The sequence below is a fragment of the Chamaea fasciata genome, unplaced genomic scaffold (assembly GCF_029207755.1).
Source record: "Chamaea fasciata isolate MVZ Bird 193981 ecotype frontalis unplaced genomic scaffold, bChaFas1.0.hap1 SCAF_13, whole genome shotgun sequence".
Classification (NCBI taxonomy): domain Eukaryota; kingdom Metazoa; phylum Chordata; class Aves; order Passeriformes; family Sylviidae; genus Chamaea; species Chamaea fasciata.
The window spans coordinates 3,887,705-3,938,404 of NW_027094098.1; the positions used below are offsets into that span (position 1 = coordinate 3,887,705).

General features: G+C 46.8%; 1 protein-coding gene across 5 annotated transcripts; it reads left to right on the forward strand.

Moving 5' to 3' along the window:
• The first annotated feature begins 6,549 nt into the window (after positions 1 to 6,549).
• Positions 6,550 to 44,772, forward strand: EFCC1 (EF-hand and coiled-coil domain containing 1). 5 transcript variants are annotated; one of them, XR_010722883.1, is made up of 9 exons: positions 6,550 to 7,249; positions 8,529 to 8,935; positions 32,266 to 32,405; positions 33,905 to 34,043; positions 34,284 to 34,443; positions 36,937 to 37,095; positions 38,474 to 38,543; positions 40,009 to 40,459; positions 43,462 to 43,499. XR_010722883.1 is itself a non-coding variant. In XM_066195165.1 (8 exons), the coding sequence occupies exons 1-8, from the start codon at positions 6,614 to 6,616 to the stop codon at positions 40,140 to 40,142; spliced, it is 1,845 nt and encodes a 614-aa protein (XP_066051262.1). In that variant the 5' UTR covers positions 6,550 to 6,613; the 3' UTR covers positions 40,143 to 44,772. The 5 variants fall into 5 exon arrangements, 4 of the variants coding, with proteins under 4 accessions (XP_066051262.1, XP_066051265.1, XP_066051263.1 ...); XM_066195165.1 differs by having other exon boundaries at positions 40,009 to 44,772; XM_066195168.1 differs by lacking the exon at positions 40,009 to 40,459 and having other exon boundaries at positions 43,462 to 44,772.
• The last annotated feature ends 5,928 nt before the right edge of the window (positions 44,773 to 50,700 follow it).

Here is a 50,700-nt window from a genome sequence, read left to right on the forward strand (position 1 = left end):
CTGTCCATCCACAGGCTGTGCAGCCAACACAGCCCAGAAGGGCGGGAGGTGGGCCCGGGGCCAGCGCAGCTCTTTGGGCAGCGGCTCCTTGGAGGGACCTGGGCCAAACCCATCCCTGAGCAGCCACTGCCACCCCCGACCTCCCTGCCGTGTGGCAGCTCCCCCAGCCCAAGGGGACAGACTGTCAAGAAGTCTACAGCCAAGAAAGAGACTGTCCTAGGAAGTGTGTGCTGATTTTCTTCTCTGCAGCTGGTCCCAGAATCATCCTTCAGACTGCTGTAAATGCCCACCCACGGTCCCTTAAGCCCCTATGCTTTTGAGTCTGCACTCAGAAATTTTGCAACAAATTCACCAATAAACTGCAGGTTACCTCTGTGAATTGCACACTACAGTTTCCTTCATTTATTCCCAATACCTGGAGGTTCCTGTATATAGTAATGGTGTTGAGGATCTCTTATTTTTTTCAGTGGGTTTTTTTTTTCATACTGAAACAGCTGAAACAACCTCTTTGTTTTTAGTTTTGACAGGTCTGGTTTTTTTCTTAGCATGATGGTTTACTTATAAATCCACATGTAGACTTATTTTTATTTAGGTTTTTTTTTTGTTCCCCAAGAAAATATTTTGACAATCTGTTGTTTGCTTCTTAGTTAATGTTCCATATATGAACAATTTTGACTCAGTTTTTATAGGAACATAAAGAACTCAGAAAAATGCATTTTTAATTTTGATGACATTCTCTCTCCTTGCTCCCAGCTTTTACTATGATCCTTTTTAAAACATCCCTGAGGATAAGTAGAGTTATTTGAGAAATGCTTGTCTTCACCTGGGTAATGGATTATTATTTTAGTGCTATAAACATACATTGCTTCAAGCTTCACAGCCACAGTCCTGATTTGTTGCTCACTGCATGGGTGCCTGTCTGAATTAAAACAGCGTTTGTGAGGCAGCTGAAGAGCTTGGACCTAAGAGATATAAATTCCTGGGAGAAGGAGGAGGAAAAAATGATAAAATCCTGTTTCAAAGGCTGTTTTTTCATCTCTAGTATGTCAGAAGTATGGTAGACTACACCTGTCTTCAAATGTCATTTAATTACAGAAAAACTCTCTACAGAGCCAGACACCAGGACAAATTACTCAACACTGCCTCATAATGCATCACCCTTAATAACAGTGAGAGGTAGGTCTTAATTACAGTCTGATTAGAGCAAATCAACATTGTGCGAAAGGCAAGATTTTGCTTGTGAACAGATGAATATGTCCCACTCAATAATGAACAAAATTTGCCTCGGAAGAAAGTAGACATGGAGCAATGCAGGCTGAGAAGGCCTTGGGGGTGCTCTCCATCCCTTCATCACTCAGCCTGGGCTGGGACTGGTCGTCAGCCCTGGACAGAGCTGCTGGGCAGGATGAGCTCCCATGTGAAGAAGGCAGATCCCACTTCCCACACAATTCCACCATGGCCATGATGTCACAGCAGGCTCTGAGCTCACAGAGGCCCCAGAGCCCCGTGGTTGCACAGCACCACAACGACCCAGCAGTCGGTCCTTGACCACAACTGCTGACATTGGCATGGCAGCATCAGGACAGTGGTGGCAGCAAGAGCTGCGCACTGGCACAGGGCAAGGCACCATGGCCCTTGCTCCGCGCCTCTTCCTCCTGCTCCTGCTGGCAGTGGCCCTGCCTGCCAGGGCGGCCCAGGCTGCTCCGTGGCGAGTGTGGGGAGCAGGTGAGCTGGGGCCTGGCTCCCCTTTCCTGGGACAGCGCTCCTTTCTCCCCGGGAAGCCTTGGGGATGGTTTCCCCCAGGCTTTGTTTTTTGGGAGGGTTTCCTCTGGGAGGGAGAGAGCTCCAATGGGGCCTGGGCGGCTCCAGTTTCCTCTCCAGGGATGTTGCACAGGGCATGGAAAGAGTGTGCAGAGTGAGCAGAGGCAGCCCAGAGCTGCCCAGGCCCCTGTGCAGCTTTGGCCATGTCCATTGCCATCTGCCTCCCACGGCCTTACCCGACCCCCTTGCAGTGCCCAGTTCCCTACGGCAGAAGGGGATCCCAGCACTCCATGGAAATGGTTCTGATCTCTGCTCCCTTCTAGGTTGGGATCAGAAAATGCGTGACCTGGAAACCTTGGAGAAGAATGGTTTGCACTCCTTTGAAGACACTGAAGGCAAGTTCTCAGTGTGCCTTTTCTGACAGAATAATCAGTGTCAAGAGCTCACCCATGTGCCCTTTCCCTTAACATGATCTCATGGTGAAAGGGTTCTGGAAACCTTGCCCTGCTCTCTTCTGGAGGCCTGAGTGATCCCCCAGGGTGGCTGTCAGTGGCAGGAAGGAGCATTTAGCTGTGAGTCCTCTTCCCGTGTGCAATGCCAGGGTGTCCTTGCGTGTGCTCTGTGCAGCCACGGAGAAGAGCAGAGAGGGAAGGGGCCGGGCCCAGGGCTGTGCCCCGGGGCTGTGCCTTGGGCGGCTCCTTTGGCAGCCCCAGGGAGCCTGAGCTGCTCCTGCTGCCACTGCCAAGCCCTGGCCCTGCCTGGGGCTCGGCTCAGAGCTGCTGGCAGCTCCAGGGACTCCTTTCCCCCCTGACTGCCCTGCAAGGGGCTCCTTCCATCCCTGTGTGGGGCCACTGCAGGCACGAGGTGCCCTCGTCCCTGCCCCTGTTCCCTGCTCTGGAGAGCAGAGATGAAGGAGTGCCTGGGAGGGCACCAACCACCCAGGGGCCCTCACTGCCACTGCGGCCTGAAGGAGAATTGGAACTGCTTTCCATTCAGGTTCCCCTGGACGGAAGAACCAAGCCATGGAAGACAAGAAATCCCTGGAGGCAGCCAAACGACTGGACCAGATGTTGAGTGAACTGGAGAGACACCGTGGTGGGTGCATGTCCCTGAGCCTTCTCCTGACACTCAGCAGCCGGGGCCTTTCTCTGCCCATCTGGACACGCCGTGCCCGGCACAGCGGGAAGGGATCCATGGCAGCCTCGCTGCCCCGCTGCTGCTTTCACAGCCTGCAGGGCTGTTTCCCAGCCTGGCCTGGCTGCAGCTGCTCCCCAGCTCTGCAGGAAGGCTTCTGGCAGCAGTTGACAGGGAGCCTAAGCTGCATCACTGGCCAGGCACACCCTGAGATCCCTGCAATTTCCCGTGTCCCAGTAGCCCAAGTGGGGCACCTGTCTGGAGCAGGGAATGCTCTGCAGACCCAGACTCACGAACCTCAGCCTTTTCCTGATCCTTATCCATGCTTTTCACAAGCATTGCTTTCTGAAGATGTCGCCTCCTCAATGGCCAATGTTTCCATGTGATCCAGCTGTGCCTTTTCCTTTCTCAAGGGGTGCACCAAAAGCCTATGCAGGAGGAATTTCCCAGAGAAGGCAGTGGCTCGGTGGCAGCCTCTGCTGCAGGAAGGGAGGCGATGCCAGACACAGACACAGGCACAGAGAGAGACACGGACACGAACACGGACATGGACACAGATACAGGAGGTAATTGCTGTGCCAGGCTCAGCCCTGGCTGGGGCTGTGTGGCAGCAGCTCTTCCCCCAGCACCCGCCCTTGCACGGCCCGGCAGCAGCCAAAGCTGGAGGCACCTGGGCTTGGAGGCCTCTGGAGCTCGTTGACAGCCCCTGGCAAAGGGCACTGGAGCCCCAAGGTCCCTCCCGCTGCCAAGGGCGGCAAGGTGCCTGCAGGCCCCGGCTCTGGGGGAAACACAGAACGTCCTGGCCGTGTGCACCGTGCTGCCAGCTCAGCACTGGGGCACAGCACGGGCTCACGCTCCCCATTGCTCCCACAGATCCGCTTGGCAAGTCAGATACGGGTGCCCAGAGCACCCAAAGAATTCTCTGCCCTCAGGATGTGCGCAGGTCCTGCATGATCGGCACAGTGGTGACACTATTCACCGTGCCAATTTCCATGCTCCTGTGCTATGTCGGGTTCCGGTGGTGGAAGGAAAAGAAGCGGTAAGTTGCTGTTGATCTCCATCCTCCTGCTCTTTCAAAGGCTGCTGACAGTCAGGGAACGCTCCCAGTGAGGCTGCTGTGGAGTTGTGGCGAGTCCAAGGCTGTCCAGATAACTCTGCTGAGGGCTCTGCTGCTGCCCAGCGCTTTCATCGGCCTCTTCATTGCTGGGCCTTGTCCTGGGGAGCCCGCTGGGGCTGCAGCCAGTGCTGGCTCCCACTGAGGCTGCCTGGCCAAGAGCAGCCCCAGGGCCAGCGGGCAGAGGCAAAGCAAGGCGGGGAGGAGAAAGAGCAGGGACCAGATCGCCCTGGAAAGGCAGAGGCGCCGGGGGGCCCGCTCCTGGCCAGGGACCCTGCCCACAGCCATCCCCTGCCGGCCGGGGCCTCGAGGGGCAGCTGTGCAGCTGGGCCAGGCTGCGCCAGCAGCTGCAGCCGTGCTGGGGAGCCTTGCCAGCTCTGGGCCCTGCTGGGCAGGAGGGTCCCTGTGTGCCACCGCCAGCTGGGGCCTCACGCACTCCTCTCTCCACAGGCGCCCTGCTGCAGCTCCAGAATCCCAGCCAAGGCGGCGTGACTCTCCCTCGCCCCCAGAGAGCCCAAACGACGACAGGTTTGACAGCTCTCACACATGGCCTCAGCAGCAGAAGTTGCCCAAGAGGGCCGAGCAGCCCGTTCCTCCCCCACCGCCCCCCAGCCCGCCTGTCAGGCCCAAGTTTGTCCAGATGCCCCCAGCTCCTCCCCTCCCGAGCTCCCCACCCTGGTCCAGCTAGGCCTGGGACTGGGCCAGCCACAGCAGAGCTTGGGCCACCGACAGCTTGGGGCATCCGCTCATTTCTGTAAATAAACGCGTTACCAATGGTTAACAGCCAGAGTCAGTTTTCCTACTGTTGTCCCTTCAACAGGAAGGGCTGCAGATTCTTCCCATGCCCTGTCTCATGCTTTGCCACTTTGATTTTCATCCAGTTGGGTGCTGGCTGAATCACTTCAAAGAACTTTATAGCATTGCATGTTTTACCCCACCTATCAGGGGAAAAAAACAATTAAAAAAAATTCTTCGGTTTAGACTTCATTTTTACTGTGGTTGGGCCACTCAAATTTTGAGCAATTAATTTTCCATGGTACCTTTTCCCATTTCCTTGCTATCTATAAAACGTTCATCTGGACATGAAAATGAGCAGAATCACTGAGATTGACCTCAAAGCCCAGAGGAGAATCTAGCACAAAATATTCACCCTGTGTACTGCATAACAAACAAGAAATATTCAGAGGAAAATACAGTGGCAGTTGAGGTTCGTGGAACTCCCAGAAGACTGAGCCTGCGGAGGGGGGGGGGGAGGGCAAACAGCTCTGGCAGTGGCTGCGGGGACTTCTCCTCACAGACTCCTCTGAAAGTGCGTCACTTCAGGAGGAGAAAGCTTTTAAACCTTTGCCTTACCTTCCTCCTGTGCTAAAATATAAGTCTCCTCCTGAGAAAATACTGAGCTACAAACAATTCTCCATTCCTCAACAAAGCTACTCGAGTGCTCAACTTATCTTAAAGAACAAAACCAAACGTGGTCAGACATTTCCCATCAAAGCCTGTTTGCAGAGAAACCCCACCACCCGCGAGCAAGTCTTTATTAGCATCAGTTCACTCAAAAGAAACCCAGCCCTGTATTAAGCAGCGCTTTAAATGAACTTGAATTCTCTTTCCTCACATATCAGCTGGAGCGGTTTGCTCCTTTTTTGTCCTAGAGAGAATATGAGAACGATTTGCTCTTGACGGGACTCCTTGGATGGCCCCCAGACCTGGCTCCTCACCACGCCTTGCCTGGGCTGTTCATGCAGCCTGTCAGCACCACCTGACTTTGCCGCCCTGTTCAGACCTTGGGCACGGCTGGTGCCACTGTCCCTTCTGGTGCCACGGTCCCCTCCGGTGCCACGGTCCTCTCCTGGCTCGTGGCGTGTCCCTACTGGTGCAGGAGCCCTGCTTGTGCTGCTGCCTGCGTTCGACAACGCCGGTTCTACTCCTCAGCCAAAGAGAGAGTAACATCCCTGCTTTGGGCAGCTCGTTTGAACGAGTTTAACACTTACTCATCGCTGTGGCAGACCTCTTAAAACCCACATACCAACACCATAAAGTCGCCTCATCTGCAGAGGTGAGGGGCCTGAGCGAACAGAAGGTCGGCTTTAATGTAGTGGAAGCACTCGTTCACAAGCCTTATTTTGTCTGACTGGACCGTGTCTTGCTCGTGTCAAGAGTTAGCCCTCAGCAAGCCTGTGCTTGAGAAGCATGATCAGGCCGAAAAAGAGAGAACCTCAAGTCCTCAAATGGCCAGTGCTAAAGTGTGAAGTATTTCTCTCGCGCCACAATGGTATTTCATAGCCATTATTATTAATAGCCAACAGAGTTTGAGAATCTCTGGTTGTGGCTTAATAAAGAGGAACCAGGGAGAAATCGGACACACGCTTGGTGCTCGGGCTCGGCAGACAAACGCGGCGGGCTGGCACCCGCCCGCTTTGCCGGAATCCCTTTTCCTGCCGGTCAAAGGCGGCGGGGCCGGGCGCTCCGGGAGCGGCGCTGGGGCGGTGACGGCCCCGCCCCGCCCCGCCCCGCCCCGCCCCGCCCCGCCGCGGGCCGGGGCCGAGCGCTGCGCCGGGCGGGGGCTCGGGATGCTCGGGCAGCTCCGCGGGCCGGGCGGGCGCCATGGAGCCGCCTGAAGGCTGCGACCCCTACGGGCGGCCGGCCCGGCGCGCTCAGTGGCTGGTCAGCGCCCTCGCCTACCACTACGGGCTGGACCGCGGCGTGGAGAACGAGATCGTCGTGCTGGCCACCGGCCTGGACCAGTACCTGCAGGAGATCTTCCACCACCTGGACTGCGCCGGGGCGGGCCGCATCCCCGGCGAGGATTTCCGCACGCTGTGCCAGGTGCTGGGGCTGGAGGAGGCGGCGGACCCCGAGGAGTGCGCGGGGCTGTGGGACGGGCTCTCGGCCGATCTCACCTTCCGCCAGTTCCACGCTCGGCTCTGCGGCCACTTTAGCACCCGAGCGGGGCCGCGGCTGCCGCTGGGCCGGGAGAGCGAGCACATCGAGACCCAGATCCGCCTGCGGAGCCCCCGGCGCCGCCGCCGCGCCCGCCCCGCCGGCCGCCGAGCCGCGGGCAGCGCCGAGCGCCGGCCGCCCGGGCCCTGCTCCCCGGAGTGCTACGAGGAGATCGTGGCGCTGGAGCGGGCCGAGGACCGCATCGCCAAGCTGGAGGAGGAGAACGGCAGCCTGCGGGAGCTGGTGGAGGACATGCGGGCCGCCCTGCAGAGCAGCGATGCGCGGTGCCTGGCGCTGCAGGTGAGTCCTGCGCCGGGCTCCCGCGGGCCCCGAGTGCTTCAGGAGAGATGCTCCTCTCGGAAAGTCAGTGTTTATAACCCCTCTGCATCCAGACTGACGCCGAAGCTGCTCGTTCATCCTCGGGATTAACTTTTGAGCAAAGTTTTGTTACAGGGAGGCGTTAAGGAAAAATGTATGGCACCGGTGTGCCATTCAATATATATATATATATATAGTGAGGAACTCTCTGTTAAAAGTGGAGGGGAGTTCAGCTTAACAAACCCACGTGCACAACGCTGCTACTTCTGCTGCAGGTGCAGTCAGGATGTGCTGATACCATATTTGCTGGCTATGCGCCACTGCAGGGTTTTTTCCTGAAGTGAGAAAGAACTTTTGGATTCTTACCTGCACAAGCACGTGCGGTGCCTCAGTCATAAGTGCCTCAGAAATATTAGAAGTATGTTTTCTTCAGAGTGTGGTCACAAGAGTTCAGAGCTGGAGCCAGTTCTGCGGGCAGGCTGATGAATAGTCTGGGGCTCCTGTGCAGAGCCCCATTAATTCCAGGGCTGGCTTCTGCTGGTTCTGCTGTACTGACTCGAGTGAACCACGTACACACTTAACAGCAGTTAAATTACTCTGGCGTGAACTAGTGTGGAACAGGCAGAGCAGTGAAGGGCAGCGTGGACCAATTGTTCTGGCAGCTCTGACCAGGTCTGATGTGAACCTAACACAGCACTCACAGAACTCTGCTCCACCTGGGACACTTCCACTCGCAGTGGATGACTGTTCCTCTTCACAGTGTCCAGCAAGGCAGGTCAAAGACACTTTTAGCATTTTCATCTAAAAAAAAGGGAAAGGAAATCAGCAGCAAACATGAAGTCACCACTCAGAGGCCCCAGGAGGAATCAAAACGACAAAGAGGAGAGCTCCAGAGCACCCCCAGCTGCTCCCTGCTCTCTTCTTCTGAACACAACTTCTTTGGAAATACCTTTTTTCAGCACACTGCTTGACTCCTGAGTACAGGCCATAGTAATGACACTTAAGCTGTACAAAAACTTGAGCAGTAACATAATAGCGAGTAGTTTGAAAACTAAACGTATAGCTAGGTATTAAAAACCACTTTCCAGAGATTGTTTCCTTGTCTCTGTACTTGGCAAAGGTCAAGTAGCTTTGGTTGCTGATCAACTGTATGTGATTAAAAAAAACAAACAAACAACCCCAACAAAACACAATCCAGCTACTTTCAGTCTTAATTAAAACACGTCAATTTCTCCCTGCTTTGTGCTCTTGGTCGTTACAGGTGGGACTGCGGAAGAGCCATGCCGGCCATAAAGAAGAAGGATCCTGCTTTGTAGGGAGTAAGAGACCATTAACACCCAACCACTCCCAGGCCGAGTGCCTCCAAAGTGTCCTGAAGGAAATGGAGCTCATCAGGAGCTCCAGGGATGGGCAGATTGAAGAAGCCATCAGGTTCAGTCAGGAGCTGGAGAAGGAGCTGAAGAGCTCTCAGGAAGCTCTGGCCAGCCTGGAAGATTGCAACCGTCACCTGAAGAGGGAGCAGGCAGAGATGAGGAGGAAGGTGGAAGAGGCCAGACACGTTGTCCTGAACAGTCTTGGCAAAGTGAAGGAGCTGGAAGTGAGAGCCAACGAGGTGCCACATCTGCAAATACACATTCAACAGCTGGAATCACAACTGCAGCACTACAGGTAGGTTGCAGTCTGTCAAAATGTGCCTGTAAAATCAGTGTTGGGACACAAGTGAGTTTGTGGCTTATCAAATGTCTCTGAAGCACCTTGTAAAAAGTAGCCAGAGGGAAATTAGAAGCTCCTCATCCATTTTTTTGGTGGGGGTCTGTAAGAGATCTGGGAGCCTTCCAGGCCAAGGTGAGGGTGCTGATCTACAGAGAGCTGAAATTACTCCTCAGACGCACAACAACAGAACTCGACATGGTAATGCTTCAAGAAAGCCCCAAAACAGATTCAGAGAGTCCTTCAGAAGCCATTTCCAACACACTTATTTTTTTCCCTGCATTTCCTGGTTGTTAGGTCCCATCCCAAGCCAGCTGTAATCGGATGGCTGACACTCCATTTCATAAAAAAGCTCTTCGACTTCTCCTAGGAATTGGGGAAAAGCGCTCAAGGAAAACTTCTGGCCAGTGGTTTTAGACTTGCTGTGACTTCATTGCTTCTTCACTGACAGAACAGGTGATAGAAGAGAGAAGCTGAAACATTATCACAAAATAAGATATTGGGAACCTCAAACAAAAAACATTACCCAACTAAACCCCACTTTTGTAGTCGCGTAAACAAATCTTCCCAGAAGTCACGAATTTAATAGTCCCCTGCTTTTGCTGCTTTTTATCTCAGGCAAAACTTGGCCTTACTGATGGTTATCAAGTGCTAGGCGTTTCTGCCCAAGTTTCAGATTGACCTGTGGAATAAAATCCAGTGCATATTTTCACTGACCCAAAGCAAAACCAGTATTTATAGATGTATTTATACTTACACTGCCAAATCTAGTATTTTAATAAATTGCATCTTCTGAAGTCCTTGCCCCTTCCTAAACTCCCGCTTCCTCTGTTTGCTTATAAGAAGAATTCGTAGTGAGTTATTTGTGGCATCATAGCTATTGTACTGTTTTATGAAGTGAGGAAATTCTAAAAATAACCATTTTATCCAGTGTCTTTCTGTCAGTGTTGTTTGTGTTAATACTTGCATGTTTGCAGAAGATCAAAGAAAATAAAAGCATTCATTTAAACATCTGTAGGGTTTAAAATACACTGTGAGAGCACGTAATGTTCAAGGTGACTGTCAGGGGTCTCTGGATGAATGGTACAACTCCTGGTGCTCAAAGGGATCACACAACTTGTCAGGTCTGTCTGGTTCTCCCTGCAATGAGCACCAAAGATTTAGGATGAGTTCTTGTCCTATGGAATTGCTTTTCCAAAGTACGATGAAGGATAAAAAAGATCACCTTGAAACAGGTTAAAGGCAATAATCCATGTCCACTGACCTTGCAGGGCGGGAACTTTATGGGTTACATCAAAACAAAGAGCCTGAGTTTAGAAATGTAAATGATGTGTTCGTTGTAAGATAACCTTCATTTGTCACACTTAATTTGAAATTGCATGCTAATTTAAAGTGAGTGTCAAGCTCAGGAATGGTGCTGGACTGACCATTTGGGAACTGCGCCCCTTTTTTAGCCCTGTGGCACATTTAACAGTGGCCCGGGCCAGCTTCCACCCTTGGAGGTTCTCTGTTGGCCATAAAGCAGCTCCACTTCCCCATCCAGGTAAAACAGCTCTCGGTGTAAACAGTTTAACTTAGAGATGCATAATGATAATTGTGACTTGCGTGCCTGTGGTCCCATTCCACAGCACATGGAATCCCATCCCTCCTCTTGTTGCCAGAGTGGCACAGATGTGCCCAAACTGGCAGAAAATGGTGAACAAGCAGTGCAGAGTTGTGCGTTAGGGTGGGGAAAGGGTTCAGCAGCAGCTCTGCCCCACACAGCCTCGGCTGTCCCAGCTCGTCCCACTCCCTCTGCTTGCTCACACTGGTGAGCACAGACAGGCAGCACAAACTCCTGCTCGGAGAGAATTTCCTCCTCCTGATGTGCAGGAGCCCACATTCATGGGTGTAGCTCAAGTGAGGTGCTGGGAGTGCTTGGTGAGAGGAAAAGATGGGTTGGCTGAGAGAGGGACAGCTGGGAACCCACAGGGTTCTGACTGTCACTTGGCAAGAGTGTCCCTTGTCCTGCTGGTTAAGTCTGGCTGTATTTCAGTTACCTGTACTGGTGCTTGAGTCAGGCTCTATTTCAGTTGCTGTTTCCCGTGCTCTGTTTAAGTCTGGCTGTGTTTCAGTCACCACTCCAAGGAGCAGTTTTCTCCCTTGCCAGGTGCAAACTCACGCAGAGTTTCTGAGCAGGCTCTGAATTTGGCAAGGACTGATGCTGCAAGGTAGTGCTGGAGAGGGCTGGGGGGGATTTGGGGGTTCTGCGGAAAGCATTGCCAATTGCAGATCTCTCTCCTGAGAATTCACCTTAACTGGCTTGGTGAGCCACAGGTTTCCTCCAGCTAAAGTCGCATTTCTTCTAGAGAGGATCACGGTCAAGAATGAGTCCAATCTATGAGCTTTACACACTGTTTATAGTTTCACATTTATAAAGGAAATTATTTCCAGATTTTAAAAGCTCTTTTAGCATCTAAATCTCTCTTCTAGACCTTCATGTGAGACTTATTACTTATCACTTAGATCTGAAATCCCAACCATGCCCTTAAATTATAATCCCTAATGCAGGAAACAACAGTTTGCATTTAGTCAAGAAAGTGTTGAAGTACCTGCAAGCGATTAAACATTGTCCTAAATTGGAGTGTGTAATTATAATCACCTATTCCTGATTTAATACTCCAGATTCATATTCCTGTAAATCTGTATGACTTAAACGTGAACTTTTTCTGAGGTTCCCGTGCCAGGGTTTGAAACATCTTTGTCACATCATTAGGTTCCTAAACCAGCCTAGTTGACTAAATAGTTCATAGTTCTTGTCTTCAGGTGCACATCCTGATCTTCCTACTCTGATCAGTGTGTCAGGTTTCTGTCTGGACTATCTTTCAGCTTTTATTTTTTAATCCCTGTCAAGTTAGTAAGTTCGGTTCACCTGCTTCAAAGGTAAATTCCAATAAATTCTTTACTGAGAAGCTTGAGTTCAATTCATTTCAGAGGAAAAAGAATCACAAGAAATTGTATATTTATCATTGATATTCCATAAAAAGTGTGTCATTCCCAGTGCCTGATGCCAGGGGAGTTTAGGAAGTCAGGTTGGTCCCTTTCTTATGCAGTGGCCAGGGATTTATTCCCAGAGGACAAATCATTAACCACTATTCCCTAAACTCCTTTTTTTTCCCCCCAAACTTTTTTTAAATTTTGCTCTTGCACAAGGTGACACCATCCTTATATTCTCATATCATCCTATGATTTATAAGTATTTATAAATATATTCTAAGGTTTATAAATATATATATGTAAATACCTATAAACATATTTTATATTTATAAATTATAATAATACATTAAAAGGTTCCTACAGTAAAAAATTCACATCTCCTGCTTCTTTTTTATCCATTAAACCATTTGCCCTGTCAGAAAAGGAGATTGGATTGGTTTGACATGAATTGTTCTTGCCAAATATGAGTTGGCTCTGTTTTCTATTCTACGTTGGAGGTGGCTTAGAAATTGATTACTTAATAAAGCGTCCATATTCTTTTTCTCATTAATAGCATTGGAGGGAACAGAACAATTTAACAACCCACGGTTTTGATCCCAGTGTAACAAATAAAAAGAAAGGTCATTTAGAATTGAGACCAATTCATAATAGAGATGTTCACGGAGGGGTTATGTTGCTGCATTAGTCAGCAGCACAGTCATTACATAGGTCAGTGAAGGAGGTCATAAAATACCAAAAATGCTTCCCATATGCATGGTTTGTCTCCCAAATTACTTAATTATCCATCATCATTTCTATTTTTTAATGAGTAGGAATCCTTTTGGCATGGAATGCAGAGAGGTTTGTTTCAGCCTTTCATATTCTCCTGTAGATATGAGGACTGAGGCCTCTGGCTTAATTTCCTCCATTTATTTATTTCACCAGTGTCAATTTGTCTAAAAAGTTATGCATTACATTATCTGATACTGGATGCAGTTCAGGGTTTTTTCTCTTTCAGGAGACAGTGCTCTGATCTTTTCAATAATTTCTCAGTTTGTCATTCACTCTGTAAAATGGAACAAGATGGACCAAATAGGCCCAGATCAATAATCCAAGAACAGGAGGGAAATACGGAAATATTCCTAATGGATACAGGATCATCTCCATTAAGTGAAGAAGGAAAAAAAGCCCTAGAAAGGAAACAACAATACACAATAGGTGTCTATAGTAGGTTATTTCCAGTCAGAATGAGAATGGTTTGTATTTAGGCACCCTAGAACTGTTCTTCTACTTTAAAAATTAGACAACAAAGAAAATCTGGATAAGTTTAGCTTGACTACTGTCGTCAGTACCAGCTCCTTGCTGTTGTGAGGTGAGGGGCATCTTGGCAATTTGTTCCAGGTGGCACAAAGTTTGAGAGCAGGCTGTGGCTGTGCTGGACAGACCTGCAGGTGACAAAGACATCCTTGGACAGGAGCAGGGACTGATGGCACTCGGGGAACTGAGCTCAGGGAGTGAAATGAAGTGTTAAATTTGCGGAGCCTCATCTGTGAAAACACTCAGAGTCTTCTGGATGGACTGATGTAATGTGATTTTATTTTCTAACTTTGCCTGGTGCTGATATTGTTTTCTACTAAAGAGTGTAAGAAGTTTTGTATTACAGAGAAGTCTGCCAAAAAACTGCAGAGCTTCAAGTTTTGGAAGAAGTTATCTGGAGCAGGTGATTATTATTATTATTAATAATAATAATAATATATTCCCATCCTACGAAGCTTAGACTGCTTGTGGGTCTCTAGTAAGCTCAGGAAGCAAATCATAATACTCTCATTGGGAACAGTATAAAGAAGCATTTTGATTTCACAAGAAGAGATAATGGAAGGTATTGTTATTTATGGTAGAGAGAACCGTACAGAGCAATTTAAATAGATTCATTTGGCAGTGCAGAAAATGTATAGCACCTCTGTCTGTGGAAGGGCTACTTTTATTTCAAATGCAAGGGTCTTTTAGTAATAATAATAATTATAATAATATTAGCAAACCCCTGACATCAAATCCAAAATTGCAAGTTCATTGATCCCCAAGGAACTGCAACATTTATTCCCAGTGTGCTGTGGCACTGAAGTGCAGCCACTTCCCTGCCTTTTTCCATGCTGGGCTCTTGTTCCCAGGGTTTATTCTTGGGAGGCTTTCCCTGGCTTCTCCCTAAATCCTCCTTTTATCTGCCCGGCCGTGTTTGCTGTGCATCAGTGGTGGCACAGTGGCAGTGCCACACACAGGGACACCCTGACTGTCCCCTCCTGGCTCCATTTGCTGGTCCTGCAGGACTCATCCCTTGCTAGGGATGGAGGGCTGGAAGTGCCAGCCCTGCTGAGCACAGTGACTAAACCACAGCCCAAGGCACAGCTGGTCCTGTCACCCCACACCCAGAGCAGCTGCCTTGCACAGCTGCCTCCCCACCCTTCTGTGCATGATTTGGATCATGCTGACTCCTCCTACACCAGGGGGATTAGCATAATTTGGATCGTGCTAGCCCCTCCTACACCAGAGGGATTTGGGTTTTTTTTTGCCAAGGGGATGTGCAGTCAGTGTTCCTGCAGCTTTTCTTCCTTGATTTAGTGCCTGGAAACTCAGGCAGCAGCTTGGTGACAGCTCTGTGTATCCCTCCTTCATCTGCCTGCCCTGACTTGGGCCAGTCCTCCCAGTACCAGACTGTCCTACAGCACAAACTTTCTGGCTGATCAACAGATCACCTGTCTTGTCTTACGCTCCCTCCCCCAAAAAGATGGATTTCACACACAAACATCACTTTAAAGAAAAAACTCCCACCCCTACCCCTTTCAAACCCAAACGCTGGAGTCCCCGTGAGAGGCTGTGACCCTCAGACAGCAGAGCTCCAGAGTCACTGATTTGGGGTTACAGCGAGAACCAGCACCAGACGTGGTCCTGGATCACAACCAGCCCTTAACCACACTGTGAATCCCCTCAGGACACTGCCAGGAGCAGAGGCACCAATGCCAAGCAGCATTTAAACCTGCCTGGACTCTGAGGGGGCTGGGGCTGAGCTCATAAATGTCACTTACTTGAGGAAATACAATGCAGGCAACTCCTGCACTTGCAGTGACACAAGGCAGTTACTCAGCAGCCCTGCAAATATTTGTTCTGTTTGGCACTGCTGCTGAATCCCTGCCCGTGTTTGCTGTGCTGTTCCCTTCATTCTCCTGGGTGTCCTTTCAGCTTTGTCAGTGTCTCATCTGCCTGATTAAAATCCAGACTGATATTTGCCTCTCTCATGCCTGGCTGGGGGTATCCTCTTTGTGGAAGTCAGCACGTTTCCCTGGATTTGCCTGGGAATCTGAACCTCAGCTATTCAGAGGCCCTGAAAAAAAAACCTAAGGAAAGCTGCAGTCACATCCTAAGGAAAGTGGGGGGGGGGGGAAAAAGAACAAAACAAAAACAAACAAAACCAAACAAAACCCCACAAAACAACCAGGAAAAAAAAAAAAAAGCTAGAAAAGGATGTCCTGCACTATAAGTAAAACTTGGGTTAAATGGATCTGGTCTTACAGATTGGTGGTCTGAGATAATCCCAGACTGGAAATTCAAAGACTGATTGAGGTTGTGGAGGGGAGGAGGGCAGGAGGAGGAGGAGCTGGTCAATGTATCTGCTTCAGTCCTTTATTACAGAAAAGAGAAATTCAGGTATACCTGGTTCCACCTCCCCTATGGCAGGGGACCTTTAGGACCACCTAAAGATCTAAAGATTAACTTTAAGGTCCCTTCCAACCCAAACCACTCTCTAATTCTCTGATATTTTCACAGTTCCAGATGTGAAACCTAATCTGTGTGCCCAAGTGAAGCAACCTGAAAGTTGTAAAATGCATCAAGAGACTGGCTTTAGCTCAGAGGTCATTCCTAGTCTCCGAAAAAAAAAGAATTTTTATACACTTTTATAGCTTTTCCTAATACCCACCTGAAAATTTGGCAAATTCTGATAAAAATTAATAGGTATGTGTGGCCTTAAGGGATCACAAAGTGAGAGCTCGACTCCAGAGACTGAAAACATAAAGCATGGACCGAAGCTTGTCCATTATTGCAGGTCTCTGTATCCCAGGATCTGACTGTGCTCTGGGCACCATTCCACGTAGGAATGTACTTTATAAAAAAAGAAAATGGTTGGTCAATAAATGCCAAATGCAGGCCTTGAGCATTAGGAAGTTCCTTCTCTGGAACAACTTCAGCCTTCAGAGCATCGTTCTTAAACCTCTTGAAAAATAAGGTGTAGAAGCTGTGACTGACTGTGGGCTGAAGTCCTTCCTTGTTTGAGGAGGAAAATATTCCCTGAAGGCTGCCTTGAGTGCTAATTGCCGTCACAGCACTCATCATCCCTTTCAGGACCAGAGGTGCTGAGTGTTGGGAGTCAGATTTCAGTGGAAAGACCCCAAATCTTTCAATAAATCCCCGGAATCCAAATCAGGCCCTGTGCTTTGTTTTGTGCAGAGCCTCTGCTCACAGGAGAACGTTTCAGGGAGGGTTCATGGTGTCCCATTAATCAGAACACTGAAAAACCTGGTACTCCCTGCACATCTGCTCTGCTTTTACTCTCTGTACTTGACCCCATCACACGTCCTTGGTGTGAGTTCACGCGACAGAAAAGTATCTGGGTGAGGTCAGCCAAGTTTAAAGCACAGCTTTGGCAGGTTTAAGCCAAGCTCTGAGTGCAGCATTTGCACTCTCCTGGAGCTGGTGGGTGTAAGGGGCACTGCTTGGCACCAAATTACATTAGGCAGAAACAGGAGCAATCAGAGCAAAGCCAGTGCCTGTGAAAATTGCAGGAGAGGAGGTTGTGCTCCCCAATTCTGTGCCAGCAAACAGGCAAGGGTGGTATTTCCAACAAGGGCACACCTGTGGTTTGTGGGGCATCACTCCACTGTCACCCATGAGCCCCCATCACTGAATGACATTAATAAATCAAATTTCAAATTACCACTTTAAATACAAAAAAAAAAAAAACCCAAACCTTAAAAAAATTAAATAATTCACTTTGGTTTCATGTTGAAGAGGCAGTTTCCTTAGTTGCAAAATATTTTTTCCCGCAGATTTCTAATTCAACCAATCCAAAACAAAAAGGAAAATACTCAAACCGTTAGAAGCAAAAGTTGGGAGAGAAGCTGGTCTTTGCCTGAAAGGTCTGTGTTTCCATTAATGAATGTACATGGTCCAATGCTGTCCACATTCCCCAGGGGCAATTCCTTCAGCAGAGAAAAAAAGAATAGAAAAACCCAGGATAAGAATGCTCTCGGTTTATTTTGTCAGTAAAACTGTGTCTGTGCTTCTAGAGCCCTGGCTGGGATGTGACAGGTTTTTCAGAAGCCTCCCAGCTGTGAAATATTCCCACCACTGGCAGGATATTCCTGGGTAAATGCACTGACTTTGAACCAAAGACCTTTCAGTGGAGCCAGGGGTTGGCGTCTCTCAGAAAAGCTGTGATTCGTCTCTCTACAGCAGACTTATACGCCAGGTTTATTCCTGGGCTGTCAATCTCACGCTTTGCTGCTTTCCTCCCTCTCCCCTTGTTCCCCGCCTGCTTTGCTCTCTTTGGTTTGGGGGTTTTTGTTCATTGTGATTTACAGTTTCCAAAGGATGTTGCAAATGCATTTCAAACTGGGAAGCTTGGAAATTAGATAAGCATAAAGCTTTTGAGGTAAATACTGTGTGGGATATGGATGATCTAAACTTTGATTTCACATCAAAACCCCATCACTAAGGATCTGAGAACCTTAGAGTTCGGACCTGTACTGTTTATAAAATTGAGGAACGGTCAATCCCTAAGGCTTAGCACTTGATTTGAAGTATTAAAAGTAATTTCTGCTTAAATTGCAGTCCTCCAGCCTTACCAGTTAAGGCTCTGCTTCTGTAAGCTGCAATATCTTGCATCAAACAAGTATTTTCTCCGAGTTAGGATGCACCTTGCTAATAATCCAAATTACCTCCGTATCAAATGATGATGTTTTTAGAACAGATAATTGTTGATGCTGAAAAGGCAGCATTCATTCATTCATTCCTTCCCGTTCCAAGCAGAGGGAGCTTTCCTGTGGCAGGTTCCCATGGGCCAACTGAATTAATGGATGGATCTCTGTTTCCTGAGAGAATGTGACTCACCGAGCACAAATCACCAGGAAGTAACTGATGCTTTGCTACCTCATGTCCTCACGCCAAGCCTTTAATTCTATTAATCCACATTTACCTGCCATTATATCCAGGAAACAAACAGCAAATAACCCCTTAAACAGAGCAATGACTCCATGGGCTCTCTTGAGCCCTGCAGTGCGCTCAGTGCCTGGAAGGCAGAGCTGAATTCTTCCCTTCTCTGAAGAAAGAAAAGGCTGTGGAGAGCAGAGGGGGGAGAAGTAGCAGCTCTGCTTGTTACCATGAGAAAGGAGCTGTCAAAGCATCACCTCCTTTCATCCTTCCTCTTCTCCTGACCCGGCCAAGGGGAGCTCCAATCCAAGCATCCAAGCGTGCGGATGAGGGATGGAGCTGCACGCAGCAGCCGTGGGTGGGTCGTGGGGATGGCCAGGGCCAGGCACAGCTCATCTCTGCCTTTCTCCAGTCCCTGGGGCACAGGCTGCTGCTGCCTGCACGGCCACGGTGGGCTCAGAAATCCCTCCCTTCCCCAGCCCTGATCCTGCTGGGAAGGCTCCGGCGTGGAGAACATCACCAGCCAGGTGTGGATGTCCCCTGTGCCCCAGGGCTGTCCTGCTCATGGGCACCTCAGTGTCCTCAGGGCAGCCTGCAGGAAGGCTCCAAATCAGATTTAAATGGCTGAATTTAATGGAGTTCTGTGTTGGAACAGCTCACAGTGGGCAAGGTGAATGTGAGCTGGGAGAGCTGCTGGAGTACGTAAAGAGAACCAGGCACTGCGTTGTTTTTAAAGGCAGGTTTATGAACCATCCATCGGCTCAACATGCAGAGTTCACTTTCAGGGGTTTATTATTTTTAGTGAAGTTAAGGAAACCAATGCTTTTGGATTTTAGTTTGCATTTTAACCAAGCTTAGAATGAAGCAACTTTTCCAGGACAAAAATCCTCCCAGGACTCTGGGAACGTATGCTGCCGTGCCACGCTTTACAAAAATGCTTTGTTTTTTCCATTACTTTATAAATGAAACTGTAAACCCATGATCTGGCCCAGAATATAATACAGAAAGTGGCAGGTCAGAGGTGAGCGCTATAAAACAGGTGTAAAAAAGCTTATGTGGCTTAGATTGTGTATCCTTAAATTTAAAGGGCTTCCCCTCCCTCCTTGATTAAACAAATTCATCTGCACACACTGGTAGTGTACTTAGTGGATGAAGTGCATTGTAAATGCATTCTAGATTTTATATTTTAGAAGATTGATTTGTGCTTAAAAAGCTGCACCCTGTCTGATGTTAAACCCAGGATATATCAGATTGTTTCTCCCTTATTAAACCCTGCAGAAGAGACCATTGTACAGAGATGAGCCTGAAACAATCTCTGCAACTAAAAGCAGTGAAGTTCCAGCTCAGTCATTTGATTCACGTCTCCATTTTGAGTCACAAAGCTTGGATTCAGACCAGACTATCCACTGAGGGGGGAGATGGATACATAACTTTGGCTTTATCCTAATTTCAGCCACAGCCGATAGTCTGGAAACATGTTTTGTTTGGAGAAATCTGCTTTATATCACATGGCAAGGAAAGCTACAATATTGTGGTTATCATTTGGTTTTTAGGTGAAATAATACTGGAAATGGAAATTTTTAAATTGCCCAGTTAGTCAAGATACGAAAAACCAGGATCAAGTGTGAAGAGTTGCAGAATGATCTTAGGACACTGAGTGATGGGATGGTGGCAGGTACCACATAGATGAAATCAGATTCATTTTGGGGGCTAAAAAACAAAACCAACCCCAAACAACACTTTCAGCTTCAGTGAAACACTTGTATGAACTCAGAGTTTATTACAGCTGCTGAAGAATTGTATCTTTGAGCTTTATAACTCTAGGAATGTATCTGTTCAGTTATTAAGCTGCAGGGAGGAAAGCAAATAAAATATTAAAATGTGTTACAAAGGGAACAGAGAACAATAAGAAGAAAATAATTCTGCACATTCACAGAGCACCTGTATCAGAGCAAGGAAATTCATGATCCTTCCACCGAAACCAATTAAACTGGAAGAGGCCTAGAAAAGGCAACAAGTGTGAAAAAAAATGTATCTCTAGGTATTGTCTTTGATCCTTTAATATACATAAAATGACAAAATAAGAGTTTGAGTTTCTAACATCGCCTTGGCTTCATCTGCAGGAGTCCAAGGTCACCTCACAGCTGTAATGTCAGAGCTCCCATGCTCTGAGCTGAGCCCTGACTCACACTCCACACCGCAGCTTGGGATGTTGTCCCTTCACACCGATTTTCCCCTCTAAAAAGAGATTTTAATGACCACAGAAGAAGGCAGCTATTACCCACACCAGTGTCTGCTCCTACAGTCGCCTTTGAGGTGACCTCCAAGCTTAGAGATGCTGTTTAATTCCTTTGTAACAACCCCCTCTCATTCAGAGGCACAAATATCACTGATAGCTGGAGATTAGCAGGATTTAAAAAGGATTAACCGTTCCTCTGGTAAGGAGAATTTCTGAGCTGCAGCGATAAATATTAGCTCAAATTTGGGAAAATCCCTGGCGCTCAGCTCTAGCCCAAACTCCCCCGTCAGCAACCTCTCGCAGATTCCTTGCGCAACCCCTCACAAGTGGGATGTAACGAGTAGGACGCAGGATTAGGTGGCTGAAGAGCCCAGCTCAAATCTGGTGTGACAAAACCCTGCTCAAGTCCGTGCCTTTAGGTCAGGCTTTCCCTTTCTGGCCGTGTCCTGGCGGATGCCCATTGTCCAGCCTTGCAATCACTTCTTTCATCTCCATTCAGAGCCCCGGAGCTCCCTGCTGTTCTGGGAAGCAGCACAGCCCACGATGGAGATGTCAGCCTTTGTGTCAGAGACAGCCACACCGATATTGCCAGGAGCCTTTTCAGCCCTTCGTGCCTACAGCAAAATTTAATCTGAAAAGCTGGGCTTAGTGTTTCTGACATGCTGGCACAGCAAGTATTTCCCCATGTGGCTGCAAAACATCATTTGTTGTCAGAGTGTTGGCCCAGAGGTTCTCAACATGAGATCTGGGGGCAAGCAGAGCGTTTTCAGAATACTCTGTAAAATAGAACAAGGTCCAAATCAATAATCTAAGCACAGGAGGGAAATATGGAAATATTCCCAACTGAGCCCAGGATCATCTCCACTAAGTGGAGAAAGAAAAAAAAGCCCAAGAAAGGAAACACTAATACACAATAGAAGGTGTCTATAGTAGGTTATTTCCAGTCAGAATGAGAATAGTTTCTATTTAGGCACCCTAGAACTGTTCTTCTATTTTAAAAATTAGGCAGTAAAGGAAATCTGGACAAGTTTAGCTTGACTGCTGCCATGAATACCAGCTCCCAGCCGTTGTGAGGTGAGGGGCACCTTGGCAATTGGAAGTTTATCAGAAATAGAATACGTGCTTTAACGTTTCCATTGCCTTGGCCTGTGTGCAGCTGGCTGGCACAGACGTGCACTGCTATTTCTCTGGGCACATTTGCTCACTTCACTGCAAGCTGCTTGGTGTGTGCATGGATATCCAATATGAACGATTCTGTTCAGTAATCTGGGTGATAGCATACGTAGCCAAGTGCCTCACCTCTCTCTGCCCATAAAGGCAGCTCTAACTTGGTTTCTCACACCCTGTTGGGCCTGTCAGGGAGAGAAAACGGTATTCTATAACCCTGGAAAAAGGGATTTTTTTTCTTATTTCTAGTCCAGGTAAGTCCTGAGATAGAAAGACAATATTTTATCTCATTGAAAAAAGGAATGAAGCAATAATTTCCTCTCTTCCTTTTAAACCCCTCTGAAGATATAAGAATTACCTGACTGCACAAACGGAGAAGAACCAGACAGGAGAGCTGTGCTGTAAAACACAAAGTTTAAGCAGGTGACACAAAAGGAGTTATTAACTCCTTTTAAGCATTATTCACTTCAACAGGAGCAAATCATCCCAAACTTCACTCATCCCAAACTTCCCCGAGCAGCACTGCTGAGGAATAAAAGGAGCTGGATTTTCAGCAGTGCCACTGCTCCCACAGCAGTGGCTTTTATTGATAAATATCCTACAACCACTCAAACGATACCATCAGATTATTTCAATCACGGTGACAGCTCATGTCACCAGAAAAATAACTGCTGGTTTACGTGGCAAAATGAGAAAGTAACTTTGTGTAATAGATCTTATTACTTTGTACTGTTCCAACCCTGGTCAGGGACTTGGGAATATTTTCAATCTGACATTGTTATTTCAGAAATCTGTTTTTATAGAGGTTACACCGTCCTTGCCAGAACCAAAGATATAAAATACAGGCTGCATCCCGAATATTTTGGTCCTAGAGAAATGTCTATATGATAAAGGAGCATGGTGAAATTATCTGGTTAGATTATTCAGAAAAATCTCATTTAAAATCTCTTCACATCAATGCATGTCTTGGGGAAGGCTGAGTGCTATGAACTCTAAAGAACTCCATCATGAATATCAAATACAGATGATTTGAAAAGCAAACACTGATTTAGAAGAGTTACACTTGGACTGGTTGACGGCTGTCAGTCCCTTCCCGCTGAACTGTTCTATTCCACAAGAAGAATTCATAAGGTTTTTAAACATGGCATTGGAGTTCTCCTCTTCAGGAAATTCATCTTATAAAAACGAACCACGTTCTATCAGATTTCAAAGTTGCAGGTCTAATCCCCACCAGGAGACAGGTGAATTTTTCCTTTATGGGCTGTTTTGAGCTTTTAATTTAAGGAACTTTTTTTCCATTGTTATCGATGCTATGCTGGCAAATAAGTACAGATACATAACTGCACATGCTGCTCCAGTAAAATTTATGTGGTTTTTTCGTAGGTTTTGTATGTGATGCTGAAACCAATCCTTGGAGCACTTTCCAAGTGGTCACAGACCCACAGGGAATGAAAAAGAATTTGATTAAAGCAGCCTAAATGTGGATTGCAGATTGCTCAGGAAATGACCCCCTGCACCAGCTGAGATGGGTCTGAAGGCAGGCTGAGGTCTGCGCTGGCAGATTGTAACATTTGATTTGGGTTTTATACATCTTGTATGTACAAAAGATCTTCTTCTTTCTTCTACGAGAAGTATAAAATCCAAATCGAACTGTAAGATCTGATTTGGGTATTATACATCTTATAAAAGAAAAGCCAAATGTGTTGCCTCAAAATGATGTTACTCTGATTACAGCAGCTTTTACAGAGTTTAGGGAATCTCTTGGGCAGCATCAGGGATAGGTTGGAGAGGTGTCAATCACCCTCAGGTGTCAATCACCCTCAGCCCTCGGGCACAAGAACAAGGAGCTCTCAGATCTCCATCAGCCTCGGGAAGTGAGGTAATCCATGGAATATGCACCTGCCAGAGGCAGTACAACCACTGTAATTATTATTTAAAACTAAACAGGCAAAACCTAACAACTGTGAAGAGTCAGAGGTGCTGAATCCTTGGAAGGCTTGCAGTGATGACACAGTAAATGTCTTTCAAGCTGGCATCTCGTGGATGTGGAGATTTTTATACGTTTTCTTCTGCAATAATGCAGTGACATGAGAAGTCAACGAGGGCAGCAGCAGCACTGTGGACTCTCTTCCCTGGTTTTGGAAACAAATGCAGTTCTTTGCAGAAGTAACAGACCCCAGAACTTCAGGTGTGGTGGCTCTGCTGGGTTGCCAAGGAAGGGAAGACTCAAAAACCAATCCTGCAGTTGTCTCCATCTGTAGCCGTAGGTTAGTCCCAACCAGCAGAGAGGCAGCTCTTGTTTAACAGCAGTCGCATCAGGAAATTTAGAATATTCAACTGAATAAGAGCAGACTGTCCATGCCGGAAAAAAGTATTTCCTAGAATCTTGCTCAGTTCTGGTGGGAAAACACAGCCACTGAAAGATCGCCACAGAATCCCACTGACTGGGCCTGACAAAAGGGAACGAGGAGCCCCTTTGGAATAAAGGCAGGCCTGGAAGCTCTGCTGCAGGCCAAGGTTTTGTTAAACCTCCTCCCAAACATCAGCGGTACCCTCTGGAGTCACCTTGGACCCTGCGTGGCCTTTCTAGGAACTGAAACAAACAGAGGTTTTAAGGGATATTGGGAACTTACATCGTGTCTCTCCTGTGGACACACAGGGCCTAAATTCCCATTATTCTGATAAAGGTGTTTGAATGGCAGCTCTTGAAGCAGGTGCCAGCACTGGCACCGTGAACTGCTCTCAGTCCTCTCTGGTCCTCACCCACTGGGGCATGACGTGGGGGAAGTCATCTGAAACTGATCTGCATTTCTGTCCCTAATGACGTGTTTGGGTTTTAACTGCAGATCCGGGAATGAGCTGGCATTTTAAACAAATGCATCTGCTAGAAAATCAAATTTATGCACCACTTGGGGTTTTTTTTTTTTTCCCTGGCTTAGGCCCTTCATCAGATCTGGAGCCTGTCACTTCCCAAACCAGCATTAACAGTGGCCCTCACGTCTGAAAGTAGGGGTGAGAGCCCTGAAAATGAGCAGTATTTATCCTGACTCGCCCAGCTCTGGGCAGGATCAATGCAGTCCAATGAGCCTTCGCTAATGCCAAGCAGACTGGTGCATGCTCGTGGGATGCTGTCATTAATCCTTGGAGGACATAAACCTACAGCTGCCTGGGTTTGCTGCCAGCAGCTGTCTTTAATGACCCTCTAGATGTGGGATGGTTTATGTACACTCCTGGTTTATGTATGTTTAATGCACTCCTGCCCTGTCTGAGGGATTTCCAGCCCAAAAGGCAGGCAGGGCACGGTGAATGCCACCTTTTAGCTGTCCTTGCCAGGCGGATCTCTGCAGGTGTGAAAATGCTTTCTCAGGGCCTCTCTCAGCTCCTGAACCCCATGGCACATCAGAGGGCAGTGAAAGATTTCCCTGACTGGACTCACAACGATCAGGAGCATTTTAAAGAACCATAAATGATGGTTTAGAGGATGGAGGGCTTGACACTGCAACAACATTGCACTTTGCACGGGCTCTATTGATTTTTTTTTCCCGTTTAATTGTTTGAGGTATCTACAGAAACCAAAACCAAGAAATATCTGCATTCTCTCCAAAGCCCTGCTGCCGTTTTTCTAGGTCTCTCTCAGATGAAACAGTCTCTTGACAAACACCAGTGCTTCCAACAGTTTTAGCTCGAGCAGCAAACCAAACCCATCAGGCTTTCTTGTGGGACTGAGCTGAAAGGACCCCAGGACTGTGCAGCACATCACTCCTGTTTGAGCTCTGACCTCAAAGGGACCCTCTCAGATCTCCAAAGCCTTCTGTGCTGGCTCTGATGGAAATTTCAAAAAGCACAATATGAAATGTTTCTGTGAAATCCTGGGGCGTTGCTGGTACGGCTTATAAAAATCCAACCAGCAGCATTGCCGGCTGAGTGGAGTGGATAAAAGGTTTTGTTTCAGATGCTTTTGCATTGTGAGGATTTTGAGCTTTTATTTCATACATCTCTTGAAACACTATGTGTCTAATTACTAAAGCCTAGCAGTGGAACTCAGCAACATCCTCTGCTTTCATTTTTTGCCATTTTCTGTATCAGAAATGAGCACAGAATATATTAGCCCTAAGTTCTCCAATGCAAACGACGTACTGTGAAGGCCAAATCCATCTTCTTTCTGATGTTTGGCTTTAGGAAATGAAGGAAGTGACAGTAGAAGTAAGGTCAAAATTCCTTTGAAGGATTTACAAATTTAAGAGTTTCTCCCCTCAGAATTGTCCTTCCCCATTTTTGATGGGCCTGTGTCACCTACCTAACTCTCCACAGCCCAAGAAGATTCCCAATGCAGCCAGATGGAACATTTTCCTTGGGGGACTGTTCTTTCTTTTAAGGTAGAGAGTTACAAATTCTCCCTCCCTTTTCAGTGCCCTCCGTAAAATCTAGAACGACTCCATAAGATCTGGAACTTTGTGGGAGTTTGAAGATGGATCAGAAAGGATCAGTGCAAAACCTCTAGAAGGTTTTAATTAACAAATATTTCTGCATGCCAGATTTTGTCAGATTTTATCCTGACTTGCCTTCCTTTCTAATGCATAAATCTCATTATTTGAAACTGAATTACAGAATGTCAAAAAGCCAAGGGAGAAGGTGAAATCTTATATTGGGGGCAAGAGGAATGGGATCAGCATTAGAAAGTTTGGGATCCCATCCAAGACTGAGACAGATGGGAAGTTTTCCAAAAGGGTTGCCCAGGGCAGTAAAGTGAAAATAGAAATAGAAAATACGGTGTGGAAACGAGTTTCAGTGCTGGCCACCTACTGTCAACCACAATGAAAAGCTAAATAAAGCTTATAAACACCTGAGGCTTTTAATTCTGCTGCAGTGATGTTAAATTTATTCACTGTTTTTACATGAGATAACACCACTGGTATCACCTACTGCCTCAAACAACCACATTTATTTGAAGTCTTCCTCTTAGTGCTGATCACAGAAAGCTTCTGAGGACTGCTTCCTGTTTTTCATACAGATTTCCCCCTTTTCCTGTGGAAATCTATTGAGGAAGCTCTCTGAAAACAAGAGGAAGTATCTGTTTCTAAATACCTGTGAGATGTCCAAAGGAAGGGTCTTTGCCCCCTGTGGGCTCCTGGGGAGGGCAGGGGCTGCTTGTCCCCCCAAAGGAGCTGCATCCCCTCACCCACAGCTGGGATCCTGCATGGAGAGGCTCCAAGAATCAGTGGAAAACTCAATTAAGCATTGTTTTGTTTGGGGGTTTTTTGGGGGGTTTTTTGGTTTTTTTTTTCTTTTGGGTTTGTTGTTGTTGTTGTTGTGTGTTGGGTTTTTTTGTTTGGTTGGGTGGTTTTTTTGTTTGTTTTTTTAAGAGGGAGAAGCAAAGAGCCAAAGCCTTTTGTCAAAATATTATTGTCTGGGAAAACAGGAATCCTTTTTACCCAACTTCCGAAGGAGGAATTTCCCAATAACTGTGACCATCTCTCTCCTTCGCCTCATTTAGCAGCTCTGCACTGCAGCCTGTGATGGCCACATAATTAGAGCTAAACTCAAACTGGGTTTATGTCAATGAGCTGCCACAACTGGCTAAAATTATGCACCTGCTTAAGCGTTCTGCTAGGCAAGAGTCCGTGTAAATTTAAACTGGGTAAGTTGAAGTGAATTTAGTGATGAATACAACACAAACCTGCTTGGTCTGGGGTTCAGTGAGGAAATGGGAGGTGCTGCTGAGACAAGCAGAGGTCCAGCCATGGAGAAGGGAGAGGAGCCAGAGTGCAGAGCACTGCTGGAAATCAGTTCCTGCACCCAGGGAGCAGCCACCCATGGTCACATTACACTCCTGTCAGGGGCTTTTTGACCTCCCAATAACGTTTCTTATTCAACCATGTCACCACCAAGGGACAGAAGTTGCTGTAACTGCTGCCAAAGCCTAGGCAGGATCCTAATAAATGCAGAATCACTAGGCAGCATTTTCTGCCTAGGAACTGGCAAATAACTCATCAACTTTTGCAAAGGAAAATAATTGACCCCGAGATTGGCTCAGTTGGTCAGAGCATGGTGTCAAAAATGCCAGGATTGTGGGTTTGATCCATCTGTGGGCCATTCACTTAAGACTGAGCCTTGGGAGTTCATCCTGACTCAGAATATTCTGAGTTCTGTGCATCAGTTCAGGAATTACTTTTCAGTCACCTTCCAGAACAACACTTGAAGAAGGCAAAGGACAGGCTGCTGTCAGGAGACTGAAAACTTTCAAAAGGCATCACTCAGGCAGGGAGCTTGGATTGAAGGAACGTGCAGAACTGCAGAGTCTGGTGGAGAGCAGCACTCTCTGCAGCCCCGAGGATGTTTTTCCAAAGCAGCAAACACCACAGGGTGAGGTCATTGTTGTTTCCTGATGCAGGAGCTGAGGAGTGCAAGCTGCTGGCTCTGACACCTCAGCTCAGCTCTACCAGTGCCTCCTTTTCTCTCTGCACAGACAAAACTCTCTGCTGGGGAGTCCACAGGCACCAAAACCCCTTTACACAGCTCCTGAGGAACACCCAGCTTGGATGCAGAAGTGATGCTCCCCTCACGCACTCCTGTCAGATTTTCCCAAATAATGAAGAAGAGCCAGTCAGAAATAATTCCCAGCCAGCTGAAGGCACACTGTTTGCTGTTCAATGAGCCATCTTCCTCTGCTGCCACTCCAGATCCACTCCAGCTCTAAATCTGTGGGGTGCTGACAGAAATCCCGAAGGAATTTATGTGCCACTAAGGAGGAGCACTCAGTCTGTACCACACTCAGGCATAGCTGCAGTTTTGCAGGCATCAAAAAGAGCTTTGGAACATTTTTCGGCTTTCAGAGCGGAATTCTGTAAGATCTTCACCCGGCTGTTAGGAAGAACACTTCCGAAGACACTGAGAGGCTCCCTGGACATTTGATTTTTCCTGACATACACCACGGCACCCAGGAGATAAGGGAAGGAGTGCTGGGGATTAAACAGCACAGGCTACGTGAGGGAGCACACGAGGTGAGGGGTGTTACACAAGCAATGGCAGAAGGAAATGATGCACAGGAGCACAGCCCTGCTTTTTTTGCCTTCTGTGATTTATGGCAGGTGCCTTGGTTAGAGCTGCCAGTGCTCAGAGCACCGCAGTGCTTTAGTTATTCATTTTTGATTGTAGGCTTTCATGCATCTTGCTGCAATGTCCAAGTCAGAGCAGCAGGAGAGACAGAATTCTGCAGATGTGAGTTTGAAAAGCAGGAAGGACAGCATGTCTCCAGGCGGTTCTGGCATGGGGGGGTGTGGCTCTGTTTGCTTCCACATGCCTCTGTTGCTGCTCCTCATGGACTGGGCTAAAAGCAGAACTCAAACAATTCCATTTCATAATGTGTGCACAGAGGTTTGTGTCTCCTCCGAAGTGCTCCAAGTCACCTCAGCAAGGACAGCAAGGCACAATCCTGCTCCATTCCAGGAGTTTCCTGCTTGTATCCAACATGCAGGGAGAGGGAAAGGTTTGCAAGAGGACACGTGGCCATCACTTAAATGATATTTTTTTCTAGAGGCTGGTGATTCTGGCAAGAAAATGAAAATCCTCAGCCAATAACAGGAAACCTCCCAGAACTGTAACCATTCTAATTCAAGTTATAACTGTACTTTGTAACTGCCCATATAAAGCCAGGATATTTAGTGATCTTTATTATAGCCACTAAAAAATCGTGCTTTTAAACATTTATCTTTAATGCCTGACAGATCAAGGTAGTTAAAAGCTGAGATTAAGCATCTGGATTGATCACAGAAAGTTCATTCATAGGATTTCTGTTGGAGAGGAGCTCCCAGCACCAACCGGAGACAGATGTATTCAGAAAACCCCCACAGACACTCAGCTCCAGTGTGAAAGCATAATCCCAACAGTAAGTGAAAAGTCATAAATAATTCAAAAAAGTGCACACCTCTAATTCCTGCAGGGAATAAGCCAAATCTGAAACCACTCAGAGTTCTCTGAACTCTGACAGCTGAGGTAAAATCGTACAAAAATAAAAATCACACCTCATTTGGCTTAAAAACCACAAGTCCTACACTTGGAAAATAAAGTACAGCTCTGAGTATAACTGCCCTCAGGGCGGTGTACACACACAGCTGTCTGATCTGCTCCAAGGAAGTCTCTAAAAGAGACGAGTTAAAGGTCTGTGAACGTCAAGTTAATCATTCCTCAGAGTTATTCTCTGATCAGTCAGGAATTATTCAAGCCCGGGGTTTGCTCAGCACCAGGAGCAGGTGGGTTTCCCTGCAGCTCCGTGTTTCCATAACAATACTGCAGAGCCAATTAAAAGCCAATTAGTCATGGACATTACTTTAAGGTCCAGTCCTTTGCAAACTCTCCCCTCTCCAGTGTTGCAGTCCATTATTCCGGGGACAAAGGCTCTGGGATGAATGGGGCTGTTTCCCTGTCTCCATGGAAGCCTTGCCATGCTCACCCCACACCAACCTTCCCAGCGCCTCTTCCCCCTCTGATCTTTGCCCCAAACAAATGTGCTGTTTATTCGTTCTTCTTCTCATTTATGGAGAGCCATTTGATGCTGGATGAATAGCAATGAGGAAAGAATTTGACCTGTGCTTGAGAGGCAGTGAGGATTCCTGCTTCCAGCTCTACCTCCAACCCCCTTCACCCACACCTGCTGGAAGGATTTTCATGATACTTGAAAAGTCTCCATGTTTTATAGGTTAAAATCTTAACCACTGCAATAAATCTTCACTGAAATATCAGCATCTGTGTAATGTGAACTCACTCTAGAATCGGAAACCCAAAACGATCTAAACTGTCCTGCAGCTCAAAACTGAGAAGGATCTGCTCGGACACCAACTACGGTGCTGAAGGAATTGTAAAGGGTTCCTGGAGAGGTACCAGAAAATCAGCACATTGCAGGAAAGTAAAATGCAGAATGCCTGTGAAAGGAACATCCCCCAGCAGCTGTCCAGAAGGCTGAAGCTCTGTGATCCTTCCCAGAGCCCCAAATCTGAACTGTCCAGGCTTTACAGTGCATTTTATTTGTGCACTACCCCAGAATTATTTTTTCCGGAACTGATGGCTCTCCAGGCTCCTTTCTGGGGATTGCTATTTCCCTTGGTCTTGCAGGAAATCCAGTTGTTGCTAAGCTGAACGATGCCGTAAATTGCAAATGAAGTAAGCCATTAGTTTTTAATGCAGTCAGCCCTGCTCGAGGGGGTCGAGTAAGTGCTGGCTTCTCAGCAAGGTTTAGCTCAGCTTCTCCCCTACAGATGTTTTCAAATAGTGACTTCTGTTGTGAAATTCATGATCTTGTTTACTCCTTAGAGTTTCACAGGCAATAAGGGAGCTGCCATTGGTGTGGCTCCTCAGGAGCAGCCGAGTTAAACAAAGGCAATTCTGGTGTCCAGCGTGGCCTCAGCTGCTCTCTCCCTGTGGCCAAAGTCCCCTCCCAGCCGCAGCTGAATTTAAAGGCAGGAAGCACAAGATCTGTACAGAAAGCTCAAGTTATACAACTTGTATCAGCAGGACCCGTGTGCTGAGTGGTTTTTTGCTATTTAATGCGTTAAATAAAGGAAATATTCAATATTCGCCAGACCAAAACTAATCTACGGAAGAATTTGGAGGGAATTTGGCACCTTTGAGGGCTCCTATCCCTCAGTTACATTATTTGATTTGTATCCCATCCCTCGAAAGCCATTCCTTTAAAACACATAAACGTGATATCCTCTTACTGACCTCAGACAATTCCAGAGGAGGCCGTCCGCAGTGCCGACACCCATTCCGAGATGCTTCTCACCTGCAGGTTTCCAGGCGTGCCACCAGTTCTGGATCATTCTTTTTGACTGCTCAGGCCCTGACTCTGCTTCACCCCAGCACTCACAAGACAAGGTCCAAACTCCCTGACATTTCTGAGCCCACAGGACTGGGTGCAGGTTCCTGTGGCCACAGCAGACTGCTCTATATATGTCTTCTAGAGATTTTTGACCCGACCTCAAAGTTACGAGTGCTGTTCAGCTCTTCTTCTCAAAGGACAGCTGAAATCCACCTTCCTTTGGTTGTCAGGGAAGTCACCCCATGCAGCTCTTGGGGTTGATGGCCCGGTTCTTCAGCAAGTCCCAGCTGCTGCTGATGCCTTAAGTTTTCGCTTTTGTATTTTCCAGATTCTGCACTGCCTTAGTGTGTAACTCTGAATTTCAGATAAAGTGTTAGCCAGTTCTCCTCACAGCTCAGTCAGACAAAACCATCCTTTTCCAGCCCAGGGACACCACTGCAGCTTCAGGCCTGAAAAGTGCAAACAACGGGGAATTGAGGAGAGCGAACTGGGAGGACAGGACTTCATAACCAGAAGCTGTAATTGGACAATTAACCCCAATGTGTAAATGGACCAAAACTTACTAAAGGGTGAAAACTTGTGACCCATTATCCATCTTGCGTGGAGCCATGGCCAGGATCTTTTTCTCCCCAAGGTGTGTTCTTTGAAGGATACACCTTCGGGCTTTAGTCAAGGATGTTTCTCCTTACCACTCTGTGTACAAAAATCCGAGTAATCCGACTGGGCCTTTTAATAAATCCCTCCTTTATTCCTTATTTCCAACTCTGCCTGGCCTCTGTTCCAGTACCAGGCTCCTCTGTACCTCTGTTCCAGGTAACCTCTCAGGGCATCACTGCCTCCCACCAGCGCCACGCTGGGCACATCTTGCTTTTCCAAATTCCCTGCAGGTCAGGCTCACTCTGGGCTGTTTTTCAGGTCAGAAGGGGAGAGATGCCAGCCTGCCAGCTGCAAGGACGGCCCTGAGCAGCAGGAGGGAGCAGCTGTGCCCAGGGGTACCCGCGGCGTGCCTGTGGCACCGCGGGATCGCCGCTCGCCTGCCGGCATCGCTGACCACGGTACACCCCGAACAACCCCATCCCACACACTGCCCTGCCTCTCTCATCTGCACTGCCAGCAGCGGCAAAACTCACAGAGTTGTAGCACCAGAAAATTCCATATCTCAAAACGATTCATCACAGTGAAGAAAACAAATGGAGATCGTGTTGCCCAGTGTCCGGAATTAGGACAACTCCAGGTTTCTGCCAATAGAAAACGATTTATCTCTTGCACCTTCTGACACTTCAGGACAGAAAATTTGGCTGGGATCTCTGGGAGGAGCTGGCAGTAATTGGCAGCTTGTTTGGGAAATCTCAGCCCGTCTCTGAGGTCTTGGAAAGGGTGACAAACTTCAGGGAATTTTTGTCCCTGTCGAATTTAGCAGCCACTAGGTGCCACTTCTCACTCCCCACATGATTTTGTGCTTAATGAAAGGCTGAACTTATCACTTAGAGCTGTGATTTAAAACTGCTTTTTTCCACATGAGTCATCCCTCCAAAACTCTTTTTTTTCCTGGCTTAGAAAGTATAAAGATTTCATTTCCTTGTAAATAAAAACACAGAACCTCAGCAAAAATAATTTCCAAGGAAAAATATTTGCATTTAATATTCTGTACAGCCACGCTCCTTGGAAACATCCTGGCTGCTCCAGTGGCTCTGGAAAAGCCCAAACTGTTCAGCACATGTAGCACCAACAACTGCCATAACATCGCACACTTTGGCTTCCCTGCAGTGATTTGTTTTTTGGGGGCACATCAGTTCAAAGACCACAAAAGCACTTATCTGACAATAACTCTGAGTTACAAGGCACCTTTACTGCAGACTGGAGAGCTGTTTGTTGTGACAAAAAATTGGATTTTAGGTGTGTGTTGAGTGGAGCTGGCAAGCAGGTGCTTGGGAATGTTAAAAATAGTGACATGCGAATACAATTAACATTGCAGCATGTTCTTCGCCTGGTTAGACTTAGAAAGTAAACCTGCTTTTACAAACTTTTTTATCAAATCACTTTGCCAGCTCAGAGTTTCCACATAAAATTACCCGTATTTCAAGAACAAACAGCTTTTTAGCTAAGTGTTTTCATACAAATAGATCATATGGTTATAGATCCTAAAGCAGGGGAAAACATTCCGTCAAGTAGAATAGGATTAATTAGGCAGAAAAGCTAACTCAGAGAGATGAACAAGTAAAAAAAATTGTGTACTTGTACAGCAATTGCTCCCCACAACAACTGATCCTTGACACTTATCCTCACCTTAGAGTAACTCAAGGAAAGAAGAGAGTTGAGGTCAAACAGCTCCAGAGCACCAAAATGCTCAAGACTCTCAAAATAAGGATCTTGGCTGCAGCTGCCTCAGCCCCTTCCCAGGGCTGCTGGGGGACCCTGCCTGCTCTTTCTCTGGGGGCTTGAAGCTCTCGCTCCTTCCTGGCTGAGGGTCGAGCTGGGGTTGTTGGGGGGCTGCTGAGGGGTCCCAGCAGGAGCTGGGGGTGTTGGGGGGCTGCTGAGGGTCCCTGTGTCCCAGCAGAGGACCAGCTGTTCCGCTCTGTGGAGGGCCAGGCTGCCTCAGATGAGGAGGAGGAGGAGAAGTGCCCGGGTGACCGCGCTCCGCAGCTGCACCACGTGAGGAACATCCTGGCCGAGCTGCCTTGCTGTGCCACTGGGTAAGTTCAAGTTTGGAGCCCTTTGCGAAGATCATTTCACCTCGTGTGGCTGCAGTCAGAAGCCTTTTGCCCATCCTTTGTGGCTCGTGGGGGGCAGCCTGCTGGACATTCCCACTGAGCCCTGATGACTCTCATTTGTACCTGTGCTGCCAAGAATTCCACAGGAAAACTGCTTTTTTTACAAACACAGACCTCTGCTGTGGGGTCTCACTAACTGTTTTCTGTTAATGATGTGTGCAGATGTGATGAAAAGACGTGGAGAAGGCTGCTGTCCTACCTGGAGACCGCCAGCACTGACGGGAAGGACCCCATGGAGCTCTCAGGGAGAATCTCCCCCCTCACAGAGCAGCCAGAACTCCAGGGCCACCTGGAGAAAAAACTGGAAACAAACATGGAAGAGGTAACAGGTGCCAAGCAGAGCGTGAGTGAGTTGTTTATGCATCTCTGGGGAGCTGCATCTCTGTGTGTTTGTATTTTATTCCAGCCATTCTGCTCTCTGTGGCTGATGTTCCTCGTTGTGCTGTAGTTTGTCAGCTCAGACATCTCCTGCTTTCCTCCAGCACCTGCACTTCTGCTCTGGTTCCTACCCAGAATTGCCTTTGGAGGATGAGATGTACCCTGGGACCTTCAAACACTGTCCTTGATTTACTGAGGTTCCCCATCTGTGCACAAACCACTCCCCACAATCCAACACCTTTGGGAGCAGAATAACTTTTCAATAAATCCCTCAGGCTGGCTGAGACTGCCTGTTTTGGAGTAAATTATCCCATTTACTCTGTCTTTTTCTTGGGCTTAGACTGATATATTTATATCATAAATAAAATATATCAGCCTAATATCATATATCAATAATTAAAATATGAATAAAACTAGTTCTCAGGTTAGCAGCACGTCCAACTCCCCTTGAGCAGAGGTTATAACCACATTATTTAAAGCCCCAGTGCTGTATCCCAGCACTCCTGTGTGGTCTCACTATTTAATTTCTGCAGACTTCAGCCCCTGATGGGCGCAGATTGGAGTGCCAGCAAACCTTTCTGTGACACAAAATTAGTGCATTGCCCTGGTCTGCTTTCTCATGTGCTTGTTCAGTATGTTATACCCGATTTTTAAAAAAGCAGAAAGCTTTCAGTAGTTCTGGAAGGATTATCAGTGAATCAGTGAAATATTTAAAGGAAGGGTAAAATATTCGGCTTCTTTACATGTTGCCGTCCTTTGTGTTTTAACGGGGTTTCATATAATTGTCTCCCTTGACTAAATTAAATGAAAGAGTTCACTTGTTAGGGGAAAACAAAATGAAAATCAGAGTAAAATCCTATTTCTGCCTCACACAGTTTGCAGTATTCAACAGCAATTTATCCTTGCAGTATTCTTTAGAGAAACTCGAAAGTTCCTTCTCTACTGCTTAGCATCAGAAAAAGAAAACTACCTGCAGGTAGTGCCAGTTTTCTTCTCCTTTTTTCCCATTGTGAGGTGCTCATCTTCTTCTGCAGCATCACACTGCCCTCTTTTTCATCTCTGCTGATGGATATTAGTCTGGAAAAGCACCATTATCAACAGATTAATACAAAATTCCAGAAGAAAAATGGAACGTGTTGCTCCTGATTTAGAGGCAAGCAGGGAGGTGAAGAAGACATAGTGCCAACTGACTGTGACAAGAATTAAATAGCAGCAGGATGAATCATTTTGAGCCTGTTAGGAAATTTATTCTTAAGCCCTTTTATATTAGCCAGCAGTTATAGGGGAGGAATTTGCCGCTAGGAAACGGGCAAGTAATGAAAAAATTCCTGACAAAAAGGTGACTCTGCTTGTAATCAGCAGAAAGCAAATAGGAAGACTGAGAAATGCTCTCTCTCCAGCACTTTGCAAATAAATATATTGGCTTTATAAATAAACCACCAGCACTTTCCCTGAAGCTGACAAAAGTGCCTTATCCATTGCTGTGTGTGCCTCTGTCTGCACCTGCTCAGTGTGGAAAATCAGACAAATAACAACAAGGCTAACAAGCGAGAGACTCAGCAGGCAAGTGAAGGGCAGCGCTCTCAAATCCTGATTAATAATTGCTCCTGTCTGAGACTTGTAAAACCAGAGGATGAGAGAGTTCTGAGATTTGTCATGTCTAGGAAGTTCCGCTTTTTCAACAGCCAAACTCTTAAAAATAGCTCCTGCTGAAGACAGGGTGGTGACCTGGGGGTGATGGATGGGGAGAACAGGAGTGAAGTCTAAAAATAAAGCGTTATGCTGCCCAGTGTAGTGTTGCAAAGAAATGCCAATTATTTTCTATACGAGCTTGCATGCACGCTGCCAGCCTAATTAAAGAGACCATTAATTCATGAACTGCCACACAGGGTCAGGTGAGAAGTTCATCCCAATTCCTGGAGAAAAGCAAGGAGAAGCAGTGGAGAGGTTGTTGCTGTTGGTGTTCCTCACCTGGTCCCCACTGCACCAAGGACAGACACATCCTCTTGTCTCACTGAATGTACAGATGATTGCTGGGTAGGAGCTGCAAGACGAAAAAATGTGTTGAGGGCACACAAAACAGTTTTGCTTTATAGAGGGCAACAGGAATGCAAAAGGGGTGAAAGCTGACATAGAAATGCTGGCATTTAAAATATATAATAAATTTAATATTTAAAATTCCTGAATGACCTCCTTGCAGCCAGTGGTGAATGAACTCCCACTGCACACAAGAGGAAAGCACTGATTTCCTAACAGCTCCTGGTGTCTCGCTTTATGCAGCACATTAAAGAAATTACAAATAAAGAAATGTACTTCCCTCCACGAGAATCTTCTGGAATGAGCCCCATTTACCACAAGAGGGGGAAAAGTCAGCTTTGCAGTTCTTGGGCCAGAAAGGAAAAGCTCCAGTGCCTTCAGTTTGCTGTGTTTTGTGCAGATGAAAGGCCCCTGGCTGGGGGAGCTGCAGCAGAAGGTGGAGGAGACAGAAGTGCTGAAGATGGAGCTGCAGATGCTGGAGACAGAGAGGGTTCGGCTGTCCCTGGTGGAAGAGAAGCTCTTGGATGTTCTGCAGCTCCTCCAGCAGCTCCGAGACTTGGTATGGTGGGAAAGCAGCCCTGGGACTGAGCACTGGGGTTTGGGGTCCTTTCCAAACTAAGAATATGTTCATCCCTTCTATGAGGTACAAAAGCCTTTTCAGCAGGACTGTATTTTACATCTGTGTGCCCTGGGATCTGCCTGGTGCTTGCAGAAAGCTTTTAGAGCCTTTTGACTGGCTTTCTAAAAACCTGGAGATCTCCTTGGAGCTGAATCTTCAGGCTCATTACCCTCTAAACCAGAACTGAGGGCAAACGAGGAAAACAAAAAGGGAGTGACCAGGAAGATTCCAGGATATGTATTTTTCCTTCTAGAACAGGACCTTGCATGCTAATGTAACTCTGAGTCAGTATTAAAGAGTTAAAACTCCCAGGAGAGTTTAGCAAGAATCCCCTTAATCCCTGAAGGGATTTGCGTAAGACAAAAGAAACCTTTACCCATCAGAACCTTGGGTTTAGGTTCCCCAGCACATTCACCTTCATGTCTGAAATATTTTCTTTACAGCAGAACCTACCTACACACACATCCCCGTCTGAGAAAAGTCACTGATAAAAGCTCACCCTGTGCTGCCGAGGCCATGTGAAATTCTCGGACTGCTTCCCACTCTGCCCCAGTCCCCACTGGGGCAGTCCAGCAGATGGAAGAGGCCCCTGGGTCAGGGAGCAGCCAGGAAGGAGCAGCATCTTCCTCCCAGAATTGCTCCCTCCCACTTCCACTTCTGGAAGTTTCAGCAAGGGCAGCCTGTCCGTGCAGATACAGCCTCTCTAAGTGCTAATTAAACTGATTGCAAGACCATCCCCAGACAGCGCACCGGTGTCTTGACAGCAAATTAGGAGAGTTTGCTTTTCCAGGCACATTATGTGATGTCCCACCAGGTTTCTTATGTAAAACCACCACTGAGAGAGACCATCCAACTCCTGAGTTGTTTTTCCAGTGCTCTCACTGTTTATTAATCTCAGATCCAGCCCTGCCACAGGACATTTGCTCTGTCCTTCAGCTGGGTCTGAGAAGACCCTTCCTAAAATAACACCACCAGGAGCACTTCACCTTCCCCACAGACCTGGCAGAGGAGTCAAGGAGCTTTTGTTCCGCTTACCCTCCTTGCCACCTACAGCTGTTTAGGCACAAATTCTGTCTTTTCCTCTGAATAATTGTTATTTCTCTTCCCACAGCCATGCGAAGGAATTGCGACCCCCTACAAACTGCTGTCTGAGCAGATAAAATGCTTGAAAATAAAGCAAACACCAAGTCTTGTGTTAATCAGTGCCATTTTGGTTTAGTTTCCGAACGCAAATAGCCTGCACCTAGGTTCTGTTGCATGTCAGTAAACTGTTGAAGGACATCTTTGTGCCATAATGTTGTTTTTTGGTTTTTTAAAGAATATATCTAAGCGAGCCTTGGGGAAAATCCTGCTGAGCACTTTGGAATCCTGCCGTGACCCCCAACCCGGTAAGAAAAAAAATCACATCCAAAGACCAAGAAGCATGAAAAGTGTCCTTTAGGGACAAACACTGGGTAACACACAGATGGGTAGGAGAGGGATATTTCAAATCCTGGGATACAGGCTGGGGAGAAGGAGGGGGTTTGCAAGATGATTACCTGTAGAAAGTGATGCACCCAAACCACACCCAAGGTGCTTTTCTAGTCAAATTTTAATGAAAAGTTGGCCTTTTGGGGGTAATTCAGAATCCTATGCGTGGTTTTTAGGGTTTCATTGATACAAGAAAGTTGAAAAATGACCAAGCATGTCATTGTTTCTCAGCTTTGCTGCCCCAGTGTGTTGTGTTCCTCTGCTGCAGCACCAGATTTACCCCTCAGAAAAGTTCTGTACGGAAACCAGACCAAACCTGCCCTCCTCTAATAACAGCACTTCGTGATCCTTGTGTGAAAATTAAACTTGCAAACTCCTGTGCCTTGCCAATGGTCTGGAGCTGCCTTTGCAGGAGCTGTGCAGGGATCACAGCCCCAGGGCTTTGGTTTGATCACTTTGTTCCTATTAGCAGAGCATTTGTACTTTCCTCCAAGGAATGAACATCCTGTCCCAGGAACGTGGCTTGGAGGTGCTTTTAATAGGCAGGCAGCAGTCAAAGACAAGATTAGAGAAGACCAGATGTGGCCTGGGGGCTCGGTTTTGGAGAATATTATTTACGGGGATTTAGGGAGGATGGCAGGGGAGCTCTTCTGGGGTTTGCAGTTTCAAAGCCTGTTTTTCCTGGTGCCCAGCAACCCAGGGCCAAGCTGTGCTCTTCAGCTGCAGAGGCAGCAGAGAAAAGAGGGCAAAGGGAGACTTTTGTAGGCTCCAGGACACCTACACAGAGAGAAACCACAGCTGAGCCACGGGTTTGATGTTCTCCTGGGAAAACAGAAGAGGAGGCTCTTTGGATCCACAGCACAGTGTCCAGAAGGTGCTGCCGATTCTGCACAGGAACAGGGACTCCAAGGGATGCAAAGTTCCTCCCTTTGTCACAGCAGCTCCGCTCCCTAAAACCCCAAAACGTGCTGCTCTCTGCCCATTCTGCATCACCAGACACGGCTCAGCTCCCCTGCTTTCCACTGTCTGGCTGAGCACGAGGGGAGAGTTAAGCAGCTCTCCCAAGTTTCCGTAATCAAACATTTTTCTCTGACAAGCCGAAGTGGATGGTCGGGTTGGCAGCGGTGATGTGAAATAGTCCTTGTTCACACATGAGACCTCAGTGGGCAGGGAAAGAAGCAAGAGGAAAACAGAGAAGACAGCTGAACCCAGATTTCCTCATGTTTTTTATGGACAGGAATTCATTATTTGGTCACAAGAACTTAGACATTTTATGATAACCACTTGACAGGGCACCTATGAAGAAAAGAGCCTGTTACGATTGTGAAACTGCAACTCCCTTACTTGGTTCAAATGCTGACGTTTGCGATTTTCTTTCCCAAGGCAAAGCCCAGCTGTTTGAAGTGCTGGACACCCTTCAGCAGGAGCTGGCAGCCTGTGAGCTGCTGCACAAGCAGCCCATGGAGCAGGCACAGAGCCCAAGGTCCCTGGCCAACCCCCTGGTGATCTCCTGCTGAGCCCGGCCAGCCCCAGCACAGCCGGAAGGAGGAATGAAGGACATTCATCCAGCTCAGCCATGCCTGGAATGGCCAGGAGTGAGGAGAGACCCAAGGGGAGAGCAGCAGCCCTGGCTGAGCACAGCCCAGCCTTAGCTGGCCTGCACAGCCCAGCCCTGGAAAAGTGGGACTGGCACCAAACTGTGCCCACCTTCACCTGTGCCCTGACCAACATGGATTTACAGCCCTGGAAAACTGGGATTGGACTGGACTAAACCAAACTGTGCCCACCACCCTCCACCCTCACCTGACGCACATGGAATTACAGCCCTGGAAAGGTGGGACTGGCACCAAACTGTGCCCACCACACCCACCTGACCCACACGGATGTACAGCCCTGGGGGTGCAGGGGCTGGGCGCAGTTTGCAGCCTTTGTGGAAGCCCCACCCCAAAGCCAAGGCAGCCTGTGTTACCCCTGGATTTGTTATCCCTGGATTTGTTATCCCTTACCCTACCAGTGACAAACTGAACGATAAACACACCCAGGAGTGTGTGCCAGAAGTGCAGGTTTTAAGGGCTCTGTGTTTCTCACTCAGTTATTCACCTTATTTAACTCTGAAGCTAGATTTTTTTTTTATTGCCCTGCTGAATTTTATATTTTATAATTATAGAGATGCCTTAGGAATATGCAGCAGCCTTTCCTGACAACAGCCAGATTTGACATAAAAAGTTAAATTTAAATGCTTGAAAAAAGTCCAAAGCAATTTTGTTCCCAGGCGCTCAGGGAAAGGAAGGGCTCAAAAATTCACTTTGCTGTTGTTCTGTGTTAGCAAACAACTCGTCCAGTGCACAAGTGCGTTCTCAAGTTTAATTTCCCTCAATGCAGCTGCAGAGACACAAAATTAGGCCCCACATGCAATTAACAGGGCAATTAATGTAAATAGCTGGGCCTTATCATGGCACCATGGAATGTTTTAATCAGCAGTAAAATAATTCCTGGGGCAAAAGTAATTAAAACAAAACCAAACCCCCCCCCCCCCCCCAAAAAAAAAATCCAGGTTTCTTCCAAGGTGCTTTTGCTGTGTCATTCAGGTTCCAAACAGGCAGAATTCCTGAAAGAGCCAGCTGAATTTGTGTTATTGGAAAGATGCACTGGGAATCTTGTAAGAACATGAAATGATTTGCCTGAGATAATGCCATTGATGGAATAAGATCATTCAACTGCACATGTATGGATTTTTCCCAGGAAAATGGTTGTCACACAGGAATAAGGTCCCCAGTGCAAGGTGGGGAATGGGGTTTCCATTCCTTTCAATTCAGAGCACACTGTGTGGCTCACACACACCTCCATGAAAAATTGCGGCACATTTGAGCCACGCTGGGAACAAAAATTTGTATTATTTTCATTTCATTTTAAAGGAGAAAAAAAAAGAAAAGGGGTTAATGCAAACAATGAAACAAACTCTGTTCAATGGTGTTTTAACTCGTTGGGGTTTTTGTATTTTGTATTTTAGGGGCTATGTTTGTTGGTTTAGCAGAGGAGGATTTTAAGAACAGATTTATATTGTTAATGTACCTTTTTCTCAAAGGTACATTAGACAGGACATATATACATAGAACAGTATTCACTCTCTAAGGAAGAGAACTGTCTCTTAATGCAAAAAAATATGACTAACAAAACACCAGAGCATAATATACTGAATATATACTGAGGTAAATGCTAGTGTTATATCCTACAGAAACAGCCTCCAGTTGTGCCCCAGGTAAGAGTTTCAACCAGCAGAAATCAGATCTCTGCTTGGGTTCGTTTGCTGAAAAACCCATGAAATATCAGCTTCTGTTTTGTGCAGCTCTCTCAGGCTTGCCCAAGAATAGGGCAGAGGTGGAAAGAGGGGAGATGCCAGGAAATCATGGAATGAGCCTGATCTGTGTGTTCGGGTGGCAGGTGAGACATTCAGGAGCAGGATTAAAATGCAGGAGCACACCTGGCTCTGTATCCTCATTTACTGCCGGGTTTGGATTTGTGACCGTCTGGACCCTTTTTCCTGTCCCCATGTCCCCCAAACCCGGCTGTCCATTTCTCACAGACTTTGCATTTCCTTACATCCCCCCAAACTCGCTTTTAGTTTATTTGTTTTCTATTAAACCCACAAACTGGCCCTAAAAGGAAGCTTGGATATTTTCTCCCCTGACCTCCACCACGAAGTTTTTGGGTTTTTCCCACAAAACAAACTTTCTGATTTGACTTCCCCCTCAATGTCCCTTCCCCTCCCAACGCCCTCCTCACTTCCCGTTTGGCAGATTTCTCCTTGGGATAACCTCTGAGGGGTTCACACTTCCAGCACAAATTACATTTTCCAAGGAGAGTTTCCTCCTCCCATTATTTTTTAGTTTCTAGGAGGCACTAACTATTAGTAGATTGAAGTCCACCTGATCTGTCCAGTTATTTAATAATTGTCCCGTTTATTTCTGAAGCTCTCTCTGGAGTATTTGGCGGGGAGTGCTCATCACAGATGTTACTCTGAGTCACAGAATTTTTGCAGCAAATCAGGGTGGCCTTGTCCAGCCTGAGCTGCTCCGAGGGGTTCAGAACATCTGTGCACACTTTGGGAGGAAAAAACCCTTGGCACCAGGATTTGCTGGAATTTAAACTCGTCCCTTTCATGGTAGTGTCCCTTAATCTGTGACATGGTGAGGAAAGGAGCTGGGATTAGTGAGAAAGGAGCACTTTTAAACAGTGCTGCATGAAATGGAATTGCTGAGTGTGAGCGTGACACTAAACCCTCACAGCATGCCTGTGACATGTGGCATTACCAGCCACAGGGTCCCCCTCAGATTGATAATTCCATGGAGTTTAACTCACTGAATCCTTCAGTATTTACACTGTCTTGTTTTCATAATAATTTTATGCATAATTCCCCAAAATACAAAAGCTATAGAGTGTGTTTCTTAGTGCGAAATTAAATTAAAATCATCCTTATGTCCTTAATAACACTTTACTTTCAAAAGACTGGGATTTTCAGAGGTCTTGGGTTTCTGTTTAGCTTTTCTGTCTCTTCTTTTTGCCTCAGCATGCCAAAACAGCTCAACTTCCTTTTGGCCCCACAACTTTTTTCAAGTCACCTCGAAGCTGAAAGCATCACAGCCCAAACTTGCACTGAGGTACTCAGAGAAAAGCTCAGCTTAGCAAAGCAAAACCCCCCTGGTTTTATGCAGCTCCCTCGCTTCTTCACTCAGAAGGGGTGTCTGAATTACAGCAAACTTCCCTGAAGTGAGAGTCACTTCTTAGATGACACTATTTCCTAAAATGCTTATATTTTTCTCACTGTAACCATTTCAGACTCTGTCCGGAGAATTGCCTGCCCCTAGACTTGATCCCTCATCCATTTTCAGACTGTGGAACAAAACGAAGAGAAGCAAAAGGCTCAGAGGAATTCTGGAATTCCTAAAGTGGTGTTTTAGACCCAGTAACAGCTGGACAGCAAATTCAATTCATGGGCAGTTTTCCTCCTGCCCATACAACAACGTTCTTGTCTGATGAAACTCCCGAAACCACAGCAGAGTGTCAGAATCAGTAGGAAAATTCTCCTGAAATTCCTACTTCTAACAGAAGCTGCAGCACAGAATACAGACAGGTTTCAAATTCAAGAACAACCCAGGAAATAAAGCAGAATGAACTCCGCATGAAGAGAAGGCTTTGGGGAGAGCTGAGAACCCCTTGCAGTGCCTGAAGGGGCTCATGAGGAGGCTGGAGAGGGAATTTGTGGGATGAGAGGGCAGGGGGGGTGGCTTTAACGTGAGAGCACAGTTAGACGGGATAATGGGAAGAAATTCTTTACTCTGAGGGTGGTGAGGCACTGGAATAGATGGTCCAGAGAGGCTGTGGATTCCTCTGGGGAGGTTCCAGGCTGGGCTGGAGCAACCTGGTGTAGTGGAAGGATGTGGAATGAGGTGAGCTTTGAGTTCCCTTCCAACCCAAACCCTGGGATTCCATGAATATTCCACAAATTGTCCTGCACTGCTCCTGAGAGCACTGCTCCTGCTCAGGGTGTAACTCCTCCTCATCCTCACTCTGGAGCCCAAATTCTGCCCTCCAGGCAGCTTCACCTGGCTCACAGTGGGCAGGACTCAAACCCCACAGAGCTTCTTGTGTTCCCTGGGCTGCACCAACTAAATTACATCCTAAATTACTGGTTTATGATGCTGCCTCAAAGGGCTGTGGGGTGACTTATCTCTGTCCGGGAGTAAACAAGGATTGGGAGGGGTGACGTTGAAAAATGATCAGCATTCAAGTGGTTTCACCCACGTGCACCCTGCAAAGCAGAAAGGTCAGGAGAGCTGAGGGTTTGGGTATTACAACTCGAGACAATTTCTGTACTCCAAGGTTTTATTGTTTGGTGGCCTTGGTTTTGCTGATTGCTTCGCATTGATTTTTTTTTTTTTTTTTCACGCTTGCAAGTGGAAAAATTGTCTCTAACAAAGGCCAGGTCCAGCCTTTTGTGAGGAATTTTCTACCTCTTAAGGTTGCCAACAACAGATAAAGAAAAATGAAAAAGAGAGAAAATATGTGGAGGCTGATACAACTTAACATAAAATACCATTTAGATTAAAAATGTTACTTTTAAATAAAGAACATGCCATACCCATGGGAGGAATTTTTTTGTTTGTTTGTTTCTGAACTGATGGTGGGAATCAAATCCATTTCCCAGGCAGTGCCAGCCCAGCCCACAGCAGGACAAGTTGCTCTCCTGTCAGGTTCCAGCAGCAGAGATCAGCTCTGGGGACAGCAGAAGTCAGAACAGCCTCTAATTGCTCATGAGCAAACATCTGTCATGCCCAGGGCTGAGACACACCACTGACTCATCCACCAAAGGATTGATGGGCGCCCAAAAATGTCACCGGCTCCCCAGAGTCATTTCAAAGTCACTCACAGATGGGCTCAGGTTTTCAATATCGTTTCCTCCTGCCCTTCCATGGAAACCATTCCTAGGTCACCTTTGGTGCAGCAGCCCTCTTGTTAGAGGGTGGAAATGAGCTGGGACACAGAATTCCTGTTTATCACAGCATGAAAAGGCTCCTGGTTTATTCCTGACTCCAACCATTCCCTGACTCTGGCTGCAGCAAGCTCCTGCTGCAGGTTTGCCTTGCACAGTCAAGTGTCATTTTTTATCGCTTTCATTTGTTTTCTTTTTTGCAGCTCTCCAGTTTGTTGTGTTCTTTTCCCCCGGTCAGGAATAAATAGTGCACCCAGCAACCCCCATTCCATCCAAGGAAATTGTTTCAAGTCACAGTGGGCTGAGCTCAGCCTTTACCAGGATTTCATTGACTGCACAAATCACTCCCGAACTCCCGAGGGCTGGGCACGGCCAAGATCACAAAGCGTTGAAAAGTGCAGGAAGAGTGGAAAACAACAGGGCTGAGCCTCTAAAGTAAATCATACTTGGCAATTCTGAGTCTACAGAAAAGGAGATTCTGCTGAGAAGTGTAAGAGGAAAAACTCTCTAGAATAAGTAGGAGGAATCTGCCTCCCTGCATCACCAGAAACTGTCCCTTTGACGAAACATCTCGTTAAGTTCACTTAAACTCTCCCACTTCCACTGAATCCCATTGTGTGATGGGAAAAAATACAATGTCATGAGAATCTGACCTGGTTTATAATGTAGAGGCCTTTAAACCCTTGGTTTTCTTTATTCCTTTGCTCATGCAAGGAAACAGCAACTCCAAGCTTGCTGATCTGTTCCTATTCTTTAAGCAAAAAGGAACCTAAAAGTAAAAAGTAGGAAGGCTTTGCAAATCCTACAGGACATTTGACATTGCCTTATATTCAGAAACAGATTTAATTACAAAAATCAGCATATGGGTCCATAAACTGCTGCCACTAAAAATGGAAAGAACTAAGTCCAGCAACTTGTATGAAATCCCTGGAAATTCCTCGTTGCAGATTCTCTTCATTCCTGCCCAGATGAATAAACACAAATAGTTTTAAAGTTGCATCTGCTGCTGAAAGATAGCATTGTGGAGACCTGGTGCTAACTCCTGCTGGAAGTGAACAGTTGGCGATCTCTGAAGGACACTGGAATTGTGGTTTAGGCTGTGGCTGACTCATTAATTGTCACACAAGTAAAGAGCAAATATAACTCACATTTTTCTTTCTTTCTTTCTTCCCCATCACTCCTTGTCCAACCACTGCCAAATAAAAATTTCCGCACAAGTAACAGCAGGTGTGGACACAGAAATGCTGATTTTTCACTTCATGGCCCCACTCCAGCCAGGGTTCAGTGCAAGGGTGCTAAATAAACCCCCCCCCCCCCCCCAAAATCTTGGAGTCTTTTACACAGTTATGAGAAGAGAAATTACCTCGGTGCAGAGGGATTATCCCTGCCCACCTCCAGGCAGTGAGGCTGTGAGTGCACAGTGTGTACACGGGCCAGGGGCTTTGGGGGCACCCCAATCCAGGGCCAGCAGAAAGCCAGGACACCCTAAAAGTTGCCTCAGCTCATGTGAAAAAAGAGATGATTTGTTTGCAATTTAAAAAAAAAAATCTGGCTTGAATAATAAGGAGGGAAAAATTTATTTCTGTTCAGAAAGTTAAAAAAAAAAAAAAGTCAAGAAAAGGAAAAAAAAATTCAAAGTTACCAGACAACAGAGGAGAAAATGATGTCACCATTTCAGCAGAGTTGACACTAAAAAGAATCCAGTCTGGCAAGTGAGCCTGCCCTTCCCAAACTGTGAAATTAATCCTGCACATGGCAACGATTGCTAAGCACATCATTATGGAAATTGGGAGCTCCCAGCAGGAGCTGGGAGTCTGAGGAAGGTGGAAAATCAATGCAGGGAGGACGAGGAATGATCCCAGCAGTGACCTCTGCACAAGGGGATGGGGGGCACAGGCGGGAGGGAAGCACAGGGGCGACACCAGGTGACACAGTGACAGCACAGCCACGCTGTCCCCGTGCACCTGGCACCCCGAGGTGCTGAGGAATAAAAGAAGAATTATTTACCTGTGTTCATGTCTTAACATTTCACCTGTGTTAAAAATTATTCAGCAGTTATGCTGGGTGTTGATTTGAGAGGAGAAATGGGGGTCATGGAAATCACCCAGCAGCGCAGAAAACTGCTGGGTGACAGAGAACTGCTGGGTGACAGAAAACTGCTGGGTGACAGAAAACTGCTGGGTGACAGAGAATTGCTGGGGGACAGAAAATCCTCCCGGACTGGATTTGGCAGAGCCTGGGCTGTGCCTCTGCCCTCCAGAGAGTGCCAAGGACCCGGCAGGTGGAGTCCGGGGGGTGGCAGAGGACGAGGTGATGCCTCAGTCCCTCCACACAGCCGGAGCCAGGACAAACCTGGCAAGCAGAACGGGAATTGTCCTGAAGTGAAAAAGGCCAGAAAAGGTGCACTTCATCAAACTGACCTTTATTTTGTTGATGTGAACGGCTCCAAGAGTTCTGCAGCCCAAGCAGGGGTGTGGTTCTCACCCAGGAGGGGGAACACTGGATGTGACTGAGTAGGGATTTATCCCACAGCGTCCTGAATTCCTCTGAATTCCCTGAATCCTGAATTCCCTGCCCTTTGCACTGCTGGCCTGCTGGGTTCTCTTCAACCTTCCCCACTGGAGCTGCTCCACTTTGCAGCAAAAAAACCTGTATTTTCTGGGATTAAAGCCAGCGCTGCCATATCCTGAATGAAAGCCCTGATCACTGGGGCATCCCACCAGTTTAAATCTGCTTTGGAATAAAGAATTACTTATCCAAATCAGATCAAACAACTCAAATCTGAAATAATCAGATGGTTAAAATTATCTTCCTGTTGTTTCAAACATTTTAAATATTTCTACCTGTCACTCAGTGCCAATCTGGTTTAGATTTCCTCTTACCTGTGATTTACATGGGGTGCTTCAGGGTTAAAGCACAGTAAACATCCTTTAAAATACCTATCCATAAAGAAATTGCAATTTTTTTAGATAGGTTTTATCCACATGCAATTTATTCAGGTAGGTTTTTCCTTCTTGTCAAGAACTCCATGCCTATAGAATTATAATAAATGCTACAACCATTTTTAAAAGCTTCTAATTTTCAGTATTTCCCTTTTGCAACTCAGTGCTTTGAATGCAGTCTCCCAGGAAGAACATCGACCTTCACCTCATTTAATAAATGTAAATCTCCAGCAGTTCTGATCAAAGAAAGTTGGAGAGATTCTTATATATTAACATATAGTTTAAAAAAAAATGTGGCAAAGAAGATGCAATTTAAAACCAACCTAAGAAACCTTCCACAGGGTTAATGAAAGATTCAAAATCTTTATTTTGCCTTTTTGACCAAAGGAATCACAATCAGGGTTACATAGTTCTATACACTTATATGTATAATTCTATCTTTCCCTATTATATTCTTACCCAGAGAGCATTTAAGCAGACCTTGAGTTCAAAGGGGGGTCAGGCAGCATTTCCTGCAAATTAGGGCTGGTAGGAATTGCTCATTTTAGATAAGAAAGTTTTTCTTCTTGAAAAGAAAATGATTCTGAATAATTTTTGAGAGATGTCAGTCTGCCGATGCCAACACAAGCATCCCTATGCTGAAGCATTCGAGAAATTATATCCTGGCGCTCCAAAGCAGCAAAAGGGAGTAAAACCCTCCCTTTTCCTTTGCTACTTGACTGAAAATGGCCTTGGGGGGAAGAAAAAAAAAAAAAAAAAAAAAAAAAAAAAGTAGCAACAACGTGGGTGTTGTTTGGGAATGCGGCTCTTAAATAGCTTGAACACAAAGGAAAAGCCAAGTAGATAAACTCAGCCAGGCACAATGTAAGGCATCAAGAAACAGCTGAAATTGTCTAAGTCTTGGGTCACTGAGGAAGCTAATCGGGGAAAAAGGAGGTGTAGGGGAAGGGCCTTGTGTTTCTCACCCAAAAAACCCCTGGTTTTCAATGAAAACAAAAATTCAGAACTGGAGATCCATCAAAAGATCCCCGAGAATTTTTAGATTACAGAAGTGAGCACACGCTTCCATTTCACCTTCTGGCACAATCGGATTAAACACAGAATTTCTTCTTCACCCACTGTCTGCACTGCAATGTTATCGTTAGATAATTGCTCTTATTCTCTTCCAGGCTGAACTTTCTTCCCCCTTTCTTCCCCAGGACCTGGAAATTCTTTTTATCCTTATTTCCTTTGGTTTTTTGGGGTTTTTTTACCTGGCTCCTTACACGTGAAGAAGAATCACCTCTAGCCTGAAAACAAAAGGGTGTGAGATATTTAAGGAGTTGAAAGGAACTTGCTTGAGGCTTGGAACATCAGCATCAATTAACTGCTGCTTAAAACAGCAAAAGGGACTGAGCCCTTGCCACAGATTTTTGCCTAAGGACATGGGTGATTAACTCTGGTTGATGAGGGGGGGTTTCTTGGCAGTGGTATTGCCAAAATCAAAACGTGGGGGGAAATTAAATTTTGGTTGCTTTGCAAGCTGATGATGCTGTTCCTGCTCATATTCTGTGCACTTATTTCAGCAGTCTGGTGGGTGAAATATTAAAAGCCACAAGATTTATACCCATTTCGAAAGTCCAGTGCAAAACACGCTGGGGCTCAGAGAGCTGTGCTGCCTGGCCTCAGGTTAATGCCAGGAACATCCCTGAACAGAGCACCTCGAGCACGTCCCTAGCTCAGTGAAACCCTTCAGGCACAGCTGCCTTCACAGCAGTGGGACACTCCTCCTCATCCCGCTGAATTTCAGAGCAAGATTAAGAAAGAATTGATGGGATTTCGGTGTGTTTTCCCCGCGTGCCGGACATGCAAACTGAGCAAAAGCTGAGATGTGTGGTAAAAGCTCTGCTCAGCTTTTTCAGCGGTGGAACTGGAGGTAAGTGATCCTGTATTCTGGAAAGGAGATCTCCCTGCTCCAAGTTTGGTTTTATTCGTGGAGATTGATCAGAAATGCCACGGAGTTTGAAGGAGAAGAAAAGGAAAAACAATTGTGTTCACTAGGAAACCAGCTGGAACATCCGAAGGAATGGAGATGGTGAGTAAAGGCAAAAAGCAAAGCATGGAAGCAAAACCTCAGGGAAAGGGCTCTGATCTCCCAAAACTGCTTAGATCACAGTGAAAGGTCCTTAAAGCAGCCCAAAGTGCCACTGAAGGGAGGCCGTGAGCGCCGCTTAATGGGAAGGGGAAGTCCAGGGATTTCTCTTTCCTCGTCCTTTCAGCTGAAGACACCTCATATCTCAGAACAGTTCACGGGATGAGTCCTCATTAAAAAAACCTTGCAAAGCAAAGCTGACAGGTTCTCTGTAGTCATCAAGCCCGAGCAGTGCCCTTTGGCTGGAGCAGCTGAAGGTGCAGAAGCAGCCAAGGCACGAGGCAAACCCTGAGTGATTCCAGAGCTGCTGATTAGAGAGGACAGGGAGCTCTCCTCTCACTGCAGGCTCTGCTTTCCCTGTTACAGGCAGGGATGCTGTGCCTGTCTGCGTGGAGCGAATGACACCACGAGTGGCACTGCAGGACAGCATCAAACCGCCAGGATTTATCAAAACTGATGAGGAAATAAATTGTAAATAACCTCCAACCAGCTCCATGAAACGTGGGAAGTTT

Coding starts and splice junctions, on each gene's coding strand:
- EFCC1 (XM_066195165.1), top strand. CDS start 6,614: ATGGAGCCGCCTGAAGGCTGCGACCCCTACGGGCGGCCGGCCCGGCGC. Junction 8,936..32,265: donor TCACAACTGCAGCACTACAG/GTAGGTTGCAGT, acceptor GCTGTTTTTCAG/GTCAGAAGGGGAGAGATGCC. Junction 34,044..34,283: donor CTGCCTTGCTGTGCCACTGG/GTAAGTTCAAGT, acceptor TGATGTGTGCAG/ATGTGATGAAAAGACGTGGA.